Below are 72,089 nucleotides of genomic sequence, written 5' to 3' on the forward strand. Positions count from 1 at the left end.
GTAGTATTATGTCCATTCTTTACAAATTGACAACGTCTAGGATAAGTAAACTAATCACCACGGCATAGATTTTATAATAAAACTGCTATTTTTCTTCGGAATGATAATCGATATGATAATTATAGTTTTACATTGAACAAGTGATTAATATATGAGTTCAATTGGCAATACTAATTTGGCAATGGCTTTTCAGTCTCGTCTTTCATCAGAATTAACAGTCTCGATCTTTGCCATTATGTATATGTACTCAAAAGCAAAACTATTCAATCCAATGCACACCAATCAAGTTAATATATCGTCGTCTTTAATTTCATTTGTATTGATGTGATCCACTGATCTGTATTCATATGATAATAATAATAACAATAAATATTTAGAGGCGCTAAAAACAAAAAGTACCATAGCGCTGTTTACATCTGCAATAAAGTATATAAATCCCATTTGCGACTATAACTTGAGGACCAAACACGAACACGGGCCAAAGAGTCTTATCCGTCCCAACAAAAAATTTATTTGAATGAAAAGGGGAAAAAATAATATCATTGGGATGAAAATTTCATCAAAAATCGTTTGTGAAATCAAAAAAGTTATGACGTTTTAAAGTTTCTCTTAACTTCACTTGACAGTTAAAACAAATTTTGGTCGGCCTGCAATAAAGTCGGGAACTGTTGACGTCACCCACGTACAATATATTTCTTTTGTATTTTATTTTATGTAGTATAGAATATCTTATTATTTCCTTATTGTAATGTAAAAGAAGTTTGATTCCTCCTTGAATATGCAGGATCGACATTGTTTTAATCTCTTTAATTAAAAAATATGCTTCGTAATTTTATAAAGTACAAAAAGATAGTGAGCGTGTGATATCATCGACTCTCCCATTGTCATGATTGTAAAAAACGAGGGAAAAATAACGTGTTGTAAAAAAAGGGGGAATTTAAATGTGTTTCCTATTATATTCAAGTTTTGTGATATTTTTCAGTGTTATGCTTGTTTTATTTCCTCTATTTTTTAAAGGACAAGTCCACCCCAACAACAAGTTGATTTGAATAAAATGAGAAAAATCAAACAAGCATAACACTAAAAATTTCATCAAAATCGGATGTAAAATAAGAAAGTAATGACATTTTAAAGTTTCGCTTAATTTCACAAAAAAAAGTTATATGCACATCCTGGCTGGTATCTAAATGAGGAGACTATGACATCATCCACTCACTATTTCTTTTGTATTTTATAATATGAAATATGAAATATTCTAATTTGCTCCCCATTTTCAAATGATACAACTATGAATTCCTCCCTGAACATGTGGAATTAGCATTGTTTAATACTACATGGTTCAGTCAAGTTGGTCCTTATTGTCAAATCTATAAAAAAATGAAATATTGTATAATTCAAACAATAAAAAAACAATATAAATAGTGAGTGATGGACATCATCGACTGACTCACCTAGTTGTGTGTATATATCACTGTTTATGAAAAATAAGTGAAACTTTAAAATGTCATAACTTTCATATTTTCAGCACAATTTTAGTTTGATTTTTCTCTATTTATTCAAGTCAGCATTTTCCTGGGGTGGAATTGACCTTTAAACAGACTCTATTGGAGTTGACTTGTCATTTTATACGTTCATTTTACTAATCGTACATTTTAAACCATTCTTTATACTTAGGTAAAATGAGAAGATCTTTACATTATTAATTAATCATAATTGGATTTCTAGGTTTTAACATTATTGAGAAAATATCAAAATTATCGAAGATTTTTTTTGTCAAAGGATTTGCATTATACTAATCTCAAAAGCTAAGAAAAGTGGTATAAACTTCAAGGAAATTTAAGTTTCTTTCATGCCACCCCTTATTTATTTAAATTGGAATATCTTTGGAAACTTTCTGTGAAATTCTATATAAAAAAATAAAAGTCACTCATAATTTCGACGCCATTATAAATTTGAGAAGTTTCACATCATCTTTTTATGGAGAGACCTCTTGAATATTGTGCATTAAAGTGATTGGTTAACATTGGTTTGACTTTTTAAAAATCTGAGCTAGAAGGTCACACTTGTCACCTGTGTCTGTGATATGTTACAAAAATGATGCCCAGAAAAAATTGCATTCGAAAATAATTATTAAGTGCTTCAAAAATTGAAATATTAAGCGACTGGAGACACCATCTTAATTTCATCCCATACACTTATGTGTACTATTTAGGTGTCTATAAGACGCCTGTTTACAAAATGGGGGTTTGCCTAGTAGTTTTAGCTTTTCATTTCCAATAACGGTTGTTTTCAGGGTTTATTAGTTCTAATACATGCACTTGTACACATGTTTCATCTTGGTTTGAGAATTTTTTAAATCGGCTACTCACAAAGTTAAACAATACCTTTAAATGATTTCAGCTAAAATTTAAGAATGGTTTTTAAAATGTCGTTTGATAAGTAAAGTAATGCCACTCTTTTTATGGTTCTACTTGTCCGGTTATGGAAGAGTATTGAATACGCTATAAAATTGCTACTGATGCTTTTAAAAGAAATTCTCAAAACTTTATAAGGTACATTTCAAAGAATTGCAATAGGGAAATTCAGAGGAAGAGGTAATCGTGTTTGTCCTCAATAGTGCAAGATAGGAGTAAATAAGTTATTCAAGATACATCAAGCCGGCTGGGTGATTTGTTATAAGAATCTTAAGGCTTCTCCATAGAGCAATAAAATTGCCCGATAATCGGAAGAAAGTTTTCAAGTGATCTGCAATCGATCGAGGGAACAGCGCGCCAGCGCACACTCAACCGAAGTGAAAATGGTCAAAACGGGCAAAACATAGCTAAAATATGGAAATCAAAACGTTTCAGTCCCGACTCATTCCTCGAAGAAAAAAATCTAGCCAGTCAAACATTGGTATAAGAGACCGATAAAGGATACTGAACCGTTCGTCTTTTATGAATGCGTGGGTGCTTTTCAGCGTAAATTGTGGAAAAGAGAAATAATCGTCATGAAGCCGAAAATATTCATTGGCTTACGTGTTAATTACGGTGGAAGAAACTTTGCTTAATGGATCATTTGTTCTTGTGTAAGGTTATTTACCAGGCGATGGATAAATCGTTTAAGAAGGGTGAGATGGAAGGGGAGAGGGAAAATATCGGAGGCTATGGTAGAACAAAATTGGATTAGGATATTAGTCGTACGAAGTCGTTTCATTACGGCACAATTATTCATACACAACGTATCCAAAGATATTTGTATCTTTATGCTTGGTTGCCATTTCGGATGTTTAGCACTGGCCAGATATTTGTTTCGACTCAACATGCTCAAAGAATGAACTGATGGGAAAGAAATTCAGTAATAAGCAGTTAAATTTCACCCGTTCTTTTCTCATTATCTATATATATATATATATAGTTTATTTACCTTGTGCCAAATTTTGTCGATTTAGAATGTAAAAATTATAATGGCGCAGTTATTCAATCCAATTAACTAATGACAACTTATCATAAATTCACAGTCTCTTCCTAACGTATAAAGGTAGGCCTACGTAATCATTTTTTGTGATTACCAAACTCTGGAGTGAAAAAAGGGTTCTAAATCAAATTTAGGCCGACATCAAGAGAAATTGGCAAGACAAAGTTATGATTATTCACTCTTTTCTATATTTCCTGATTCCTGAACATATTGCTATGCTGACATCATCGTCTGGGCAATTTCAAAAGCACCAACTTATTAACTAGTGTCCATTTTTTTAAAACTTTAATTGAGCACATTTATCCTTGCCTTCTTCTACAGTCAGGCTATATATGAATTCAAACATCATTATATATGTATATATATATATATATATATATATATTTACATATATAATGATGTATATACAAAATACAATATCTTTTATCGGAATAATCAAATTCCTCAAAATATCGTATGGTTGATACTTCTTCCTCCGATCTTGTTGCCCTTACCGCTATAGTTTTACAAGTTATACTTAGGTTAATTGGTTTTATATATTAATTGAATTAATGCATTTTAGTAATGTAGTAAATAGGATTGAATGATATACGTTTGTAAATATCAATTATTCGGAACTCTGAACATAAAATGAAGAAGATGCTTCCATATTTCTGAAAAGGGATCAACTTTTCTAGAAGTACTGACATGATAAAATAAACGAATGTAATATAAATCGGATGACTGATTTCATCCTAGAATTATATAGGGTATATAGGGCAACAAATAAATACAATTTTCTCGTTTGTTATTGTTCTTTCATGTTTTGATATTAATTATCTAAGGCATAAATGCAGTTTTAATATTAATCTTCAAGTCTCATTTAAAGAAATATTTCAAATTTATTCGACGATGCAGTCAGTTTACAAATCTAAAAAAAACAAAGAAAGTAGAAAATATGTAGAATTCGGTGGAATCCATATCTCTATACCTGGATGTATAATACATTGCTGATGAATGTGAAATATTCTTCTTATACTTCCTCTTCTTCTCGTTCTTCTTTTTCCATTTTCTTCTTCTTCTTCTTCTTCTCCTCCTTCTTCTCCTTCTCCTTCTTCTTCTTCTTCTCCTTCTTCTTCTTTGTTTTTTCGTAGAGGAGGTGTTCATGCTTACGAGTTTTAAGGGTAGACTTGTAGTTCCAGCAAAGCTCGAAAACAATTCATGATGAAGTTATTAATATACACCAAATTTTGATCTGAAAAAAAATCAGCTCAAATACTAAGAGCAATCTCATGCATTTGACTTTTATTTAGTGGTAAAGAGCTGAAATGAACCAAAATCAGGGAAACATACCATTCTAGTAACGTCTTGAATGAAGACTATGTGTGGCGCCGGAGCGCGATTAATGGACACTGCTCATGCGTAATGTCAGCAGATGACATCCACTACGCCCCAATGCTTCAACCTTGTTAGAAAGCAAATCAAATGATAAACCGACATCATAAATGAATAGTTGGAGAAGAACTGAACTTCGGTTTACCAAAAAAAAAACATAACAATCAAACTAACAAAGCCATCAAATAGAAAAACTGTTAGTTTTTATGGAAATGACAGACATTGTATTAACATGATTAATGCTAATGCAATCAGAATATAAACAGAGGAAAATAAATTGATCGTTGGATAACGAAGTGTCAAGTTAATGTTTGCTTATTACACAATAATGTGCACTGAAAAAATGATCACTATTTTACTATCCGAAATGGCTATTACTTTGAGATTTTTTGAAAGCAGTATAGGATACCTTTACCCCCTCCCCATCGATTTACAGTCACTCTTTTCATATCTTAAGGGGTTGATTATTTATTTTTAAAAAGTTACTTATGTTGTCTGTTATCATGAATTTCATTTTTCATTTAGTTTTGAAAAACTGAAAGTGAAATACATGTTTCCCAGATATGAATGTATGAAATCAGTTGTGATACAGCGTGTGTATGGTGAGAAAACAAAGACTTTTAGAGGGGAGGTCTTAGACACCAAGTATCGTCTGAGAGATTATGCACCCTGAGCTCAAACGAACCAGCAGAATAAACTCAATGATAAGATGAAACAAATCTCCTACTGTGAGGGCAACTGAGGCAATCATGTTTGCCATCAGTAACAGAGCAGAAAAACAAAACGAATTAAAAGAAGGAAAATGAAGACGACGAGAGCCTATACGAAAAATTGAAGAATTTGTAGTTAGTTCTCTGCAATTAAAGATAAGAAGAAGTTGAAAGGGGAGAATATGAACGTTTTCTTTGTTTTTATATCATATTTGGTGAAGTAGCAGACACGAGCTGGTTTGTCTGGGTGTTTTCTTATCCAGCAGGAACCGCCCGGTAGACCAGCAAGCTAACTAAATCAACGCCCTAACCACTTGCTGAGCCAAAATGGAAGAGAATCAATAGCATCACCTTAAGTGTCTCTAATGTGGGGTACCCCGCTGCGAGGAGGCCGGAGCATGGCCGGGGCGAACGGCCTGGAAGTAACCGATGGGGGTGAAGCCGTGCGTGTGCGTATGTGTGCGTTGTGTGGTTGGGTGAGGGTGGATGTAGAGTTTGCGGTTCCGGTGCAGGCTGTGGTTGGCGGAGATAGCTGACGTGTTCTATTTGCTTTGGAGATGATGTGGAATATGATGGTTTGGAATGGGGAAGGGGTATGGTGGAAGGGGATGTAGAGAAGAGGCTAGTTAATCATGGAGAGAGAGAGAGTGGGGGTCGAGATATATTCATAGAGGTACAGACACAAACAATAGCTAGGAAGGGATGGAGAAAGATAGATAGAGAGAGAGAGAGAAAGGAAAGATAAAATGAGATAATGAAAGGGGGAGGGAGGAAAGACAGATACCAGAAGAATTATTTTATACAGTTCTCAAACAGAATAACTAAATTTGTTTCGCTCGCATATAAAGGCTGTACATATAACTTTTTTCAAAGCCAATCAGAGAATACATTCACGTTGATTAAAATTTTATCATATGCTAAAAAAAAATCCAGATTGACAAAATGTATTATATTGTTGAGAAACTTGGTTACATAGTTAGTTTTGACAATAACATTTAACACAATAAAAACGATGTTTATTTTTGTATATACAAAGCTGTTTACTATAATGAACCCTACAGTACTTTTTAAGCAAGTTTTTTAAGTCTTAAAAAACAAATTTTGATTCTAAAATTTAATTTTCAATCAATTCAACATGGTTCCTTAATGTGTTATACAACTAATGTTAGGTTTATATAGTAAACAGCTTTGTATGCAATTTTGAATAGCATCTTATTGTGTAGTAAAATGCTCTCTTATTTATAAATAAAAGTGGATTTTTTTTGTCAGTCAACCTAATAATAAGAAGGCTCAGGACTATGATGAAATTACAATATTGCTCAATTATTTTATGATTGAGATAGAAAATTAAGATTATTCAATTCTTTCATTTCATCTTTCATCTTCATCTCCTTTCTGACTTCAAACTTTATTATCATGTTTCTTCTATTCTGTTTTTTATCTTTCGCTGCCCGTTCTAATTTCAAGAGTTTTGCCTTTTCAACGAAATTCTTCTTCACTTACTGTCAAATCGATCGGGAAATATGCCAATATCAAATCGCTTATGTTCGAGCCTTATGAATGAAGAACGGAACTTATACATCTCTTCCTTGTTCACGCTCTGGTTAATTATTTTCCATCAAACGTGGTAAAGATGAAGGTGTTTATGACCTTTCGACAGTTTTTGTTCTCCAAAAATGGCATAAAGATTGAAGAATTTTTAAAAGAAGCCATAAATTGGCAGGATCTAGAGGTAATGGCTTTTAACCGAAGGTCCATTAGATCTGAAGGCCACCCATATTCCGTTCACAGTTGATAATCAGATCTATATTATGATTGGCGTAAGTAGACGGCTCAATAAAAACGTGCCTAACTGCGAAACTTTGATTAATGCGCCACGAAGAAGAGTAGAACCCCATACCGAAACGCGCACTTTTCAAGCATTTATTTCTCTGTCTGTTTTCTCTTTACTCTCACCGTACTAGCTATGACGAAACACGTAACGGTGATCGTCACAGACACTCTAAGCACGCACATGGCGACGTGAGAACCATGTTCAATCACACCTCGACTTATGAATCATTAACCCTCTCGTTCCCGTCAGGTAATACCTTCACGAGGAGTATTGGTGCTCGTAGGTTCGATGAGTTAAGGTCGAGTTGTTATCAGATCGAAATCGGTGAAACCATGTCACGCCCTCTAATATGTGATCAAGTGAATGTTGAAATAGTATTCCACTCCCTTTGATGCCAAGATAAACTTAAGAGCTAGATTAAAGTGCAAACTGTTGAGAATCTATGGCTCTGGCACTTACGTAGGTGTTTTAGAATAGTTTCATGCAAAGTCACAGCTGGATAATAGTTTTTTCTTGTACATACAAACTTGTCTTCAAGTTGTGTATCTGGTTAATATTCAAGTTAAATCTTCATAGTTCTAAAGAGCAGTCTCCGGGCAAGACAAAAAAATAATAACTTTCATTTAACGTGGAATAGGAGAACCACGAAGATATGAAGTGCATTCCCCCGCTCTCGCACAAACACGCACCAAAACACACGCACACACACACACCCCACACCCACACAACAAGTGCGGGCACGAACACCTTTTCCCTTACTTTTACTCGCTCTTATTCTTTCATCTCTCTTTTTTATCTAGTCCTTTTTTATTTCTTATGTGCTTGTGTATTGTTTATCACTTCTACTCCTGTATTGATATTTTTCCATAATGTAACCTGCCCACAAACAAAACTTATTACCATTAAAAATGAAGAGTAAAATATTGTTTCTGATATTGCACTCATGTCTGATATCAGCGCCTGATTCTATTACACATGCTAAATTTTGAACCTTTTCCTACATCAAGAGGGCGATGACTCGGCCTTCTGGTTCCCACCTGAGCCTTGAACCATCAACCTTCTTGACAATGCCGCCGGATGGGATATGCCACCAACCATCCATCAACCGTGAAACATGAACAAATGCTTCTCAGTTTTATCCTGTCGACAGTCAAAATCTAAACAAATGTAAACATGTCGCATTTAGCCTTATAAACACCTGACAGAATAGGATTGGTCAAGAGGAAGAAACTCTACCTGATAATTGGACATGTATTCACAGAGTGCATTCCGAGATAACAAAACCGATTCACGTTTAAACAGTTAGGAAAGGGAAGAGGGAATCATTGTATATATCTGCCAGAGGCAAAATCTAAGTTCATGTGTCACCTGAAATATAATCTATGAATAGGATGGGCAGTCAGAGGGTCTTATCAATTTTGTATCAATATACAAAAGCTGGTTCATACATAGAAATGGTAAAAGTAAAATTAGACAAGGAACAATTTTGAATCTTAAAGCTGTTACTGAATATGTGTTAATTATGTAATGATAAATAAAATCACAATGCTTTCAAGTATTTTCAACTTAATTTGTTCTCTTCGTATGCTTTTCTACATCATGATACAATGCGTGCCAATGTAAAGGGATCATTGCCGAAAAGTGTTGTGTTTATTATATCCGTGGAAGATCGTTTTAAAAAGGTAACCTACGTTCACCTGTGCGACTGGATTTTGTTCTGGTTGGTAAGACTCCCTTCATCATCTCACCATAGCCCCTTGACGATATCAATGAGCAAGCCTTCTAGCAAACCATATTACTTGAGCAAAGGTATAGATGGTGAAGAAGTAAACGTGTTCATGAATATGTGGGTCTGCTCGCGGCAATGTAATTAGTCAAACAGATGCAATTCATTCTAGATGAAAAAAAAATAATTAGACTAATTCTCGAGGTGCTGTTGGAGCTACATGATACCCGAAGTCTTGCCCTTGATCAATTGGTTTTGCTCAAATAAAGCTATCTCTGGAACTCTTTAAACGCGGTGTTGGGATATCTGATTTGTTGTTTATCTGGGGCTAGGGTGGGCAAGTTAAGTACACGTTCCCATTGTCGGGATACGGACTGGGATGGGAAATGCATTTTTATAGGTTCTCAAAACTTTCTAGGCACATCAACAACGATGTAAAGATTATAATATGCGCACTTTGGATATATGCGTGGGAACATTGGTGTTTTGAGGGATCCGAAGATGTTAGCCAGTGGATACGTGCCCAAAGACGCCAAAACGAAGTGCTGATGGTCGATGGCGGCTCTCTTTCTCTCCTGGCGGGGAAAACGAGGGTAAGATGCCGGAGCTGAATTTCTAGAGCCCATGATCGTGATCGCGAGAACGTCTCCCTAGGTATATCTTCCTAGCCTAAAGGCGGGCGAGAAACGGAGGACGAAATTTCGCGCCACTGAGCTGAGGATTCGGCCGCTCTCTCTCCCCCTGGCGTGATTGCGAGTAATCTACACAAGGAAATTGAAGCTAAATCAATAAGAAAGACAGCGCTTGCGGTACTTACTCAATACGCTTTTTCTCGAAGTTTACCGATAGATGCAATGCGCTGTTGTCCCTTCCCTATTTTGTCCTCCACTCACTCCTCAAAATCTACGAAGTCACCAACAAACATAACTCAAAAGACAGAACCTACTCAAATCCATCTTTTTTTTTTCGAGTACGGAGAAACGCTCAGGCGCGCCTGTGCCAAAATAGCAACATTCATAACCTATCGACGAAATACGATCGACAATACAAGACGATAAGGGTCTTTAAAATCCTCAAATTACCTGTTAGCAAGTGTGAAGATCGCGCGATGAATAATTTCTTGGAGATAAAAAAAAGCAAGTATCAGCTGCGAATCCCAGAAGAGCTCATTTACGATATACATGCAAGACAATGATAGAGATAAGAGGCGAGGCACGTAAAATGTTGATTTTTTTTTCTACTCCCTCTTTACTATCATTGTTTGTTCTTTTTTGTTTAAAGCAGAGGAGAAGACGAGAGATGAGGAGATGGAGGGGGTAAGATATAGAGTGTAGAGGCGACGCCTTAGGTCTTCATGGTAAGGGATGTATAGATGAGGATTAACGCGCTTTCTTTGGTCCTCAAGAGAGCATCAGGACGAAGATGAAGCGACAAGTGGCCATCTCATTGCAGATCTTGCCAGATTTTTTTTCCGTCTACGGTACCGTTCACATTGACGCCAAACTCATATCTTAGCACATGCTTTCTGACAATCGATCATTGCGTAACATCTATTTCGGTGCTCCTTTATACGAGCACTATTGCCAATGCAAAATATAATCGAACAAACACTCCTCATTATTTTGGTTTTTATTCAGCTTGCAGTTTGGTTGGCCTGACATAGAAATTAAATTCATGAAATGTTCAACGTTGCAGTGACAAATCGTGAGAGAAATATTAAGATACGTATAACTGTATAAGAACATAATCCATTTCTTGCAAAGTCACTCACAAAATTATCAAATAATTTTTACCATCAAAATACATTACTGCAAAAATTATGCAAATCAACGAGGGAATTAAGAAGTATCCGTTGCCTTTGAAACAGTTTGGACCTATCCAAAGGTATACCAGTGTGCATGTGTATTATTCAAACACCCGATAAGTAATGTAGATGCTTGTTATTTGACAAACTGCCCTCACCAGTAAATCTTGACCGGTCGATAGTAACAGTCATTAGCACAAGTTATAACCGCATTTTACTATTAGTTAAACTGAAACGAATTATAGATCTTAGCCAATCGCTAGATCATAATCAATTTTAATATCATCACTCATACCCTTAACTTCGCTATATCATCATGATCATTGTAATTATTCTCATTTTTATCTCTCGGTTATGCCTTTTCCACTTCATTTTGATGCATCCATGTTCATTTCTCCCTTCTCTCATTTCCTTTGTTTTTATGGCAATTCTGATTGAGATAATATTGAATGGAAATGAAATATCTCTGCTATCATCGTCCCCACCCTTAATCAAAGAAGCGCCCATGCCGTAAAAAAGGAACCACATACACAAATTCATTCATTTGTTGGGCGTGTGAATGGTCCTACTGGGATGCAGGGAGGGAAGATGTTGGTGATGATAATGACGATGATGATGGCGACTCGATAGGACGTCTCACGATGCTAATGATGCGCTCTGCTGATGGTGCATCACTTGGGATTCCTATTCAATAAGCGTGAAAGTGCGCATCAAGCCAGCTACTAATAATAGCCCGTCTGCGCGCAGTCACAATAATGCACGAATCAAGTCATCACTGTCACCTTTCTTAAATCCTTGTCTCTTTACATAACCATCGTATTTTCTCGTGTATGTTTTTTTTTTAACAAGAGGAAATCACGCTCATTAGGAACGTCGAAATTATAATAGTGTTCTTTTGGGGATTCCATTCATTGTCAATCTTTGACGCTATGGGACATGTATGATAAAACATATCAGCTTCGTTCAGATTTTATTCAGTGTGGAAGAATTTGAGGATTGATATGACGCGTTATGGAAAGCAAACAAAGACGTGAAATGGAACAACGCATTCAACATTCTTAGTAGACAGCATAAAGAACTTTTGAATTAATTGAATTGAACTTAGATCCCGATTTAGTTATTATTCCAAACGATTGATATTGTATATGAATAAGTACAATTCCTGTTTTAAGAACTGTAATTTGAATTGAACTTCATACATATAATTAGCAACTTTGGCTTTATTTTTTTTTTGGTCGAATGTATATGAAAAAAAATTGTTGACTACGATTTGACCAGCAGTCTTCCTTTGATGTTTGGCTTACTGTCACCATGCACTGTAAAAAAATGAATTTAGCACTTACAGTGCTTATATAGTGACTACACTACGAGTGCTGATTTTTCTAGTTTAAATTTAAACTAGAAAATAAGCACTCGTAGTGCAGTCACTATACAAGCACTGTAAGTGGTTAATTAGCACTTCATTTTTTTCAGTGTGGTTACTTTATTCCAAACCCAGTAAAAAAGTGAATAAATTCGAGAATTCGGTTTGATATTTAAGAAATATGGAGATTCGTGAAAACAATATATTACTAGAAACATTCTAATCAATTTTGAGTTTGTATTCCCTTTTAGATTTCACTGCCATTGTATTTTTTTTTACCTTTATGCCACCATTTATGCAGATGAGATCTGTGGCAAAGTAATGAAGGCATGCCTCGTTACCAGTCGTTTCAATGAATCTCCTCCCCCATCGACCAACCCATCCAACTAATTGGCACAAGCACACCAGGATATAATTTAATAATAGGACTGGACAAAGGCAATCTACATCCTTATTTTTCTGCATTGATAATCAAGGATAGTCCTCACGCATGAAATGGCATGTAAACCATAAGAATTGCATTATTGCCATAAAGTCTTATATTTTTGTTACTTTTATCAAATAACTTGCAGAATTTTAAAAATATCTGGTATCTGTTCCATCAAAGTGCAAAAACACTGCTGGGAATAAAATTAACCCTCCCTTTGTTGTTTAGGGAAAATTTTGAAAAAAGAGTATAATTCTTCCCAAAATAAACATCTTTGGTGTACACTGATACATTGATGTTCGTTTGGGTTCATCTTTCGAAAATATAAAATCATGACATTCATGCTTTACTTTGTGACATATTTCAGCTCACCGTAGATTAATCCATTTTTTTTATTTCATCATCATTCACTTCGTGAGGATTAAAATGCAAAACAGTTATTCCTGTTCAAAGCCATGAAGGTACACTAATTGAAAACATATCCCTTGAATGAAAATATCACCCTTGATTAAATTGTAAATGAGGATTATCAGACAATTAAAAACATAAATACTGTATAACCTCCAAACAATTATTGTTATTTTGATCATGTCAAAAGTGCCTTGATTATTTATGACTTCGTTCTTTAAGGAATTAGAAAAAGCTTTAATAAACATAATAACTGCAAATGATTTAGCATGTTTAAGGCATGGTCACACCGCCCGAGCGTTGTTGGAGCGGTCGTGGAGCGGAGAGAAAAAAATCATCACCGCTCGCTACCGTTCACTATTGTCGATTTCGATTGTTTGTTTGTTTTTTTTTAGATTTTTGTAATCGATATTTTCCCTAATTTTGAGAGCGAAATTCGACCCTCATTCCCTACCGCTCCACCACCGCTCCAATAACGCTCGGTCTTTAGATGTATATATTTTTTTTCTTTTGCGTTTATCACGGTACATATACCTTATGGGTTCGAAATGTCAAAATTTAGATCGGTAAGGAATTATTAAACAGAAACACCTTCTCACATGATTTCATTCACGTTGTTTCATGATGACAATCAAAATGACCATACACCTTACTGGCCTAACGACTATTTCCATCCTGACAAAAAAATGAGAAATTAGATCTGACATATACCTCGCTTTAGGCAACGTGCTTTTGAACCGCAAATGTCCTTAAATATGTCTAACAACTTCATGTATGTTTAACGAATTCAATGGTATTTCGATTATTCAATTTAGTTAGAAGGATTAAACATTTCTGTGTCATTGTCATCTTCAATTGCGAAACGGACATTATCTACGATTAAAGCATTATTTGTGTTGTGTCAATTTATAAATTACTCAATGTACAGGAAAAATTAAAATTTTTAAGTCGATTTTAACAGGTTAAAAGAATGTTTTATTATAATATATAACATATTTTGATATGACAAGAATGCTAGGGAAGAAGAAAAGAGAGCTTCTATTTTGTGTTATCACGCCTTCAACCTATTGAGGACATGGTAAAATGTTTTTCTTTATTTCCTCTTCAGTATAGACATTGATTTTTTTTGCTGATTTGACATTTAATTAAAGCTCTTCCCTCTTTCAAGCAATCGATTACCCTTTAATTTCCTTTATAGCACCCCCCTTCCTATAACTTTGTCTTTATATATCTTTTTTCATCCAGTATTTGAAAATTCGCTTCGCAGAGAGAAGGTGGATATTGAGCGTCACTCATTCACTCCAGGCTTGAACTGGTGATTGATCACGGTGTATTTAGTGGTTAGAAGTCAAAGAGATCAAAGAGGCCAAAAACCTGATACCTAGCTTGATATTTTATTCATCTTACCTATTTTCTTCCAGTCGCTTCCAGTTTATCCATCTGCGAAAACACGGTCCGGCTGGGCAGGTGTTCCCGCGTGCTGGCGCTCTCTGTCGCTACACGAGATGGTTTTCTTAAGGTGTGTATTCTCTTCTTTTCCCAGCGCGCTCTGTTTTTCCATCATGTTTTGTTCATTTTTATTTGGCGGGAGTGTTTGCTACTCTTGGCTCTCTTTTCCTGGCTGATTAGTATTCCCTATATTCTCTTTAGAACCAGATATGAGGGTAACATGCCTGGCATGGTGTCTTGACAGCCGAATATCACCGTGTTAACCTATCCTCTTACATGCCGACTTCATTGGTCTACTTTTATCGGAGGAGCCTTGTTTCCAGTCGCCTACAATACCATCTCGCATCTAAACAGGAATAATATTGCCATTCCTATCCAAACCCATATTGGCGAACACAAACTCCGTGCAAGAAAAGAAGTTTATATGATTATGATTTCATGAAAAGGATATAACCCTCGTTATGTATTCATGATTGGATTCATAGCTATTGGTCCACTTATTACCAAATTAGAAATATTAATTGAGGAGATAATGTATATAAACTTGGGATATAGTCTATAAAAAAAATCGAAATGAATAATTTGTCGAATAAGTAAGGAAATAGATATGAAGGTACGTAAATAAGTAGGTAAGTAGAATAAGTGAGCAATACAAAAGGAAAGTAAATGAGATAATTCATGTGAGTTAGTACATGAAGTAAGTAAGCAAGTGAATAATAAGTTAAGGTAAGTAAGTAAGCATGTAATGGCATTCCTTGCTTTATTATTTTCACTTCTGTATGTTCAACTATTCACTTTTATACCTTACTTCAGTCTACACTGGCAAGACTCATGCAACAGCCACTACAGATATTACAAAAAGTGCAGAGAAAACAAAAATCCGTATCATGTGTGTGCGTTGTATTAAGCATGTTAAGCTCCAATAAAAAAGACCTTCTTAAAGACTGTATCCGAGACACAAATGTTTACCCCTATCCTTAATTGTTTGCACCCCTTCTCTCAAAATGTTTACCCCCTTCCTCGAGACGGTTTGAGCCCCACTTGAAGAACAAGACCTAATCAACACATAAACACGACTAAGTGCTTGGAACAGGAACTCATCGTCCATAATATCCACCTCAAGTATATATTTATCATCGCTCTCTTTCGGAAAGGGGAGTAAGAAGCTCTTCTTGTTTCCTTATATGGATCTTATACCAAGGAAAGTACTGCAAGATACTTGATCGTATTATGCAGGACGGACAAAGGCGAGGAAATAGATGTAAATAGATTCCCATTTACAGACAACACTAAAAATCTAAGAAAGATCGAGATTCTCATTAGCAAACTTCGACTAAACCGTTGAGAACATGTCTGTATTTTTTTTCTTTTGTTAATACTCAAGTGTCTGTGTTTACTCAGACTTGTTAGAGGCCAAAAAGCACTTTAAAACGAAATGTATATTCTTTGACGTGGTTGGTTTGGTAAAAAGCGAAATCAAAATTATTTCTGTCCTTTATGGATATGCCTCACTTCTCTCTAAAAAAATTAGATAAACACAAAGAAAGATGATTGGTTGGGGGTATTGTGCATTAAAATTAGATAATACACCTTGTAAGAATCTTAACAGCCGTTTGTTCTTGGGCGAAACCAACGATCGGGAGACTTCAAAACTATTATTCGTAATTTGGACATGGAATGATAATAAATCGGGTTTTTTACGAATATTCATGACAACTTTTAGTCATTTTAGTAAAATTCTGAATCGAGATAAAGAATTGATGGAAATGAAGTACATACCGATGTCGAATAGTTATACACTGTTCAGATCATTTAAGATAGAATCGTTATCGATATATATCATTTTCTAATGGTTTAACTTTTTTCCCTTTATTTTTCGCAGTAAAGAAATATGACTCATAGTTTATACATATAGGGTATGATTGAACATTTGTGTCGATGCATTTGAGATCTAAACATATACCTTCGGATAACACACACTGCTGCCTGGCTGTCCCTGGCGGGTGTCTGGCCCGGTGGGTCCTCTCATGGTACCCCCTCTTTACCAGAGCCGAGTCACAGAGGGGTAAAAATCGATGCTTGCCAATTGTGGGAGAGAAAGGCTTCTCGGCGTGCAGTCTCCTAAACACCATTGGACAGGTTGAGAATGAGGCATTCAAGACAAAGTTAAAGCTGTCATGACATAGTCTTTAATGAGTGATCACTCCTCGGCGAGATAACAATACCTTCTCGCCTCATACATGTCAACCCAGGACCCCTTTCCTGCCAATTTGTCGTATAAGAGATTTTCTATTGTAGTGGGTCTTTCTTAAGCAAGCTTTCTAGGTGGTATTAATGATGATCATTAAATGAGGACAGTAGTTCATCTCCTTTCGATTCGGTCAGGCTGTCACAATTCTCACCCTAATGATAAATCAAACGATCATGATGGGATACGGGAGGGGGAAAAGCACCGAAGTGAGATTTCAATTGCTTTCTTTTGAGGGTTCTTCAGAGAGTGTGGGTACATCATTATGCAGAAACCACGCTGGTTGTATGCTAGTCACTTTGGGAAACCTTATGAAAGTGATAAGGATAAGCTGTGTTCTTTGTGTTTTCTATGGTTTAGAAGTGATGAGGGGATCCTTCAGCAATGCGGGTGGGTTTGAAATACCCAACCAATCATTGTTAATATATCCTTATATTGCATTAGTAAGTATAAGCGTCAAATAATCATCAAATCGTCAAACTGATTTAAAGTCGGACGAATGCCCAGGTTAAGAGACTTATAACCAATTTGGTAACCTTAAGCCATGGTTATAACCCCTTCTTGACAGAAATAGATAAAATTCAAATTACCTGGTAATATAAGAAGAAGGCAGAAATTGAAAATATGATGTTATGACACAATATCAAATAATACATCAGAAATTGTTATTCTTCAAACAGAAAATAAGATTCGGGATTGAAAAAAAAAAAAAAACAATTTTACCTCAAGAAAATGTATTTAAAATAATAATTTCGCTTCTACAAAGTATAACATGAGCTTCTACTTATTTTTAGTGTATTTTAAAGATAATTTTTCTTTCATTCTTTATCTTATTTCACTACTACCAAATAAATACAATGCATTTTTTCGATAGGTTTCGTCCGATTTGTCCAAACATAAAAGGAAGAAATTGATCTTACCCCCCCCCCTCTCTCTCTCTTCCTAGCACTTCAATTTGACTTATTCTGCCACATACGTCATTTGATCATAAAGACGAATTCTAAAAAGCGTAACTGCAATGACTGAAAATATAAATCATGATAATTCTAAATTGTATTGATCATTATAGAATAGCTCTCATCTTCGACGCTTGCGTCATCCGTTAGTTCTTGAAATTATCCACCCCATCAATCTCCGGAATAAATTAAAATATTCTTTACAAGAGGAGAAACAACAAGTATACACAATTGTCATGACTAGTCACATAACAATGAAGATAATGAAGTGAAATTGGGTAGAAAACAGAAATGACGTGTGAGTTTGAGAAAAGGAGAAGGAGCTCTTTATTCGGAAGAGTTTGAGAGAAAACAGATACATGTATCAATCCAGCGGATTTATTTTACAAGTGTTCTTGTTCCTATATAAGCAATGGATGAGGGAAGGATAAAGGACAACTATGCCCCGGAGTGGTGGAAAGAATGACAGAAAGAAAGGAGAAAAGAAACCTCGGTGATTAGATCATAATTTGGAATCGGAGACATAATCACTCTGTGATTGTGGATTGTCAATGTCAAATGACAAATGGCATTTCGTCTGCCATCTGAGGAGGAATGGGGGAAGTATGAAATTTGTTTAAGTGGATTTAAGTGAAAATGAAGTACATGTAGGCGTTAATTGAAACATATATGAATAAATTATAGACTATAAGTTCTGGTAACCATAAATAATATAAAAAAAAATGAAAAAATTGAAATATATATGTATAATTTTTTCCCCACTTTTCCAGCCATCTGAAGAGATCATAAAGCTGCACCCAGTGTATTCTATCCAATTCATATATTTCACCAACGTGAAAAACCATAGGAAGGAAATAGAAGTCGAGGAGCTATTTATCAGAGACATGTACGCAATAGCAATTTGATGGATACCTGTCGAAACCAAGTCATTATATATTCGGAATATATATATTCTACCCACCCCCTCCACTTCTCTCTCTCTCCTTCCATCTCTCCCCCTCGATCTTTTTCTCTCTATCACTCCCTCCTCTCTATCTATCTATCTATCTATATCTCTTTCTTTTTTCTCTATTTTCTTTCCCACTGGATTTCTTTTTTCTTTTTTTTTGTTTCATATAATAAATTGCATGATTGATTTAGTAACTGTAAGTTCTGGTAACCATAAATTATAAAAAAAAATAAATAAATTAGAGATATCGATTTTATGTCTTTGTGTGTAACACCCCCACATATCTAATGTTCATCTTTCATTATGTTAACAGTATTTTTGTTCATTCATCTATAAGTTTGTTCTAAAATTCTTCGATTCAGAACATCACGCAATGAATTATGTTTATCGAACCAGCAACATGACGTAATATATTTTATTTATTTATTTTTTATTTATTCATTTATTTATTTATTTATCTATCCATTTATTTATTTATTTATTTATTTATTTATTTATTTATTCATTCATTCATTTATTTTTTTGTTTATTTATTTGTTTATTCATTTATTTGTTCATATATTTATTTATTTGTTTGAATCGATAAACGGAGAGGGATTTTCAGTACTTTTGTATTTCCCCTTCCTGTGATGGTAATCAAATAGAGTTTAACATCTATCTTAGTGCAGATGGCAGAGAAACCATAGAAGTATTGTTTTGTCGTGGTTATTTAAGCTTCTTTTGAGTCAAATGGCCATGTTTGTAAATTTTCTTGTTTGGCTTCTCAAGTTTAATTACAGGCATTAATCACTGTAATCCTCATATAAAAGCAATGCATATACCCTTTAGGAGGGGTGGTTATGTATATATCCTAAGAAGGAAATTAAAATGAAAGAATAATTAAAGAAGTTATTGTCATAAACATCTGCCTGTATTAGCAAGAGAGAGCGCGTGTCCCTTTTGGTTCCTGTTATCCTGTAGTTGCTTATAATTTGGGATATTCATGGATATGAAGAGAAAGGGCCTAATTAGCATGATTAGGTTGTTCTAGTCAGTCATATTAGAGAAAATAGAAGGTCATTTACAATCAAATCCGGTGAATCTGTAAATCTTTCATTGTCATTAGTGCAATATGTTCAGGAATAAAAACAAGGAAACGTGGGATGTGTGCATGTAGGCGTCTTGACGGTCAGGGTTTATTGGTTTTGACGCTTGTCTTTTAATCGAAGGGTCATAGGTTCGAATCTACCCCATCCCTTGTGCTAAGAGTTTCATCCACGGTTTGCTCCACTCTTTTCATGTGAATAAAAAGATCGTCAGGGGGATTTTTTTCTCGAAATGCTTTGGCGTCTATATTACAGTTACGGTCGGTGTATTGATAATACAATATGCCTACATAATTAGGCCCATTGTTTTTGCGTTATTTAATGAGAAATACCATTATCATAAGAACAAATAATAATTACATTCATAAACACAAAATTTGGAAAAAAACAACTGCAAATGCTCAAAATAGTAATGATAAATTACAAAGAGGTTCGTTTAGGGTGATACCGAATACTTAAATCATTCACCACAACTTTTATCGTCTCGTTATTCAAAAGTTATGCCCTAAAATTGTAGAGTTCGTCAGCTGAAAAAAAAAGTGTGATTAGCGGGCCAATTTCAAGATCCAGTAAACTTTCTATTTTCAGGATGTTTTGTCATGATTGATATTTGTTGTACGATTACTAATTATGAACTATGATAGATGCTGAGATTGGCGATGGTATATCGACCAAATAAACACATTATAATTATCTTCCTGAATCTTGGACATGTGAGTGATACCTTTAAAGTAAACCTCAGGCACCCCGATGCGAGAGGTTATTTCAAAAGACCTATTATTATGACCTTTTGTGATCAAGCATTTCGACATTTCTTTTTCATTTCTTCTTTATTTCTTTGAAAAGTGTATTGAATGGAAAAGAAAACGGAGGTTGTGCTGTTGAGAGATCGGGGGAATTGGCAGGAAATCTTTGTACCCTTAACGAGATAACATGCTGTGCTGATCGTGTAGAGATTCCCAAGACCTATACTTAGGATTCAGTTTGGCCATAAACCTTCGAGGAAACACAAGCACGTGCATTGCAAAACACTGTGGTGTTACTTCTACACCTTCGATGTTCACAAAGGACACACAAAGTATTCATTACACCCTTTTTAAAAAGATGGTTTTAGTGTAACACACATCATGCTTACTATTAATGTTATCGTCTTAACGAAATCTGATTACTAAAAACTTTTAACATGCTTAAAACACGTTTTGTTTATAATATAAATGTTTTAACTCCAGGGGCCCGTTGCATAAAACTTTTGCAATAAAGATTTTTGGCAATTTTTTTTCCAGAGATTTTTAATGTGTTATTTTTATTGGCAATTTGTTTGCCAGAGTTTTTGTTTATTTGCCCGTATTTTTTATTGCAACATTTTAACGCAACGGGTCCCAGGGGTATATATATATATAACGTGGAAACGTTAGCTGAAGTAAAAAAAAAAAAAGAAAAAACAGAAGTAAAGATAGACACAACTTACGAATGACTAGAATATGAAAAATAAAATGAATCTCTCGGCCTTATAACTATAACCTTACTCAAACTCAATTTTTGTCGCTACCAAGTAAATCGATTTTTTTTCAAAAAGAAAATGAGGGTTTTAACTGTCAAATTGTATTTTTCTTAAATTCGGCAATTCATAATCCATTTTGTTTGAGAAATCACAAGTACATATTTTACAAAGAGCCTGATGGTGAAAAGTCTCGTGATACTTGTGATTTTTCATTTCTTTGAATGAAAACATATAATGTATATCTAGGGGCACTTCTTGATGCCTCAGCATATACACATTTCTAATTTTGTAGTGATTGAATGCGATTCTTGCCCCCCCCCCACCCTCTCTCTCGCCCCCTCTCTCAGGCTCTCTCATATACCCTCACACACACAGGTAGAAGGTTTCACTCCCTCTCTCTTCGCTTTTTAAATGATTTATTAAACAAACCACCCCAAACACACACACCCTCTCCACCCCCCCTTCTCTTTCTCATTTGTATATCTTACTGTATGAATTATGAGATGCAAATTCAACAAACGACTTTGAATATAAACCTGTCTTTGTACTGTTTCCCTTTCTCTCCGAATTCGTTCTCCTCTATACTCTCTTCAAAATCTTACAGTATCTCGGGTTTTTCTTTTTTTTTACAAACCAGAACAAAAAATCATTTCAAACACATGTGTTTCATTGTCATGTTGGCAATAATTATTTAGAATTTTCAACACATTGTTGATACTGTTCATCGCATACATCCTGTACAATAGTGTGAAGAATCGTTTTTACAGCAACAATGATATCTAACGAGATTTGATGTTTTCTCCTAGTGACATCTTTACAACTAGGTGCATAAAATGCCCACGATAACATAGATATATCTAGGAAATCATTAGTGTTTCCCAAAGACAATCATAGAAAGTGATTGCCACGCATGGTATGTGGCGATCCCGCCGTTTTGGCATTGTTTAACAAATTGCACTAAACCAATACATATTATATTAATTCATTATTATACTTTTTACCGCGTGATGTCTTGAAAATAAGTATATTCAGTGGAGTGGCCACTTTCAGAGCGGAGGTAACTGACACAAAATGTTACAAATTCAAAGAATGGCGCATGAAGAAGACTCCACATGAATAAACTTAACATTGGCTTTACTGTTAAGACACCTGTTAATCGAGTCAGAATGGTTGGTATTTCATTGTCTAATGAAAATATGTCAGACAAAAAAAAACGCATCGTGAACGGTGCAATAGAAAGCATACACAGGACCCTTCATCGCAGTGCAGACGATACATAAATGGCGCCAAAAGTACGACATCTGCGTGTAAAATGTCGCCGTATTGGACATAGTCTTGACACGCGGTTTCAACTCGCCCATCAATATCGGAAAGGTTACACTCGGATAGCAAGTCATCTCGGTTTAGAATGTTTACAAATCTCATCCTAATGGGGTTAGGGGTTCCACTTGGTGGAATAAACGACGCCATTGTCTTTGAAAAAGAGTGCATACATTGGAGGTGAGTTGCATACTAGACCATGCATTCTAGTATATCACTCTTTTGAGATTTATATGAATTACAGATCTTGTGAGGTTAATGGTTTGCCATATGCTTTGGTTTCGTAATAATCTTTTGATTACCACTAATTTGCTGTGTCGTTCTACTGTTGGAATCATATCTTGCACATTCATGAAAATGATGAATATACATCCAAGTAATCATAATCATGATAGGAAGTAAAATGACAATACCAAATTAGCTTTCATTTGTCAACTAACATAATGAGCGAACTAAAAAGAAATGCCATAAAAATCATTATTGTCCCGACGATATTCATTTACAAGTAAACGATGATTAAATCTCCTTAAATCATTTTATGTTTTTGTTACATAACCGCAATTATAACAAACAGCTTCCATCATGGTCTTGGAACCCATGTTCCATCACACGAAGCTAAATTGGGTCTATAATTACGTTTACACGATTTAGTTGCCAAAATCGTTTAAAATATATCGCATTTTAATTTATTTTTTGTTAAAAAGAAGAAAACAGTAGGCCTAATACCTCATCTTTAAGACAAATCGGGCTGTGGTTTCGAGCTTTCTAAAAAGTTGACACTGATTGATGAACAACCGATCAAGGATGAAAAGAAACAAAAGCAATTCAGCAAATTGCCAACGATTCATTTCCCCAGACCTTGTTCGATCACCTTCTATGACATAAATCACAATTCAAACACAGATTGGATTCCATACATTCATTGATATAAATAAGTATGTATTTTTCCTATTTGCATAACACCTAGATGAGAGCAATAATTCCCTTTTCATTACAACAGGAGCATCAGGTTGTAAGTGATTAATCCTATCAAAAATATAACAAGTGAGCGTGTCAATTAGCATTCTATCCATTAAGGCCATTGGATTTTAAATGCAGAAACGATAATCCCATTTAATATAATGATATGCAATGAAAATGGCATGATGGTACATGATATAATCTTACATTGGGCAAGATACGACTATATTAAAATACGATGTAGTATTTGAAAGCAGGAGAGTGGGAGGATAAGGAGAGAAGCTGAGGGGCACATGATATCCCTTCTACCCCCCCCCCCCCCTCCTTCCCTCAATCCTCCCCCTCTCAACACGTCAAAAGAGGACAATCATGACAAAAATAACAGGCTTATAGCCCACTTCTAGAAGCTTGATTGAGACACAAGAAGCTTATGAACACACAGCAAAGAGAGCGTGAATATTTATAATATTCGTCAAGAGGGCTTGGATAGAATGGAGAAACAGGGGTGGGTAACTGTAGAAGACGATTGCCCGTAGGTGGGGTGCTTCATGAATATTAATTAAAAGTGATCGTCGATTTAATACTAGGATTGTAGGATTTTTCCTCTGCCCGCTGTGAAAACAAGCGAACGTAAATTGTGTATGATTTAGACAGTAGGTGTTCCTTTTTTCAAATAAAATTGTGAAATATTCATATAAACCACCAATCACAGAAGAATATAACTGTGATAAAATATCAATCGTAGACATCAGGCCACAATTCAAAATCTGTACCCTTGTGTCCTAATAATCTGATGATGAAAAACATGAAGAAAATAGTATTTATCTTGATGAGTTGCATGATGATTGTAATTACATAAAAGTCGCCATAGATTGTCCTAGCTTCATTTATCCTTTGGAATATAAAATGTTGTATCTCCTATATACAAAGCTGTCACAGATTTATGCCCCTCAGCAATTCGGCATGTACTGTAGATTTCAGTTCCTTCTTTCTACCACTTTACCTCATAACATGACGCATTGGCACGCACAAGAAAGTTGATGAGGAAAGGGTAAATAAATGTTCTTTCCATTGATGAATTCAGCTCTCAGCTGATTATTTCAGCGATGGTGGACATCGTCGTCATCGTCGTCGTCGTGGTAGCCCGGTGGAGGCGGGGAATCGAGCGGTGGCGAGTCGGCTAATGATCGCGGTGAAGGGCTATCGGGGTTGGGACTGAGTAAGCACGTTGCTCCCTCGGCCAGCGGCGGCGAGTGGGCCGAGTTTGACACGCTCGAGTTCTGCAGTGCTTGCTGTTGCTGCTGTTGCATTCTGTAGATGCAAAGAAAAGTAACAAGAAGATAGAATACGTTTTATTGATAAATAATTCATTGAGTCTGACTGAATAGATCGTTACACTCTTAAAACAAATCAGTCAAATTGACTAGTAGTCAGTTGGGTGCAACTGCTGTCTAGTCACGTTTCTGACATATTTCTAGTCAGAAATAAGTCTGTTCTAGTAAAATACGTCTAGTAAAAATGCTGTCTAGTCACGTTTCTGACATATTTCTAGTCAGAAATAAGTCTGTTCTTGTAAAATACGTCTAGAAAATAGTTAAATGCGACGAGAGTAACAGTTGCACCCAGCTGACCCTATTAACTAGTCATTTTTACTGATATGTTTTAGAGTGAAGGATTTGAACACATGAATTCAATGAGCCAAGTAAATTCTTAAGAAATAAATTATTTTTAACATTGTATCTCCCTGAACAGCTGTGTCGTGAAAAGTGTACCAAACAGAAAGTGATATAGATATATATTTTTTTATATCACAAAGCAGAACCAAATCTTTAACCACATACTTATCAACTTTTTAAAAATCTGAATGATCCAATATTTTTCTATATAATCCGCAATTGAATGGCGAGATTGTGGTTTCATTATTGTGATTTCCGTATAACGTGTGTTTTTATTTTATTCTGCGATCATGTAGGAAATAGAATAATGATATATCCCTCTAAAGGCCATTATAAAACTGAGTATCAACAAATTAATTCAGTAATATATCACAATGAAAACCTCAGAGGCGGAAGCCAATAATTCTCTGTAAATACAAAGAAAATAATAGCTATGAATCATGAAAAGGTGATATATATCATCATTACCCTTTCCGGATAGTTGTCTGTCATTTTGTACAGCTTCATTATTTTCTCTTTCAGTCTCTTTCCATATATTCCTTTTCATTGTTTTATTAACCACGCAGCATTAACCAACCACCTATTCTCTTTCCATTCTTCTCTATTTCCATCTCTCTCACCATCTTATTTTCTTCTCTCTTCAATTGATACGTCTGACAATGAATTTAGGCAGTCAATCACACCAGTTCACCACCATTTCTAATGAGTTGAATGTTATTTCGAAGGAGAATGCGGTTTGGGTCCTATTGTCAGACACTTTGAGGCAATTTCTGTACATCGCTACTTGAGTTTTATTATTGTTTGCCCTCTGTTTCCGCTGTACCAGTTTATATATGTTAGCTTTTCGTACTCACACACCTTACAATAATACGCTTTTGATATTCCTCAAGTGGTGAGGAGGGTAATTTGTCGCATATCTGCTCGCTTTTTACTTCAATGGGAAGGGCCCAAAGATTGATGGCCGATTGTTGGGGCACGATTCTCGCTCCACTTGATTTCTTTTGAATGCCAAGTTGAAGTACGTTGGTAGACGGTTAGAGAGAAAGGAGGAGGAGAATAGAAAGAGAGAAAGAGAGAAGGGGGTATAAAAACCACGCGAAGATTAATCGAATGTTTACACGTGTGTATGCAAATAAGAGGTGTAGATTTGATAGACAGGTGAAGCCATTATTCACCTGCCGGGGATCTAATGACAAAAACCAAACAAAAATGTGTCGGGTCGCCGAGTATTCGTTTCTCCCTGGCGGGATGTACGACAAAACACGTAGTCAAGTGTGAGTAACTCCTTGTTTCTAATAGGAGAGCGTCTAGCACCCCATTCGCCTCTTGGACCCCGTAACGATCACTGTGGTCCCGGGCTAGGCAATCGGTTACACCGGGGCGCTGGCTGGAACAATTGCGGGTTAGTTTGGTGAAGAAACATAAATTTGGGCAATTTAATGGTATGCATCCTTTCAGAGAGAGGGCGTCGACCCCACCATGAAAAGAGTTTTGCTCTGTGGCTATCCCCAATCCCTATAATAAACAGGAAACATTGGGTAGGTCTGAATGGATTGTGCCCAGCTACTCTCCCGGTTGATAGGTTAGCGAGTAAACATTAAGACTCCTGTGGGGGTTTACACAAGACCCTCGGTGCTCCCCCACATGACCCCACCCCCGTCTCACCCAACCGGGCCAACCTAAACCAGAACTTCTTAATTCCTGCTTTCTCCCAAATGATCAACCCTATTCAAAGCTGAAAATCAAACAGCGGGGTTCTTTCTCTTCAGCTACCAACACCCTCACCTAACCCAGACAGGGGCCACTCACTTCTCCACAGGGACAGGCCTGTCTCAAAGAGAAGACCAAGAACTTGGAACTGAATTGACGGGGGTCCCCCCGCTTCGTTTCAATCTCTCTTTCATACATTCTCAATGATCGACAAATAGTCTAGGTCATAGCACTTGGAATATTCCACATGAAATTAGAACACGCTTACAAAACAGCCGGTGAAATATTGACATATGACTGATTTCGTTAAGTAAAGTCACAGCAGCCATCAAGCCACCAACACCTTTATACAACACAAAGAAATAGGCATATTACTATCGTGTATAAAGAGTGCCCCGGGGGAAACGAATGGGAGAGAATAACGACTAAAACACATATTTGATAATCGTCTTTTGAAATTGAATGCACCGATTGATATCGTTAATTCTGTCCATTATAGTGCTGTCTGTAGAGACTCCATCTCTCTATAACTCCCTAGAACGTCAAATGAGCAAAACGCCGTCAAGTGCCTGAGTAAAAAAAAGGTGACCCCTTTTCCATGTAAAAGATTGGAGAAAGGGGGTGACGAACAAAGACCATGTTCAATTTGTTGACACAAAAATAGAGGGCGGACAGTACCCTCCATCTAGTCAAGACCGGTATTGAATTAAATTGGGGCAAATAAGATTATGAATATCTTAACGGAGGTTTAATTCTTCAACGTGCTCAACCTATGTTTACATCATAGTACACCGTTATCCACTTATTTTTATTTTTTTAAACTTTTTTATTGATAGCCAGTCAGAGGGACCCCATATGACAGGGTAAAAGAATAATGTTAATAGATTTTTGAAATACTGAAGAACTCAAATGTGATTTATAATTTCTAACAAGTGTCATAAAACAACGATATAAGATGAGGCATCAGATTTTTTAAGTTTGAGAAAAATAAACACTTTATTCTGATGATTGCTGCCATAGCAGACTCAACTTGAGCAACTGGCATAGGTATAATAAAAATACAAAGAAAGTGTACTTTTGCCTTCAATTGAACTTGTTTCAGTGGTTAACCGACTAACACTTTTATGAAAAGACGAATTCTTATGTGCGTCATTTTAATCACATAAGAAACGCCTCTTATTATAATTGTCACACTTGACTTGTCAATCATATATCTTTTGTATCATGTACAGCTACGAAAACATTTTGAAATCTGATATTTGAAATGGTCTTTTCAGGGGTCTGGCATTCGAAGTAAAATCGTTTTGAATGGAGTGCCAGTCATTGGAGGTGACGAGTTGATCAATTATTAGTCATTTATTATCATTCATGCGTAATGGATTTCCCCTTCTTTACTCATTCATTGAGCCCTGCCGTCTCAGTCATAGTGAAGACAAAAATGTCAAATTCAATGGTTACTGTGAAGCAAACTGGTTGGAATCGTGATCATGTCGAAGAAAAGCCAAAGATGGAATTTGAAAACTAAGCATTTTGAGAAGCGATGTTTCCCAAACATAGAGAAACCAGATTGTAATGAATGAAAGTCACGTCCAATTAAGGCAGAATTCTTCCAAACTGGAAGATATTAAGAGCGTGACTAGTAAACTGGAGTAGTAATATCTGATTTTCATCCATGACAATCCTCTGACACATTTTCCCTGATTCGATTAATCCTAAATATTGTTTTTCAGTTTCAAGTTGGGTATAGGCAGAGAAATCATCTCGAATCTTTTGCCAAATGCGACATTTCTCGGCTCGCCATGAAATCAATCTACAGAGATTTTACATAATGTGGTGTTTTGGTGCTCTTTGAGATAATACACGTATTGGATGAAGGAGGTGGATGATAAGATAGGATGATGATATGGAGAATATAAGGAGCAAGAGGGTTAGGATGGTGTGATGTTGAGATTGAAATCAGGTGTTATGATGCGCGCTGCGCAAGTGTGCCGCGGCAAATAATTTGGTCATTTGCGGCGAGGGAGTAGATCTAGATTACACGGCTGGTTATCTAGAACGTGATAGCCGGGTCACACCGGACCAAGTTTCACTGATCACCGATCATGACGGCGCAAGAAGGTTTCAATAAAACGATCCCCTCTGCTACAGCCTTAGCCAGCTTGATCCGCTAAAGAACATGCATCTTATCAAATAATCAGAAATAATACCAGAAAATATCCATTTCACCGTGGCTCTTCGTGCATGCTGCGATTGGTTATGGGGGCAGGCAAAGCCGAGAAAGAGAGAGAGAGACTGAAAATAAAAATGGCAGAGAATGAGCGAAATATGAATAAAAGCGAAATCCAGTATTGTTCAACTAGGTCAGTCTTTTTGCGTTTATAAAAGTTATTTGCATAGCCTCGTTGCATACGATAAAGATCATGATTAGACCTGAATTGAGATGAGGAAAAAGGTGACATGTCAGTTCGATATCGATATGACTTTGCGATTATGTCGCTGTCAATTTCTATCATTCATTCTCTCTATCTCTCTCTCTCTCTCTTCTAGTCTATCGCCCTATCACCTTCTTTATGATCCGTAACAGAAGGACATATTATTCACTGAATGAGATCGATTGGGAGGAACGATACGCATAACACAGACGCGGGTAGACCCTTCTAATGTCTGTCTTTCTATCGAATTGGAAGGCATCCCGACCCGGAAACCCGGAGTCCCATGGCTATTAGCTGAGACGCGCGAGGGGCTATCAGTGTGGTTCATTGGGGACCCCACCACACTGACATCTTCGTGAGCATGAATATTTCAGTGATTATCAACTTTCATTCGCAAAACGAGAGACAGACAAGAGAAGAAGAAGAAGAGGGGAGAGTATATTAATAGGAGGGGGCAAACCAATGATAGTCAGAACAATACCCGTCCCAACCGCCTTCTGTTCTTTTATAGTCGAAGAAACATACAGTCTTCATATTTGATATTCATCATAAGTAATATTATTTCGGTGATAAACTTGAAAGCGACTGACTTCCCTTTACCTGATTTGAAATATTAAAGGGGGCGCCCTGGGACATATTAGAGCCCAATTGAACGCGCCAATAATGCAGTAGGTCTGGGTGTTCACATGCATCAACGTCCGATAAAAAGGGAGGATATCTTCTCAATGCTAATAGAAATGAATTTATTCCATTAACTAGCCAAATTTATCAATTGAAAAAAGAAATGCTTTCCTCCCCCCCAAAAAAAAAAAAATCCGCTTGATCGTCGTGTATGGGAGATATTACTTTCTTTATCATTGTTTCCTGGTAAATATTGAGCACTCCTTAATACATAATCGAAAAACCAAGAACAAAAAAGAGCAATGGATCCATAATTGACATGGGATTCATTTATTTCTGTCACATAACTTCGACTATCTTTCATGACTTATTATATCCTATGTGCACATACACAATGCCCAGTCGATGCGATTGAGCAGGGAATGTGTACCCTTAGCTTATGTGGCAACCAGGCATAAAAGCGCTCCCTTTGTTCGAACGCTAACTCTACTATAGTCAATGAAGATCATGAAATGACACTCATCTTGTTTTTTGCCAACGAACAGGAGGATAAATTGTGAAATATGCTAATCGAACATGTCCCCGCCTTGTTTGTTTTTCTTCTTGAGACGGTGATACCTCTTGATGCGTATTGTCCAGCGTCAAATCTGAAGAGCGTTTAGGGTTCGGAGAGCGATTCTCGAAAGACATACTGTAGTTTAAGCAAATTTCACATCTTTCCAGATCGAAAAAAGAGTAACAACAACATCTAAATAGATTCAGAGAGTGAAAGTTAGTTTGTGATAGCCGTCGAGTGGTTTTTTAAGCGAGGCTTTTGACAGTGTACCTAAGCGTGGCAAACAAACCCTTATCATGTAACCCCTTCCCGCAAACCCACCACTTAAACCGTCAGTTTGCCGGCCTGTTTTAACCCTCTTGTGTGCATAAAACATCGACTAGTCTGACAGGTTTGCCATCGAAATTTCCATCTGAGTAACTGATTCGCCTTCAAATCACCAATGATTCACTGCGAACTCACTTCAGAATCTCCAAGAAGAAGAAAAAATTATTCTGTTCACCGTGCACTTTCGTATGTCGTTTGTTATTTTTTCGTTTTTTTTATTCTTCAAGTCGTTTTCATTTAAAAACTTCAAACAATATTCTTATTTAATGCATTAAAATTTTCCACATTGATGTCTTTATTTGTTCAATATTATACGAAAAGATATTCGATTACTGGGAATTCATTATCAATTATTCATATTACATATCATAAAAATGTTTGATGATTCACGAATATAGTGGTATCGGTCTTAAAGTACGGTGGGAGTCCATTTGGTATTTCCAATTTAAATGTTTGAATGACAATTTTATATTTAATGTGAGGTGAATATAACTAATATTGAAGGTAATAACTGGTTCATTTTCTTTCTCGACATTTACCCTAACAACAAATATAAATCAGTAAATGGTAAATAGAAATGCAACACTGGTCACAAAATCTTCGTAACATTTTTTTTCAAAGTCACTAATAAAATCATAGTCAATTAACATGATTTAATAAGTATTGATATACTGTCTCATGACACGTCGAGGAGATATGCTATGATAATAAGTGATACCATGGAAACATAAGAGTGTGAAATAAGGACTGTACCAACCCAGACACAAAATATAACACACCACCAAAATCCACGACGATAGATGAATAAAAATTACGAAAAACCAGAATTTAGTCCCGCCGACCCGATAGAACAAAATGCACTATGTACACATGTAATGGAGGACTAATGGAGTGGCGCTGATTTAATATGACTGGCACTAGAACAAACTAGTGACAATGAAGAGACCCAATACAGACACAAATATTACCGCAATATCAATTTCAAGATCTCGCTAAATATTTACTCTATCAGTCTACCAGTGCCATTGTAGTTTAACTCGGTGATAATACCGTGATACTCAAGCGTTGGTGTGAATGGTCCGCCACCTTTACTTTTATTTTTTAATTTGTGTAATTTTCAATATTATCCACTTGAATCTCTAAAGAACAGAAATGCTTAAAAATAAACATATCGAACAGTTTTATCAAATGAAATCACACCGCTGAAATCTTGGCTAGCCCTCTCGACCCAAGTGTAATGATTCTTTCCACAAACTCAACCGGAAATAGAGGTGCAATACCTGTTATTCATGAATTGTGTTTTCTTATTGAAATAACTTCTGAACTTGATAATGCGGGGTTTTATTTTTATTACAGATGAATAAGAGGAGGAATGACAATGACTAAATCAGACATGACAAGTAATATGAGCACTATTCACTGTATTCTATGAAAACGATATTAACATGGATGATAGAGATTCATTTACCGAATGTACCTAATGCGATCTACTTAGCCATAATTTTGATACCCCCCCCCCCCCAGCCAGTTCCAGTTACACCTTTGGTCTTAATCATGAATTACAAAGACCTGTTTCACTTAAATAATCAAAGGTTTATGGTGTAAACAAATTAGCTTCCATCATCATTAAGTAAATAAAAAAATTAAGAAAAGGGAGAACTTTAAACAATAAAGGAACACTGATACTATTATCCGTAGATATTATTTTCTAATGAATTGCGAATGTTCAACTTTAATCGAATTCATAAAATTTGAAAGATAATTAATTGAAAAATTGATCAGTGCTCATTTCACCTAAATAATGAAAACTGATAGCATGCCACAACTTTCTTTTTTTTCATAAGACTCGATAAAACTCTCATCGTTGCGTTTGTTATTTTTCTCTACTTATTAAAATCATCTGTAGTTTCAGCCTGTACCCATCCCTGAAGCCCCAGATACAATTGAAAGAATAAATGATCCATTTATGTTTAAATGCTCCCTAATTCCTTTATTTCATTTTCTTTTTCTTTTTTGCAGAGGCATTTGTTCTTGTAGGATCCATGTTTAAATAAAGATAAGACTTGCCTTTTTACAATAAGCTGGATTTTCAGCAATTCTTCTTTAAAAGCAAAAAAAAAGTTTAATGAAAGAGGGTCAACATAACTCTAACTGTGAAGTAAATGATTTTTTTTTTCATTTTCATTATAAACATTAAATATTTTTATTGTGAAATTCATTAATCAAACATAGATTAACTTTGATTTCAATATACTCGTAAAACAGTTAACACGACTCTCTTGTAAATAAAATCACTGTCATTACTTTTACCATTTCCAGTTCTGCTTACACTGCTTATAAAGGAATTAAGTAGTGATTATTTGATGACAACTGAACAGAGATGTAATTACAAACCCTCGTTAGTTCCTCCATCTAAGACCGAAGGAGCTAATAATTTAATGTATCACGCAAGACTTTGAAGGTGCATTTATCTGATAGGTTGTCTCTTATTTTTCATTTACTACTTTCATGCTTATAAACTCAATATTTCCGCCTGTCTCCATGGTCTCCCTTGTCATATTTTCATCATGATCATTTTGGTCAAAAACATATTACAATGTCATTATTAGAAGATTAAAAACAAAACCTACATCTCCTGAAAAAGCTTTAATAATATGAATTGTATTGGACTACTGTTCGAATCTTATTAATGTGTGGTGAAACTGAAAGTTAAATTTTTTTTCATTCGCAAAATTTAAATTTTAAATTGGCTTTGTGTGTGTTTAGCGCCCTCTGTAGGTAATGTTTTTATTTTTTCTGCAAATAAGAACCCTTGACAATTTTATCATAAATTTATTGATTGCGTATATTAAATTTGCAATTTACATTCTGAATTTTCAGAATATTCCATGATTGAAACGTGGTTTAAGGCCTATTCATATAAGGCCAACTCTTCTTTTTTTCTTTTTGTCTGGCACCCCACTGTGTTGGGGGGGGGGGTTAAGTTCGATATTTTTGTCGTAAATTTTTGTACCCGATATATCTTATAAAGGCATCTTTCACACAAAATAAGTTTTATTGATCCACTCCTTTATTTATCTGAAGACAAAATCAAATTTTGAAAATGACTTATCTCCAGATTTATCAAAACTTAATATAGGCGATTATGGGGAAGGTTCTAAAACTGGAATGATAAATTAGACCGACACTTGGCTTCAATGGGCTTGCATTACAGCTAAGTGACGAACTTTCTTCGAATTAAGATGTAACGGAGAAGAAAATTCCCCACGTATCCTCCGGGTTGTGGCACTCGCATCGGTACAACATGAGAGGAAAACGATTGGCCCCGAGTACCGGGACATCCAATTTGTTTCACAAATAATGGGGGTATCAATGCTACTATAATGAAACCCACCACCATGTTGTGTGTGTGTTTATGCGGGGAAAGTGGCGACCCCCGGAGGAATATTGGAGGAGAAAGGATGATGAAAAAAAAGAAGATACAACAAAACTACCCCAGGAGAAAGATCCATTACTCACTACATCATGTACATGAAGGTTGGTGAAGGGAAATTGAGAACGGATATTAATCAAATTAGGAAGACAAGGTGTGATAATTAATTCAATTTGAGGTTTTCTTAACGAACGGTTCGATGAATGAAATGTTGATTTATAATTAAGGTGACAAGTACCGTGACTGATGAATGAAAATGGCCCACATCGTAGAGTTAATATATGAAGGGGGAATGCTTTCCTGTGAAACATTCTGATATATAGCATCCCTATTCCAAAGCTGTCCTGCAATAAGTAACGGAAGTGTACTTTCTAAAAATTATAATATCAAATAATATTTGATTTGCCATGAAATGTGCCATGTCAATGAAATGATTGTAAATTACATACATTGAAATATTGACCAGCACAACGTGTTTAATTCTACGGTAACATGTTTCATCGAATAAAAATATATAGGCCTGTTAAAAGTAACATGATCTTATAGCTCCGTGATTGTATTCAGTTCTTCGAATGAAATTAAAATTCATATTGGTCCTATCGTATCAACATGATACAACAAATTGATGTTTGAAATGCATGTGTGCTCTACATATCATTAACTTTGAAGAATGCGAATGTTAATTATTCAAATCCATATAATAGAAACATAATCTTGTAATATGATATTACTACTACAACGAAATAAAATTTTACAACAAATAAATAACTTAAATTCTAATCGTTTATATGTAAATGTGATATACATTGTCATAATTTGCAAATTATCATGAAACAGAATACTATTTTTTCTCTCATTTAGTTTCTTTGTCTTCAAAATGCCCTTTTCTATTATTATTCGTTAAAGTACCATGTCGGCCAATATGTGCTTCTATCCATAATAAATACATGATCATAACTCGCAAGCATTTCTTTTCTTGAATAAAAAAATCATGACATGTATACTTTAGATTGTGATCATGTGCCAACTTTTTTTAATGATTCATTATTAGTATTAAACTTCTTTTACTTTGCTCTTTATTGTCCATTTCAAATGTATCTTTTGTTCCAGAAATCAGTGTAATTTCGGGTTACAGAGGATTTCTCTTGTCAAGCAGACAAGTAAGCTCTCGGTAAATAAAACATGACAGAATAAAAAACAAATGCATTTGAATATAAATATGAATTTTAAAGATAATTAATACTTAACAAATTATTTTTTTCTTAAAAAAATACAGAAAATTGTACCGTTTTCATGATTCGCTTTCTTAGTGCAAACAGTCATTTTTAAATGAAAATGTTCAGAAAGTAAGCAAGTTGATGGGGGTATATAGGCCTACTGAAAGGTTCAAATGAATCACAAAATGGTTATAACAGCGACACGTGAATGAATGAAACTATACCGATATTTGATATGGTGTTACTACTAAGTTGAAACTATAAAGATCATCTTCCGTTTTCCATCCAAGAACTAAATTATGATGATACACAGTCCTTTAATATTCCAAATTAATGATAATAACGAACGTTTTCTTTCTTGTGCCATTTTTTCATACGTTTTTTTTTTTAATTGCTAATTCGGGCACGCATTTTCTGCTCTTTGAAAAAAAATATATCAGAAGTTCTGAAGTGGTTACCACGACTATTAATCAAACATGTAATAATTATATATTTCGGGTAAAAGGTTGTAATCATCTCTTACATAATATAAATGTGAGTCCTAAACTCGACTTTTCAATTTTTATTTTCTGTTTGAAGATACAAAATTGGTTCTCTCAATCCGCAGATTGCGATGTGCTTTGACAGTGTTTCATACGGATATTGGCGATTGTAAGGACACAAAACGCAACATAACTCTGGTAAGTAATATAAGAACAGCTTTTACTATCTTTTGAAAGACATTTTGTAACTTATTCGTTTCCGCAACGTGGAAAGTACTTTGTGCCGAGAGGAATTAGATTTCTGCAGCCGCGAGCAGCGAAGCGATAGACCGGTGACTGAGCATACGCCCGCCCGATCGGTGCGGCGGGTTTTCTCTCGTGTTTCGAGGCCAATTAACAAATGCCCCGTGTTTATGCGCCGAATGGTCAATGGAATAGGGATAAAAGCGGGGCATTATACATCAATTGATACTTTTTCAAGACTGGTAACATTGTGTTTTGCTTTGGAATTCACAGAATTGACGCCTTCACAAAGGAAGGAGTTTAAATGACGAAGCTCATTGCTTTTAGAGTCAGGATGATAGTACATGTATTACAGGGAAATGTAATTGAACTATAATTGAAGTCGCACATGACTTGAGAATAGAAAACGGTCACTGATATGACGGAATACTTTGCACAACATGATATTGTAAAGTGATATTAATATATTACATGGAAATTTGTCTTTCATAATGAAAGTAAAGTATTTTCCTAAGTAATAAGTAGCGGTTATTGCCCTAGTATACTATCATCACTGGTAAAATAAGGCGTGACTAAAAATCTCATGACCATTTTTCATACTACTTTATTTTCCTACTTTTTAATGTTATGTTTATATTTCAGCTTTCACTGTGGTTATTGTGCATATCTTTTTGCACATTTTCGATTATTACATTTTATTGTGTCTGTCTTACAAACGGTGCAATTATGTGAGATTTGGCACACAATAACATTGTGATTCTTTTGATAAAAATTATTGCCCTTGGTCTGAGAAATTTTCACTCAGTCTATAAAATTATGTTCAGAAATTATGCACGTCTTACCCCTAGAGATATTTGAGAAGTATGATATCGTCAGCTCCGTGGTTAAAGATTTTGTAATGGGTTTGGGTTTAAGATCAGTCGGTAAAAAGCTTAAATATGGAATAATTCTTTTTAAATTTCATCATAAAATCATATTGGCCAAACAAAGGCCAATCCATATCCACATTCTTGTTACTACAGAAAATCCCTTATATACAGGTTAATGCTCTTGCTTGAAATATATTAATATAATTATTCAAATGAAAATGAATATTTACCTGTTTTTAGCTGCTGCAGCTCTATCTCGTTGTCTCCTATTTTTGAACCAGTTTCCGACCTGTGTCGGTGTAAGTCCTGTGGCTTGAGCCAGTTCACGTTTTTTGGTAGGGTTAGGATAAGGGTCTTGAAGATACCACTCTCGGAGCAAACTCCGTGTTCTCTCTTTGAAACAATGTGTTTTTTGCTCTCCATCCCAAATGGTCCTTGGTAGGGGGAATTTCTTCCTGACCCTGTACTTGTCGACAGGACCCAGTGGTCTTCCTCTGAGTTTTTCTGCTTCTTGGTAGTGAGCTTCCAACCACATGGCCTGAAGTTTGGCATGAGAGTCCTTAGTAAATCTGTGGTTCTCCAAAATATGATAAAGTTCACGGTAGTTGCCTTGATGAAAGGAGACGACGGCTCTTGCGCGTAGAACACTTTCATTCTTGCTCAGTGCCTCACAAGTCCCGGGAGCAACGGGCAAGGACCATAGAAATCGGGCCAATCTCTCGATGTCTCCACTTTCCTCCAAAGTTTCACAAACGCTGGCAATTTGAGTTGGGGAGAAGCAGAGGGTCGGTAGGGCTGTCGGGAGCGGGAAAAGTGTCCCGCCCGGCGCTGCGGCAGGAAAGGGCACAAACGGTTGCATGCTGCTATACATGTGGGCTAATCTTGCCAAGCCTTCACTACTTCGTGGATCATGCATACTGTAATACTGCGCCAGCGCCTGGGCCGCTCTCATAGCGCCCCGGTCGCTTGGCGATGTTTCCGACTCCGTCCAAACCATTTGAGCTAAATGCTGGGGTGTGTCTATGGGCTGAGATATGTGTCAGTTTTTATCAGACCCGGCTTGTGACACAACTCATATTATCACTGCTATCATGCTAAGCATTTGTTGGATAAATGGTTTTCGATTGGCTTAGGAGCAATTTGTTGGACCATCACCAAGGGGACTGTGTCAATCACTGTCACGCCTGCCAATCACACTGAAGAGAAACAAAGACATGACCACATGGGCTGGCTGAATAGCAGGTCCAATTACACCAAGAAGAATAGTCGAATCTGCTGCTCGCTTCCAAAATGAGTGGAGCTAAAAAGGGTGGAATATCTTTACGCCTGGATGAACTAATTCCGGTGCACAAGTTTCTTATCATATGAGGTCGCTCATATCGCAAGCCATAGAATAGCAACCCGTGATAATAATGCGTCCCCCTTCGGGCCCTCCCCCTTTTTTCCTACGAGTCTGCGCAATAGCAACTCCCCTTTTTTCTCTCTCTTTCTCTCTCGCAGGAGCTCCGTTAGACGGAACTTGCACCGAGTGCGCCAACAGGCGGTGAGACGCGCACAGTCTGATTCTATCTTGCTGCTAGCTTCAGTCAGTTTATATCATGTGCGTGCGTGTGTGTGTTCAGAGTGTATCACACTCACTCGATGGATTGCTAAACCACAAGATTGAATGGTGGGCAAACACGTCTATCCATTTTAGAAATAACAATCATCGACCCTTCTTCTCTACGAAGAGGCTGACGCAGGAAGAGCTAAAGGCGATGGCAATCCGCGCATTTTAATTGACACTAATTACTGCTATTGTTATTACAACAACGCCAAAACGCGGTCTGAATAGACGGCTAAGGCCTGAATTTACAGTCAGCTCATAACCTGACCGTTTTCAACTGGCGTTAAGAAGCCATACAATACCCACCCATCGAGAAAGAAAGAGAAGAGAGTGGCAGGGAAAGAGGGGAGATGAGCAAAGCTGGAAAAAGGAATAAAAGATTGTCACCACAATCCAACAATTACTTCCCGAATCACTTTGAAAAGTGACCCCTTCCACTGACACCCTCTGAATAAAGAGACACAACAATTATTCCACGCTGACACAATGACAAATTACATCCGTGAAAAATGCTGTCCACATAGAGCTATCAAAAGGAAGGTAAATACGGCATCGGAATGAAAGGAGTAGTTTGAAGTTTCTCAACGGTAGCCGTCTTATGAGACGGAGAGAGAAAGGGAGATTGAGAGAGATGTCAGAATGTCGAGAACATGACAGAATATCTGAACATAATGACGACAAGCCATTCGATAATATGAGTTTATATTGTGCGTTGATTGCAGCTGGAATTTCACACAAACCATCAAATTGAATATTTCGCTATTTGGAAAGGGGGCAAATAAAAAAAGATATTTACCTCGTCACATTCTGTGGGGGTGTCCATTATCAATTCAAGCACTTTGAATTGGTCCTTGTTATGGGATATCCAGACACTTTACTATGGATCTGAATAAAGTGGGTAGTACTAAGAATCAAACTATTTGGAAGGGAAAATATATTGCTTAATTTAGTAATTACCCAAGGGCTGCAATGTTCTACGAAGTGGATCGCTTGCAAACTATAAATCATAAGTTTTAGTCATGAAAACCTGATTCCTAGGCCCACAGAATAACAAGAAGGATTGGCAATTCTATGTTATGAGTGCCATATTTCACCGACTCAAATCTGTTTCGAGACGTCAAAGTAGGATCACTAATGTTGTGAGAGTGAGCAAAGGGAGCAAGCTGAAAAATGGAAAAGGGGCTATAAATTTCCCATCAAAGTAGATTTTTTTCTACGAAATTATCAAGTGATTCCTCAAAATTTGGCATTTTGGCTAAAACTTGTGAAAATGTACATTAGGATATAAACTCTAAAGTTCGAGTGGGAACGACCCACCAGTCCTACCCTCCGCAAAAAAATATCAAGAAGGGGGCATGCCTTTAGCATCCCATGTTCTCCTGATCACTATATGCATATCCAAAATTGAAGTACTATTTAATTATAAAAATAAAGCAAAACATCGAAAATGGTTGTCTTCGCTGACATGGGATTTATATACACATCAGAAGATAAAATGAAAATCTAGGACTCAGCTTTTCATACATCTATCAATTCGCTATCTCTAAATCCGCCATTAATATGTGTAAACCACACCCATATCTTAACAATAAACATGCAGAATGTATGCGTATGTCTTATATAGTAATCAGACTCAATACCCTTGTTTATCAACTAACATACTGAAAACATTCTGCACCAATTCTTGCTGACATTTCCCACGCTAAAATAAAAGGTAGTCACGGTTTGTATTATCATTATTACCCTGCCTAAATACCTTTTAAAAAATTTGTTTACCCTACTATTTAATCCCGCCGAGTTACTTAGCGCAATGAGCAATGACTGAGTTGAAAGGGATGTAATTCAATTGCATGGGCTATCTTTATCACTGAGTAAACTCATTAAGTACAAATGAAGTCAAACATTGTATCCCTCGTGTAATAGATTTCACCGCCATCATTAAGGGGTCGTTCAGAGTCATCATTTTGGGTCCCACTCAGCATTGGTTGAACAAAACGCCAAAACATGCATGCTAAAATGATAACAACCTTGAGCAAAATCTATGTGATTGTGTGCCGAGATTCTAACTCTACTCAAAACTTTAAAAAATGATAATTAATGCATTTTAAGTGCATAAACATGGTTGACAGGTTGGAGGAGGATCAAATTAGGGTATAATATTTTTGTAGCATTAAAATCATGATTTTTTTTATTCTAAAAAAAAGTGTGTTTTGGGCTTTTCATGTTGAAAATATCAATGAGTTTTGGAAATAAAACAAATATGAAACACAATAGTGGAAAAAAAACATAAGTCGACTCAAAAGGAATACAGTTTTATTAACATATTTCTGGTATTTAACTTCCAGTTGTAAAGTAGATGTAAATAATTTATGGATATTTTCGAAGACGAGTACATAAATTTTCGATAACACAATTCCGATCTAATTTTTTTCAATATCTTGAGATCTGCTAACCGGATATTTCCCCTCAACCTTCGTTATTCATGAATTGATTTAATTCCTATTTCAGCGTTTATACATGTATTTACTTGAGAGAGAGAAGGCGGTACATGCATGCGCCAAAAGAAGTCAATGTATTATGACATATCCTCGTGTAGGTATCATGATACAGGTTACACAGGAGTCCAAGTGAATCTAATTTCACATTAAAACCGACAAGTTCTTCGCCAACCAATAAAACCGTGTCACCCGAGAAGCATGATACCGCGTCTCATTAATTTACCCCCATGTTTTCTTCGCGGATAAGGGAGGGGAAAACGAAGAAAGAAATAGAGCGAAATCAAATAAAATCTGTGTGACTTCATGCCTTTTCTATCTATCCAGCCGCGGTGTGCAATTAGAAAGATGAGACCTCATTGTGCATTACCACACTCAATTCCTCCTCCTCAAAATTGAATCTTCTCTGCCCTATTAAGCCTAACAATTTTCGACACTTCAACTCCTACTTTGGGAAATATGATTTGACATAATTGCTCCTATTTTTTGAGCGGGCGGTGTGTATGATTTTTTTTTCTTTCGGTCACTTGTGGCATGTAGGTTACAGAGGCGCCATATTTCATCGCGTTGCCGTTGACTACATGTTTTGTATACTAACCCTCATCCTTCAGGCTATGGGCTTAGAATTGCAGCGGAAGTCATATCAGAGTAATATTTCGTACTGTATGTTTACACAATATTTAACGTAATACGTTTCTATCAATTTGTCTAAGTGATTTTTGTCCTTTTTTATTGTTTATGATATTCCTTCGAGATCGAGAAAGTTAGTGGAATCGCGATGTCAAAATACTCTCTGTGCAAAGTACTTTACAGTTTACATGGTATATAGGTCATTTATATATGATTTAAAGTGTTTCAAACATTAATCTATTAACCGAGTGTAAATCATATTGGCTAAATGATTAAGCTTGATTATATAAGCTCGATTTATATAAGAGATAATAAGCATGTCCAAGTTTCGTTCGATCCCGTCCTTTTGCCCCCCCCCCCCCTCTCTCCCCTCCCTCTCTCTTTCTCGTTCTCTCTCCCCCACTCTTCTTCCTTTGATTGACCACCTTTCCCTCTCAGTAGACAGATTTCCCTTCTTCTCACTATCATAAACGTAATTACAACTGGACAAGCCCAGCCTGAAGATATGCACGTCATGCTATCTCTCTAATTACCAATCATTATCAACGATCCTTACTCCTTTTATCCCTTTCTCATTATTTCTCTTCTCTTCTATAAGTTGTCAGGTTTTCATCCTACTACGTCATGCAGGCCTCGAGTCATTTCTTCCTAAATGACAGTGGATTATAAAAGACAGTCTCTGCCAAAAGAACCCCTCCCACAAATGATGAGCACATTTGAACAAGTATATATTTGGTGTGATGAGTATAGCAGCGGGTATATCTTGGTCAATGATGGTTGGCGGAGGGGGGGAGGTAAATTGATAATACATTTATCACGATCTGCAAGTAGGTATTGAAATTTGTATCTCTGCAGAAATAGTAACAAAAATGAAGAAATAAATAATGATGAATAATATTACTCGTATAAGCAGTACAGAAATACACTAAGCAATTAGATATTCTTGCATAATTAACTAGTTTATGTCTTTATTCTGTGAATTTGTTTATTCATGATGTGCTTAGTTTTGAGGGTACTTTGCTAATGGCCAATGAGAGAGGCAATTAAGAGACAAAAGTACTTAAATCGCATTTATTGTGGTTGAAGTGTAAAAATGCGCAATATTGGATCTTTTTAAGAGATTTGAAGAGATCTTTAAAGTCATGCATGTTACTCATTGTCATGGCGACATTACCGTATGAAAGTGCTTATGACAATCGTTGAGATTACAAATATTACAGACGTATATTTCAGCTTCGTTAGTCATAGATCATGGTCCTCGTTTAAAGTATGTACTAATGACTTTGATATGTGACACTTTTCATAAAAAATGCTCTATATTACGAGTAGTTTCTTAGATACCATTAGTGATTCATAGTTTCTCATCCCTGTTCTTATGTGATCGATGCTTCATTCGAATTATGAAACAACTTAATAGAACACAATCATTACTTAAATTTCGTTTGGCAATAAAGTATTAACTAATTAACTTTGTTTTGCACGTTTAAATAGTGATAGCTGTCGTATAACGGAAACAGTGGTCCTCAAATCGACAGACCTGGTAATAGAGCTCATACAATTATCACAATTATCACTCATGTTAATAGAAAGTAAACAAATGCTATAATGGGTTGGTCTGCCATCAGTTAAGAGGAGGGGGGGGGGGCAAGCATGTACCCCTATGCTCACCCATGTCCATCCCGTACGACGACCTTCCCCGTAGGATTGAGGTGTAAATTGCCAAGACGGTGCTATTAGAGGGTCTTTATTGAACCACCTGTCTAAGATCTAGACTTTGTGATGAGACTTGTGGCCATCTTTCACTTATGGCGTTCCCCCGATGAGAGCGATACTTACATGAAACGTCTGGCGCAAAATGGCTCGCTTAAGAAAAGAAGGAAATTTGAAGGAAGGGGATTTAAAATGACGATCGTCTGTCAGGATAGATTCTTGTTTATTTCCCTGACACTGGCTATATTTAAATGTTCTCACTTCTTCTTGCTTTATCTTAATTCAACACAATCGCTTTCCGTCGATGTTTTGAAGATCAGGGATCATTGGTGGTCATGGTGATCATTAACTGAACATTACACGTCACTCATTCTCTTCGCCGAATTCGCTTATTTTGAAACACTTTTGTTTATAAATAGTTTGTTCCCTTGAATCTTTGAAATGTAAAAGTGTAGTAAGTGAAACAAAGTATTTAAAATGTATTCATCTACGTTGACAGGAAACAGCAAAATGAATTATCAAAAATGCATGATAAACATGAAGAGAGTATTTCGTTAGCTCATATAAATATAACTATTTTGAGGGATACCCCAAAATTATTATAAACGTGATAAATTAATACAAGAGAAAGTGGTGTGGAGATGGAAAGGGAGAGGAAAGAGGTAGAAAAGTGAGATAGATAGATAGATAGATAGATGGATGGATAGATAGAGAGAGAGAGAGATAGAGAGAGGGAGGTGGAAGTGTTCGATTGTGAATCATCACAAACTATAGCAGAACAAAGAGGTAAACGTGTCAAAATTCTACATGCAATAAAAAATATGAACGTTGATGAAAAGGAGGTAAGTCATTGAATTTATAAAACATTGCAACATGACTTTGTAATTACATTGATTCTGACCCCTATTTTAGCAAAGTTCGTAGATGATTGTTTGTTACATGGAATTCGTTCAATGTAGACATATATTATATTACTTAAAACTCATGCCATTTACTTTCAGCTATATATCTTTCAATATCTTAATTTTTTTTTTCATTTAAATTTATGGTTAGGCTTTAAACTTTCGCTTCTTTCGTATTTAAACTGCCGACATGAGAATTGGCAAGGTGCAATGAACTCCATAACAGAAAATAGAGACAAAATGCAAATGTTTTGCAGTGTGTCAAAATAGCCATCCGTGCCTCATGTGAGCAAATATTGGCCCAGTGCAATGACACCCCGCAATATCTTTTTATTCTTTCTTGTTTTTGACATTCTCAGAAAACACTCTAACCACTTTCGTCCATTCTTTTTTCAATCCTTAACACTTTCTCTTATTTGACCGTTGAATAACAAGGGTTTGTGAATACTATTTTGAGGTAGAGAATAGGAGGGGTTGGTGTAGGACGGTTTGATGGTTTGGTGGAAGAGGGAGGGCTTGTTTTCGGATCACCCTAAATGAGGAAGAGAGGTAGCACAATGGACTTGACAAGCTTACAATGGGGGCTGATTACTACCCATTCTAAGCTAAGAGGCTCAGGTATTATTGTCTTTTTAAAGCGAGATGTCATCAAGTCGGATTAGTACTCAGCGTTATATACAATGGAAAGGCAGCATGCACAGCTCCCTACTGCTGTGGTAGAGCTGAGGGCACTTTCGGGGGGGGGGGGGCTTTAATAAGTTTTAACGATGTGTGCCCACTATAATGTTTACTATTTTTGACATAAGAAAATGCCACTAATTGCCACTTTAGTACATCGTTTACCATGTAACCTTTGAAGAAAGACTCAATCGCAATAATGCTTTGTTTCATTATACTCAATTCACAACTTGAACTAGGTTATTCGAATATTTGAATAGCATGCATGAAACAGTGAATAAGACAAATGATTTCGGTAATCTTGATTGCAAATGTATATGGCTATGAATGAAAATAATGTAGATGGGACGAATAATCTCCAAACGGTGGAGTACCTTTTGTTGCATTACTATTTCTCTTGTTATCACTGATTTGACAACTAAACACATATTTGATACGTCATCATACTCGCAGTATTTAAATTATGTCATGTATTGGGCATGAATTCATGTTGAAGGTAACTCATTCATTAAGAACGTACATCATGTACGTTCTTAATGAATGAGTTACCCTCAACATGAATTCATGCCCAATACATGTACGGTACATGGATAGACCTGCTTTTTCCCATTGCACTACCAAAAATGTATTTTGATAGTGCATATTACTCAGGACATAAATAAAAAAAAACAGAGAGGGTGGTTATGTTCTTTAAAGCAGAAGATATTAATCGAAACTTTAACTGGTATAGATTTTGCCAATGGTAATAAGGGATGTACGTCAACCAATACCGCATTTCTCTGACCTGTTACCAAATTAGCTGTATGTATATAAAAAGATTATTCACAAGATATCATTTATGTTTTGAACTTTGAATTGTGGCACTAAATAAATCACTAATTGAATAAAAGTGCAAGAGTTTAGTATGAAATGATAAAGCTAATAACAAATTATATCTGAAATACACATTAAGTTAGTGTATCCGAATAGGGGTATCAAGCTTTCCCTGAAACCCATTTGTAGGTTAAGAAAGTCAAGTTGTCTTTTCAAAACGGGCTTGGGGTATAGATTTCCATTCACTCCGCCCATCACCTATTATTCCCGCCTTCCTATAGAATGAGGTAAAGAATTATCCTCTTTCAAGAGGCTTTTGTTGACTAACAAACAATCGAATGAGGATTGATTTTGTAGCGAGATAAGTGGACTGAGTAGTGATATGGGTGGGAGTTTGCCCCCCTTACAATACCCCCTACTAACGATCCTCGTTAACACCTTTCGGTTTGCGGCCAAGTTTTGAATGGGAAGAAACTATTCAAAGTTTAACTATTGTGGTCAATCGAAATTAAAAGGATCTTTAGGAGTTGGGGTAGGATAGTGTATGACAATGGAACCCCGTTCTTAAAGGAGTTGGTTCTTTGAACGACAGTTTTCCGGACAGTGAGCTCTCTTTATGGTGTCATTTTGGGGGTAGAGACTTTATTCACATTCAATATCAATTATCACAATGCAGGCTAATTAGAAATAATGAACGACGTCGTTTACCGGATTTGAGGATCCTAATCTACCATTGCATCATATAAGACTCTGATTATTTGGTAAATAATCGCCAGCGCGCTGCTGCTTCGTGGTTCGGATTGTATTGAGGGGAGCTCGGCTCAATTACATCGTCTTTCAAAATTTAACAATAATGAAAGAAATCCACCCTTTCGTATATGACCAAGTTTTAGATACAAGTCAATATGCAAATCAGTTTCGGAAAACTCAGAAAAAAAATCTATGGGATGTGAGTTGAAATTTGGCAATTCTAACTTACACGAGCAAAATTAGAAAGTTTTGATAAACACGTGCAAAATATATAGGCAGAACCGGTCTATTCAGAAAAAAGAGGACAAATGGCCAGTGAAGGAAGGTGACATTTATAGACAGGCCATTCAATATATATTTTTTTTTTTCAATGGGATACATCTATGGTGGCCACTAAATATAGTTTTCAATACAGACAAAAGTACAATATTTTTTTTATCAAATGACTGTCGATAAAATATACGGGATATTAAGAGATTGATATCTTATACAAATACAAGCGTCAAAAAGGATATTTCTTTTCTTTAATCATTATTGATTTCAGTCCATTTCGCAGATTTTGTCGTCATGATCAACATGGTCATCATCATTGTCATCATCATCATCATCATCAACAGCAGCGTCACCATGTTCATCATCATCACCACCATTATCGTTATCATAATCAACAACACCATCCTTGTTTATTAATGCAATCTATCTATGTATCTGTTCATCCATATATTAATTCTTGTTGACTTTATATTAGTTGGTCTGTTTTAATTTCCATTTTGTTATTATTTCAAATTATCAATTAGCATTTTTATTATTATTGTTTTTATGTAATTGCATATCAACGCAGTCAAGAGTATCATAAGAGAACAGAATGACAGAAGGAAGTGTCTTCCTCTGAAATAATTATTAATTTCAAAAAGAGGAAATAACGATTTCATCTTCTGCTAATGAAAACAATTTTTGCTTTGAAAATCCTTTTTTAACAAAATGTTCAGTTTCTGAATATTATTATTAATATTTTCTTAATTTTCAAGCACAAACAAAGTTTGTTCATGTATATTTTTGAATATTCATTTCATATATATATATGAATAAATTAATTAAAAACCGTTTATTAATTGTGATATCCGAAATGAGTATTATATATTTGTCAAAAGGTTCTCACGACATGTCATGAAAAAAATGTTTTAAAGAAATTTTATGAATGTATGCAGAAGAGAAAATTAAATCATATTGGATCAAATCAAATATTTAACAGTAACATACAAAAATATGTGGCGTGTCATCCTTTGTATGATGTAGATTACACAGTATGTATTGGTTATTAAAATAGTTGATATAAACATCAAAATATGACGGAAATAAACGTTATATCTAACTTTAGCATTTTCCACCAATTCTAACATTACGTTTCACATAAAAAATAGTTTTACAAATATAGGCCTACAGTATATAAAATTACATTCCGCCTGAAGTTTCGGTAAATGATCATCGTACATGCCTAATTACAAAAGTATTAATGACTTTTTTCAACCGTCGTTTCTTTGTAAAAATTTGATTAAAAAAATATTTTTGATAAAGGAGCGCTCCTCCCCTGTATGTTTTATTTACCTAGTTTAATATTATGTAGTGATTATTAAGAATAATGACATACATATCAAAACTTAAAATAGACTCTAATTAGAAGTGCAGTATTTAGAAACATACATGCAAATGAGCGAAATTAACAAAGTATTATTATCAGATCATCATTGTCCTATCTTCTAATTGCAGATACTTCAGATAGACATTGATTTCCTGGCTAATTTCTTGTGCTAAACATAGAACAGGTGAACAACAAACAATGAACGCTTTAACAAAAAAAAAACTTAATGATGTCTAACGGCTTCACGTCATATTCTGTCACATTCAAAGGAGATATATTATTCTCGCTAATGGCAGGGTATCCGGATTTAAATCTTGATTGTCCGAAATTTGTGTCAGAAAATGGACGATGCCCGAGGTTGAATAGGAAAAGGTGTGAAGCATTTCAAAGGATGGCCATTTTCTAGGCTTGAATACTTATACGCACACAAATAAAAAAAACGATTTAGAACGACCTCTATCGGCTGACATGATTCTTAGAAAGAGTTGAAGTTGTTTTTGAAATGTGCTTCTTGAAATGAAAATAGAAATACATCGTAGAGATATCTGGTCAATTTTCAAAATCTCTCTTATTTTTGTATACAGAACAATCACATTCTTAACTGAAAATATATATGACACGTATAGGTACAATAGAAATATTTACGAGCAATTCTTTTTTCATAGAATAGTCAACATACCATGAAACAGATCCCACACATTAGCCGATATCTTCTAATCATATTTTCCGTAAGGTCGAACTGAATATACACTCTTAATCAAAACAAGTATTTGTAGGGAAGTTTACCCTGACAAAAAGTTTGTCGTATAAGAAAACAGTGACAAATAATCAAAATATTGGCGAAGGTTTAAGGAAAATCCATCAGAGATTAAGAAAGTTATTTGAATTTCAAGATTTTGATATGTGACGTCATGTACGAGTAGCTGCACAATATGTAATGTTATTAAAAATAAATGAATCAATTCCAAGTTTATAATGGATCGTGATGACTAAACATTTTCTTCTTTCAGGAGTGAGTGTGATATAATTTGTCTGTTGATATACTAAAGGTAAATGCAATAAAACCCATTTTAAACTTTTTGAAAAAATGTAATTTCATCGGATATTTTTTATCCACGATACATGGGAAGCTGCTCGCATATAGCGTCACAAATAATTAGGCCTAAATGAAAAAGTGACACATTTTCGCATACTTATTACTTGGTCTGTAAAACATTTCATATGTATTTAAATCAATGTAAATCTAAATGTAAAATCATTTTCGCTCGTGCTTCGCGCACGCATTGCCTCTACGATGAGATATCTTGCTGAGTAGCCTACAATGGATCTTAAAATATCCAGTTTGTAAGTCAATATACAATAATATTTCAGCTAGTTCGGACATCGAGTTTAATTTTTATTTTTTTTTACAAAATTATTTCAAAAAGTGCTCTGTAGTATATCTCGTTTATGGTCTGAATATCGAAACTATTCAGCATTTTTTTTTTGGCAATAACTATTCTCTCCGTGGATTCCGTGAAGTTCTCAAAATATTCCTCTTCAGATCTGATTGTCAAAACTTATCAGCTAGTGCTGTGCGCTCGCATTTTGATTAGTGTATATCTTTCTATATATACATTCTTAGCTTTTCTAACAAACTATTTAAATCCCAGGGCCACTTTTCATGACAGGTTATAAGAAATTTCGGCTCGCGCTTTACACTCGCATTAAATGCATGCATCATATTCATAATTACAAAAGTGCTTAAAATGTCTAGCTTGTCAGGTCTTAGTATAAAAAAATCGCGCTCTCATTAGGCCTGTTAGATTATTAAGTGATGTAATATCCTTTGTTTGATTCCCTATCCCGTAAATTATCCTTTTTTAGATCGAAATATCAACAATTTTCAGCTCGTGCTTAGAAAGTGGAATAGGGAGATAGTAATCCTTTTCATATGATGACAAATATGCTTAGTGTCCCGTTTCTAGGTAAAAAAAAACACACCAGCTTGTTTCAATTATCAAAAGCGATCCATATCCTCTCTACATTTTTTCCTACATAGTGCTTGAAAAAGTGCTTGAAAAATTATTGACCATTTGTAAATCAGCTCGCGCTTCTCGCTCGTACTATTCATGAAAGAAGATACCCACGTATCCTATCATGATTACAAAATATCAAAAGGATATCCCGTTTTATGTCTAAATCCCATATTTTCCGATTGTGGTATATGCGCTAGTCAAATATTTTTAGTGTCATACCTATCCTATTTTATGATTACAAAAAGTGCTTAGAATAAAGATTTTTTTTGGCGGGGGGGGGGGTGGATTATCACAAATTTTCAGCTCGCGCTTTGTTGTTGAAATGTATTTCGTCTTTATGGATAATTGCAAACAGGTCCCATAGTGATCAGGCCAGTATATTTAATTATTTTGTTACATATACGCGTCTTGTTCATGATCCCAAACATTGCTCAGAGTGTTCAATTTTCAGGACAAATACACAAAAGTAAAAAAAAAATTACCTCGCTATTCGCGCTCGCATTATTTAAGTAGGGCTTATGAGATCCATTTCTTTCTAAGAATGAAGCAAAAATAGTAACTGTTAGGACTATCCCTTCGAAGAAATCAACAAAAATCAGCTGATGGGGAAAATGTGGATGAAAAAAAATCGGGAACCCTGTTGGCAAAAGCTGGATCCGCCGGTGTTTGTGTACCTACGTGCCTGTGAATAGAGTGTATTATTTTGTTATATTTAGTTTATTACTTGTTCATCATCACTGCTATTTGTTGTTGATGTTTTGTTTTGTTTTGTTAAGAGGGTCACATGGAAGACAATCAAGTTGGTGATTTATGCCACTCTGTATATAAATCAGAAATGAATAAATATATATATATATAAATATATATCTGTTTTTAAATAGTTTGGCTAAAATCATTGAGGGAGATTGCTACCCGGGTTGCTAGTAATAAACAAATTACAGAGACATGATACGGAGCAAGTGTACTTCAAAGTTTACGGACTCGTAATCAGATGCTACTTTTATTGATTTTATCTTCATCTCTTGCTTGTATGCATGTGTGCATTTGAAATAAGTGAATCCTACGGTATGTTTGTTTCTAAATGGTTTGTTGCTTTGAAGATAGTGGGGTGATACAAGGTGTAATACGCATCCCCAGGCTTAAATTTGTGCAAAAGGGATGAAAGAAGATGGTGGACATATAGAAGCAATATCGATTGAGATGGCGAAAGGGGGTAGAGAGGGGAGGGAAGGGAGATGGAAGAGAGGAAGAGAGAGAGAAAGAGAGAGAGGAGGGGGGGGTCGGGGGTCGGGGAGGGATATATACATGTGCAATGATATTCCTTCATTCGCAAAAATTATATAATTTTCCCCATTTACAAGAGTTGTTGATATTTTAACTTTCTTAGTTGTTGGGTTGGTCTGCAGCTCTAAATCATACATGTGGCCGCAATTCGGTATCAAACGGAGGTGGATACTATACAGCCCACTTTCTAAAATCATGTACCATAACATCAATAAAAGCTCACATCTTTATATGTCATTAAATATCTTTTTTCTACACCTGTTGATTAATTTTGTATACATGTGACTATATTTTTATTTGATTTTATGAAATAAAGTACCTCAGAAGAGGAAAAGAAAAAAATGTGTAAAAGGAACCCAAAAAAATGTGTAAAAGGAACAAATATATATGGCAAGTGAGGGTACATGTAAATCGAGACCGACTGTTGTGCGCTGCTTATAAACTTACAAATTATTGGCGAATACATTTCCGACCGAATAAAATTGTGATTCTGATATACACTCACCAATAAATTGGTTGATTTTGAGAATATTTGTTGGTCGGACAACAATTTGACGAATCCCTTTTAAGAGTGTATCATAAGAAATGAAATATTATTATAATGATATTGTTTGGACAATACCCGAATATTGTGCTTTAAAATGAATTCTATTTTTTAATGTGATTCATAATATAACTTCTGGCCATGAGACTAATCGTGATTGTAAATCAGATTTTGATATTTCATGTTCCATTTATTTTCATTATAATATTATATTCGTAAGCGGAGAACGGTTTTGTCAAACAAAATATACCCCTCGGTATAAGTTGCTTCACATTTTGGTCGTGCGACCTTGTTTTACGTACAAAATTGTATTGTAATGAAATCGTCGCAAAGGTCGATCTTACGATCAATCTCGAATGGCTTAATCATGTATGAATCGCTTGTCTGAAATATGTTTTTCCAATAGTATTGAGCCGACTTGTTGATATTTTTTCCACAGACGGATGACGAGACGACATTCTATCATGGATTGCTGTACCGGGAGACACTCCCGTTCCGAATGCCGCTCATCTATTTTCATCTCGGTTTTTGTTAGTTACCATTGGGTTATATACAACCATCATCGAAATTTGAAAATTCATCTGCAACGAAAAATTAAAAAAGCAGCTGTAGATGAGAACTACACATGTTTGAATTCTGATAAGGGCAGTGCAAAAAAAAAGAAGAAGATCTCGTATTGAATTACCGAAAGCGAAAATCATGCTTAGTAATGCGTCAAGGAAGCCTCGGGTAAAAACCCTTAGTATTGCTCACAGAACAGGCCCCATTCGGATGTATGTTCATACGAGCTGTGGTGGCGGTTTAAAGTCACATTGAGCAGTAACGCAATGAGCAAGAAAACAAATGAGGGGGGCTGATATGCTGGGTGGAGCAAAGATTTCGCCTTTTTAATTCATAAATATAATTACCTTTAATTTTCCATGCTTTTTTTCTATGTAGTGCAACATTTTGTTATATATATATTTTTTTTTGGGGGGGGGAGTGGGGCAAGCCCCTCCCCAATTGTTCACCTGTGCTATTAAGGACACAATTTGGGTGGTGCGGTGGGAGCAGAAGAGGTTTGACAGATTTTCTTCCACCTCTCCACTCAAAGCCAGAAGCCTCAGTAAGCATTTCATGCACAATGAATTATATTCAGCAAAATTCATACGGTCTCAAAATGTATTCAGATCATAAAAATGAATATAATTTAAATCAGTAATAGAAAAAGAGGCAATTTACTCGATTTGGTTTACGAATGTGTCGTTCATTACCATCATAATGAGTAGAAAATCCATAGAAAATACACTATTCTCAAGTAAATAGTAGTGAGGTTATTTATAAGCGACCTCCAATTAGACTGGCTTCTAAAGCCCTCTCATGTGAACGCCGCTCCTCTATAGCCCTTATAGACATGACTCTGAAGGCGGGGCGGTAAGGTGTGAAAATTAGGGCAAATTAGGAGTCGAGGGAGAATATCGCACACGAACAATGAAAGTCACCAACGTCCCTACGGCATGGACATAAACACGACGATAAACATACACCATCTTAAGATGAGCAAGAACAATATGGAGCAGAGCAGAGAATGAGAGGAGAACGGGAAAGAATAGGAGTTAACTAGGTTGAATACGATTGAGAGAATGAAAGCGAAGAGGGCAAAGAGATGCTCAATTCGAGGGACCACTCAAAATGCAATTTATCTGTCACCGAACATGGAAAGTTGATTGTACTTTGCGGTAATGAAGCCAAGTTTTGTTATGTTGCCGTCCTTTCACTCCTTCTCACTCTTTCCATTCTATTCTGTTTAAATGGGGGAGGAAATTAAGTCGAGACCTGTTGGCTTACTTTGGGCTAGAAGCCGCCAACGGGATGTTATCTGTGTTTGATGTGAAGTCATTGTATTGGGGGAAAGCGCGCGTTGTCATGTGTGGTGTGCTTTGCTTATCTACAAACATACAACCGGGTTTAATTGGGACTCAACATGATCTGTGACCCCGGGGCGGAAAGAGTTTAGTGACATTGTCGGCGGTGATTATCACTACGAACAGCGAGGTGTTTGAAACTATAAGAATTAAGTAAGGATATCTTGTTCATGGCTATACCTGTAGCAAACTTATTCTTCAGCAATCTTCTTTTCCACTTTTTTTTTTACTTCTATCTCCTTGTTCGTGTCTCTATTCTTCCACTCCCCCTCTCTCTTTCTCTTTTTCACAAACACCCACGCCCCCTCACCCACACCCACACACATATCACATTCCCATAAACTGCACCATTTTCTTCCCCCCTTTCTTCCTTTAACGTTTGCTTCCAACCGTCATCAAAACCATTTTGTCATATTCATAATTCTGTTGATTTCCCACAGGTGGATGCTTTCAACAACAACAAAAAGAATTATTGAATAATGGTTTGATGAATCTGTAGATCTACACTAATTCTAAACATTGGATTGTTTGGCCCATGCTCCTATTTTGAGGCACAATCCATTCAGATTATATCCTTCCGCTGCCACTGAGGCAGTAAGGGAAGAACTCATCACACTTTGTTTAAATCAAAGCTTCTATTTTCAAAACACAAATAATTTGCATAGCCACATATCGAATTCCAGTATTCACTTTTAACGATTTATTATTCATCATTTCATTAGCATTCATCAATCGTAACCTGTTAATACTTCGACCTCATAGAAAGTTATCTAAATTACAACGGATTCACCTGCATAGCAAGGAAAGTTTAGATTTATTTCATGAAATCGGTTTAAGAAGGTGCGCCGTGAATGACAATGTCACTTTCGGCAGTAGATGAAAAAATGATTTTTTTTCACTCTCTATCTGTATCTATCTTGACATTTACGAAATTCTTAAGTTTTTTTATGATACATTGTTTTGAAGTAAACTGCCAACGAACAGAGCAATATAGACAATAGTGAATGATTCATTCATCATGTTCATTATGGCAACCCTATACTGCGCTCATCTTGTATGACGAATATGATCTGCTAGTTTGAATAGGTTTCTCTTATTTTCACTTTCTAACACCTCATTTCTTTCTGCCTATGACATGAAGACCTCTTCATTATTCTGAAGCGAATCTAGCCCCGACGTGACTCGCTAAGAAAACAGAGTCGTCTCCCTATGCATCTTCGCGCCAAATTTGGTTATTGAGTTTATTTTGCAATGCTTGTGCCCAGGGGCGTGTACCGATAGCTACCGAGCGGAATCGTCGTTTTGTGTTCGCTCTCGTTTCGCTGCACCCCCGTTCACTTTTCCACCGGCCCTTCATTCATCGCGCACTGTGAATAAAAAGCCGCCAGCGCGTTGCTGATATTGGCTAAACTGCGCAGCCCCAGTGGAGGGTTAGACGTGCCGGTAGCATCTAAACCCCCCGTAGGGCCTAGATCATATCAGCATGAATCCAACAACCATTTTTATGGCGTACTGGAGATGGGACTGATTCACAACCTGCATCCCATCTTGAATTTCAAGACAGCGTGGCATATGCCTCGCTTCGATAGAATAAGCGAGAAGCAGAGGCAAGGGATGGAGAAGAGGGAAGAGAGAGCAGGTTAAAAAAGAGGGATATTTCGATTTTTGCTAACCACACGACACTCTGAAACGTACTTGGTATGCATAATCGCAGAGATTTATGTAAGGCCCCGGGCAGTGCGCAACCCTCGCGCCATTATCTGTCTCTCTGAATACACCAGCGCCTCAAAATGGACGAGCGAGGTTTATATATATACCTCAACAATCGACTTGTCTTGTCAATTATGCTTATCATTATTAAGAAGGATTAGTACATGCATAACATTCTTTCAACCGAACTGATTATTCATTTTCGATATGTCCCTATTTTCAATAACATTTGCAGTGGATTTGACGGTTTTCTCCCTTTATGTCTTCTCTTGAGTTAAGGAGTGTACATACGGATAGATGTGAGAAATTTGCATGCGTGTTGGACTGTGAAAGTATTTGATTCTTTCTTAAAGGACGATTATAATATTATAAATCAAGGTTATTGAAAAAGGAAGAAATCATGAGAAAAGTGCTAATGGCGGGATATGCCATCCATTAAACACGAACATCGGATTCAATTACTGCGACACGTTCTCAACAAACATTTAAATGGCACTTCGGAGTAAATAAAGACACGCTTCTGAAGGAGTTTGGGTTCGTTGGGAAGAAAATGACGACAGGAAGTAGAGAGCACGATGATCGTTTCTACCGCTATGACCGCGCGCGCGCGTTGATTTCTTTGGGCAAGCAATAATCGGCGTCACAGGTTGTCATTTCGCTCAGTCGTATCGTGCTACTGCGCATACCGATGTGCACGAAAGGCGGAAATTTCGACGTTTTGTGTGATGCATGGAACCTGATGCTAGAAGACAGAATGGAAGGATGTTCCTGTCCTGTGAGATCGCTCAACTGGGACTTGCCTTGCATCCACAAGACGTATCGATTGGTCATGATAGGGGAACTAATGCGAGTTGTACTCACGTACCGACACTCATCGTCAGAATCAGTCGCATTGTCTACGTGAGATATCTCTGTCGTCAAGACGCGTTAGAAACGATTTCTGCAAATGCATTTTATATCAGCGATCGATGAGCTAGGGGGCTCAATGGCCCCGATCGCTTAGTGGGTACATGCTCACTAGAAGGGATGCTTAAAAATGTTCAAAAATGAGAATCAAAATCTTTTCGCATATAGTTTCTCGTTTTAAGTTAACTTATAAAGGACGATTCAGCATTTACGGTGAAAAATAATTTTTCGTAAAATAAAGTTTAGTAAGAACTTATCAAAGGCTGCATTTAAAGCAGTCAGAGCCTCTAAATCTGATATCGTGTTTTAAGATTTGAGAAAAAGATGATTTCTGAATAAGAGTAAATACTGAGTACGCCGTCGTTCTTAGATTACACCGTGTTGGTGTGATGCTTTTGTTTTCACCTCCCATTAATATATCGCGATTTCTATCTCTACCAGGTACCCGATTTATTACCCCCTCTGCTGATCGGCAAGAAAAGAGAAAACATTGGATCGTGTTGAAGCTTTTCATGACACTTTAGATTCTTAGGAAGGAGCTACCAACTTATCACCATGTCATCGATGTGTCAGAAGCATTATCATTTTAGAAGGCGGTTCGGAATGGGTAAAGATGGCAATCTTGGCGGCTCGTGAAATTGCGACCTTGGTATGTTGATTCGCATCTCAATAAAGCGTCAATCTGCGAAACGAATACGCCACCCAGCCCCTGTGAGCACACAGATTGCTCCGATAGCGTGTTAACGATCAAATACTCATTTTGGGGACGCTTCCCTTGTTTCACCTGTTTCACGAGGGTGGCTGCAGATAAATAGCAAATACGCAAGGGGCTCGCTTGTGGGATCGAATCCACTGGTAAATATGAGCAGGCGGTGGAGGTTGATGCCGCTTACAAACACAGGGCATGATGCACCGCTTGAAATGAGACCCCCATAATATACCTCTTAGCCATTACATCAGTGAGATTTCGAGTGATCAAGTCCACCCACCTCACCCCCTCCCTCATTCCTCTTTACCTCAGTCCTTATATCTAACAAAAGTCCTATAAACCTTGTAATGGCAGAGAAGTGCAATGACCATAAACGGAAAGGGACTTGTTTCGGTAAATTTACATTTGGCAAGCTGCGAGCTACCTTCTTGCGATTGATCCTCGCACTAATTTGTCTAGAAACTTTTCTTGCTCTTATTCAAGCGAGCCGATGATAAGTATCAAAGGGTACTCGTATAACAGAATTTGAGAGCACAATGAGAGAGAGAGAGAAGACAGGTGTGTTATACAAATAGTCACTCAGAAGACGATTCCCCGATTCATTATCTCTGATAAGAAAAGGTCTTCTCATCCCTGCTTCATATGGCTATAGCTCCTGTAATGCATGAGTATGGTGCCATCAGCAAATGATACCGTAGCAATGTATTAATTAGTATATGTATATCAGTAACTAAGTGTCAAAATAATTCGTTATGAATATGCTTATCATATCTTTTAAACGGCATTTCATGCCAGGACGGCATTTTAGGTGGTTTTGATGTCGTGTGATTGCTGTCTATGCAAGACATGTTTTGTTAGTTTGGTGTGTTTTGATTGATTTCAAGCAGTTTTAATATTAGACTTATGGACATAATAATGTCCTATTCACAACTTCATGTGGCACAAGAATTAGACGCTTAGATAGGAAAAATAAGCATTCCATAAATTATCAATGGAGTAAATAACAAACTTGGCCTAAAAGCATGCATGCATTCTTTCACTATTTCATTCTTAAATACTTAAAGAAAATATATTCAAATACACAGCTTTTCTTATATCGGTAAGAGGTTGATATCTACTTCTGATATCAATTTCACTTAATCTTGATTTTGAAAATTGATAGAAATTGGGTCTTGCAATTACTATACCGTCACCATGTATATAGGGATTTGAAATATTAGCATCGTATTGTTTACTTCAAGTCTTATCTGTCAAGTCTGAGTTTAAATGAGTACTTCAAATGGAATTAAATAACTATTCTTTTGGCTGATTATTGAATGAGGCTCTCCAGACTAGCATATTCATTTGAAGAATTACCTGGGTTCGACCATTGTTTTCGTCAATTTTCGTTCTTAGTATTTTAATTGTGACATTGAACTACTTTAGAACACTGTAATTTCCTTCTAGATTATGGCAACTGAAGGTTCATGCCAGACTAGATTATGAGTGGCATCGATAGCTAGCAGTAAATCTAAATCATGCATCTATTTTGTTTTTAGATTGAAATACAAAAAAAATACTGGTGTGATTCAAATAACTATACGTTGTTCAGTGATTTATTTTATTGAACAGTAATCATTAAAAAAATATCTAATATCACTCAGTCTTGAAATACTCGAAACATCTACTTGTAATTTTTCTTTCTTATCAAAAGGACATGTATTAACCAAAATGGACTGTGGGCATACCATAGACCTATTGTTTGCTTTTTTTATGTCCAGGAGCGCCAGGAGTGAAAACATGAAATGTATTCCCTAAAGTTCATCACACTCTGATATATGGAGAGAGTTTTGTTATAAAATATCAGATGAAATTTGTAATTTTGTGAGAATGTAATTTTAACAATTCCTAATTTGATTATCTATTTGTTTTTATTCATTAGGTCTCCTATATTCAGGGTAGCTCTTTCGATATCCGATATTTTATACCCGGCAATGTCTGTACAGATACAAAATGCATCAAAATGCACAGTAAAAACACAGTGAAATACATATTGTAGTCTAACCTAATACATACACTAAAAATTGTTTCAAAATATATTTACGCGCAAACACAATGCACACTCACACACAACCCACCTTCACAAAACGATAGATGAATGACAGTTTTCAAAAGTTAAGTTAGTTTAAAAAGTAAGAAAAAAACCTACAACGCATCTAATTGCAGCTTATTATATCTTTCCCCTCTCTCCCTCCATCCCACCCCTCTCTCACTCACACACACACACACACACTCTCTCTCTCTCTCCCTGACACATTTCAAAGAAATCTAAATATATAGACTGTCAGTGAGGCTAGTGGCATACAGGCGGGGATGGAGTTTGATTGAATTTCAAATTTTCACCGATAGTATTGATCGTGCGCTCTCTGCAGTTGAAATTCGATGTTGAATCGGTTCATTAACACTCCGAAATTGTTTGCTTAGATCGGACTCACAATGCAGCTGAAGGAATGCAACTTGCCAATCCTAGACGCACGTCCAGTTGTTTTCATGGTATTCCTTTCAATAATACCTTTGCCGGTATGATATCATTATGTGATTCAAAAGCTAGATTGATCATGAATTGATATGTAATCAATAAATCTTCTTTCGTAGATAAGAAATAAATAGAGAGAATAAAACTAAAGCCCTTGAGACCGTTTAAAGCTTTGGTAATGGGCCAATTACATGAATTCTACTCGAGTGTCATTAACATTCAAAGTCTTAGTGGTCACCAATTTCATATTTCCAACCGCTAATATCTAAATTACCTTTTCTCGGTAATACTATTCATTAACCTTTTGGAACCTTCCATACAAACTTAGTAATCAGGTATTTGAAGGCCAGAGACAAAAATTATGTCCTGAAATTTCTGTTCCGTTGTACATGCGCAATCAAGTAAGGCATAGTTTTATATCGCGTGTCCAACATTAAGTTGAATTGGTCAAAAGTGGGTATACAACATGCTTTGAGGTGTTTTGGGGATGTTTTAAGGTGGTTTTTTTTTTGATGGCTTGTTTTGTCTAAAATGTAATAGAAGACATGATATTAAGCATAAGTTAGTATCGATTATAAATATCAAAAAAATAAATATAAAAAATGACGATGAATGTTAATGTCAAATATATGCATAATATACATTTCTTGTAATGAAAATATGAAAATAAACTTTATATCAAAATACATTTTGATTTATTTTCATCTGTATCACCCTTTCATTTGTGTTTCCTTGCTATTGGCCAGTTGAAATCTAACAATTTCGCTTTCAATGTCAACACTTTGCTATCTAAGGAAGATGTTGAAACATTATGCCTCAAAATGTATATGTATAGTTTTATCATTAACTAGCTTGTCACTCGTTTGTTTTGTAACTCACTGTTTCATTCTTTCCCAGTCCCCTCACTCAACGACTTCAGCATTTCTAAAGTTGTTTTCCAATACTTTCTACTTCGCTCCTGACAATAAGCCTCATTTCTTGACAACATTGCAGTCTCACTTTCCGCCCTCTTACGACACCATAAACCAATCTATCAAATGAACAAATTACATGGTTGAGATAAGCTCACACATTTTGGGACACTTGTAGAGCTTTTCATTAGTGCAAAGCACATTAAACACACCTTATAGCATATAAAAGAGATTATAATTGAACTTATTGGCATATTGAGAAAGACGTACAGGTGCGTGTAACACGATGGTGAAACGCAACAATTGGGTCTATATACATAGTCACAAATGCAGAGGCGATACTTGTAGCAACTTCACACTGTAACGATAAGTTACATCTCAATTTTTCTCCTCGGAAAGGGCGAGAAAAGGCGAGACATGAAATCACCTGCTTTTCCGAAGAAAGGAGGAAAGTCAGTTGAAGACGGGGATGTGGAGACGTGGGATGAGGGGTAGAGAGACCGGGAGAGTAAGGACTGAATAGGTGATTGAAGAAGTTTTTACACTGTGATATTGGGATGGAAAGTGAATAAAGGGCAGTTCAATAAGATAAAAAAAGACAGAAAGAGAAAGAGAGAGAGTGGAGGGGTAGGACAGATAGAAAAAGATTTAAGTTATTGGACAGAGAGAGGGAGGAAATATTTGGCGCCATTGCTGTTAACGTACGGAGGACGTGTATTCGATGCGCTAAGTCCGGATGTGTTTCACGGAAGTGGCGTGCACTGTACGCACAGACCGCACTCGGCAGGGAAGTGCGGAAAGTAGGAGGGGGAAGGGGAGCCATTTTGATGATAACTACACAGGGTGCAGGCGCCTTCGGTGCAATTTATCACACCGGCTTTGCCAATGGTGCTTGGCTATGAAATGCGATCGATTTGTTAACTGTATTTTGTTATCATTGTTCAAACATCGGGAAAACAAATTTATTTCAGGCATAAACTTGACATAGAACCTCTTGCCCAAATCTCTGTAAAACACCTGCCATTACCATGGATTATATTGATATAGGGCAGGCTTCTAAGAAGACAGTAACTCTTCTTTGTTCTCGGATACTCGTTAAGGGCAATACAAAGTCTTCATATTAATCGTACATATGGTTTCGTTCCATTTATATTATCCTCCGTTTTGTCACACTTTCCTCTTTTCCCCGTTTATGATTGTGATTTATGAACAGCAATTGATTCACCACCATGAAACATTCAGCGACTAATCAACAGTACAACCAAAAATAGACGTAGTGTCATCTTTTTTTATCGATATTCAGAAACGATTTTTCACTTTGAACCCAAAACTTGTTTTCTACATAATATTCGCCATCTGCCAAAAAAGAATCCTTATAGGCCATAGGGAATAATCTATTTACATCCACCAAAGCAAAGACAAATATAAATACTTTCCGACCAAGATTAAGGTAAAACCTACTCATCACTATAACTGAAGAGGCTCGTCTTACCAAATACATAAATGATTCCGAATTAAAAAAAAACGTGTGTTTTAATGGCATTTTTGGTATGCAGTGAGAGAAAAGACTCAAGTACATTATTGCTAAGGAGAAGTTAAACTTTTTTTTAACACATAAAGAAAAAAAATCAGAATTACCTCGAAATTTTCGGCAACTAACTGCAGCCTTCCTCAGCGATGACCGAAGTGACACGATTTGACCTGGTGACGTAGCAATCGATAATAGACACTCGGAAGCATGTATCGCCCTCCGTCCCTATTGAGAGAAGGTTTGAACACCCGGATGTAAATCGCTTCGTTGACACCTCTCTCAAAGTACCGCGGCTCCCTGTCCAGCACTTATACCTTGTTGATGTCCACGTGATATGTTCAGGTGATTTACATCCGGGCGTTTAAACATTCTTCCAGTAGGGAGTGAGGGCGATACAAGCTTCTGAGTGTCTACGAACCGATCATCGATCGCTACGTCACCAGGTCAAATCGGGTCACTTCGGTCATCACTGAGGAAGACCGCAGCCGAAAATTTTATTATGTTGAGAGTTTTCCTTATAAATAAAGTTTTAAGTTTTCCTTATTTTCAACGAACGCCGTTGAACTTGCATGATCGTATACATTATTATTCATGGTGTTGCTTTTACCCGCGTTGAGATTGTCTAGACCTTGGGAAATGTAAAATGAAATCGCCATGGCTTGCAAGATCATTGTATGTGTGCACTATTATTTACAATTTACATTGTATTAACATGATGATGACCGTCTGTGTCAATATACCCATGCATTGGTTTAGATTTAGATGCATATCCCCAATGATATTGCAGATTGGCTCTAAAGCTATCTTAGTTAGATGTTGAAGTATTTGGGGGCAATCCAGGCTCTCCGGAGGAATATAAGTGCGCGGGTGTCGGAAAGTAATAAAATGTTTATTTATACTTTAGTTGTAGCTCTTGGCAGGCAGTAATTAAGAATTCACGGCATTGACCTTTCTTCTATTGGGTGTTTCATTAAGCTTTTCGTAAGTTAAGAGCGACTTTAAGAACGATTGGTCATCCTTTATTATGGTATATGGTATATCCATTGGCAAAGGTTTAGTGCGTAAGAAAGGATCACCAGTCGTACTTAAAGTCACTCTTAACTTACGAACATCTTTATGAAACGGGCCCCCAGGTCATATTTGGCTATATACCTTAAGGAGTTCCCTGGGTCGGAATATTGATATGATATAAAAAATGGCATAGTAGCAAGTAGCATAGACCAAGATCAAGACTAATTTGACCATCGTTATGAGTAATTTGATGATGATTTCATGTCCCAGTTTCCATTTTATTTTATCCAGTGTCATAACCTACCCTCCCAATAAAAAAATGTTTTAAATTTGAAAATGATTGAAAATCTTTGTATTAAAACGCACAGAAATTGATTCAATAATGATATGTTAATGACTGATTTGCAGTTTCATCGCTCGTATAGTATTTCAGAATAACTTTAAAGGCATTTTTACTTGTGCTTTCTTCATTAGATAACGAAAGGTTTTATATTGTTGTTATTTCACGTTAAATTTCCCCTAAAAATATAATCACATAAACGACTATATGATTGTATATCAATTTCCATGTGATATACGTGTAATCCTAAAGTAAAAATAACAATATGCATTTTATTATCAGTATTTAATCTTATTCTTTAAAAAAATAAATGAATTTATCCAATAGTATTGTTTTTTCTGCTTTTGCTTGTTGGAATTTCCTGGGCACAAGTGTGTCATCAAGTGACACCTTTAATAATACAAATTCAATACAATAGAATATTTTCACACATTGTAGAGCTAAGTCGACCTTTTCTGCACGAGTCTAACCAAAGACGAGAATTCTTTGACACCTTTAAGGAAGTGATGCAGAATTTCTGCTTCTCCGCACGGATCTCTATCGAGACCGACGGAAGGTGTGCAAGGGGCCCCAATTCAGTGATACCCATTCGGTTTTTGGTCTTGTTTGAATAGTCCTCAATCGATGTCCATTGATGTGACCGTCGTGTAACGGATAGTTTGCTGTAGCTCCATGACCCCCCCCCCCCTTCATCCCCGCTCGCCCACATATTCGATTTGTTAAATGGTCACCTGACCTTAAGCTAATGTCCGGTAAAGCAATTGTGCTAAAGAGAGCAAGAAATCAAATTAAGTTACAACTACCTGCGAGTATGCTAATTTCAATTGGTTTTCTTATTTTTTTTCACTTCTATCTATCTCCTTCATTTTTTAATCTTTCTCTCCATCTCTCTTCCCTCCTACTCTGTCTGTCTTTATTATTTCTTCTCTCCGACTTCCGACCTCAAATTTGTGCGATTGTCCATTACATTTCCCCCTCCCGCAGCGAACTCTGTCAGACAGCCCCGCCCCGCACAATATGACCCGTTTGATAATTATTTATAAAAGGCTCATTCAATCATTTTCTTTTATGATAAATTGAGTAAATTTCATCTAGCCTCGATCCTGTCGATAGAGTAATTTTGCCATGTAAAATGATTTATTCTTTATTTAAGATCGCTGGAGCACTTAACTATCTCTCGAAGGTCATGTAGAATCTAGAGGAACTGTTAATAGACCATCGATTTTCATTTTCAAAGTGGCGTATATACTGACATTACTTACCAAAGTAGAATGCTGTTTTCCTATACATATTGCCATGATTCGTTTGGATGAAAACCTGCCCCTTCCCGTAATGTATAAATAATGAAATTCTTTATTTGTCGATAAAATAATGGTAATAGAGATTATGCATCTTATCTTCATCAAGGCATCTTGATAATATGTAGTCATTCATTGAAATAATTGGCAGAAAATAAAATTTCCTTCAAAATGTTCAATCAACTGATCTCCTTACATTACCACGCCACGCTATCATTCTTTCACTTTCTCCTTCCGTCTTTCTCTCTTTTTTCTTCTTTCTCCCTCTCGTCATCTTTCTCTCCCCCTCTCTCTCTCTCTCTCGTCCATGCCATGTATCAGTGGTCAACGGTTCTGCCTCGTTGAGAAGATTTTTCATTGTCTGTTGACTCTTCCAGTGTATTTGTTTACCTTCTCTATCATATCAATTCCACTGAGGCTTGCCTTACCTATCATCCAATATCATGCCAAATCACCCTTTCTTCCTTCTTCTATCTTCACTGCTAAATGGTTTGGTTAGTCACCAATTTCTGATTCATTGCTTTTAAATCTATTCACGATGTTTCCTCAGGCTTGGCAAGCGTACACTGATGTCCTTATACCGAATTCGGTCTCTTCTCTCATGTCTGTGTCCTGTTTTAATAAGCAGAACAACTTGCCAAGTCTTGTCCGATATTGATCCCAAAGAGACTTTTTAAACTAATTTGATATGAGGTATCTGGAAAGGAAGCTATCAAATTAAGGCTGTACGTGTGAAAACACATCGTGAAGTCAAGCCCATGCATAGAAAACAGTTTCCCCACTCAAACTCAAGCCATTTGTGAAGAGAAAAGAAAGGTCATCAGACATTTGTTGTTCTTGATATGATCTAGTATTATGTCACCTTTCCTTAAACTTCGGAAAATATTGACGCAAAGAGTCATATCAGGTAAGTCACGAACGTCCAAAACACGCAATGACTAGTAATAAAGATTATAACAGTAAAGAGCAGTAAGTTATTTATAAAATAAGTTCCTTAAAGGGGTAATCAAAACAGGATAAGAATAATATCATTTGAACAATACGTAACAATCATAAATGAAACACAATACCAAATATAAGACGATTTTCTTTCTGAAATTGATAGCTTGGGTATATCTATAAAAAAAATCTTACACAAAGCTTAAAACTTTATGCAATAAAATGTATATTTTTACCATCAGTGGCCAACATACTGTCCACTTAACTATTGGTTAAAATCTGCTCAAATTAAATTTAATTTGATAATAATTGCCCAGAATATATATGTATATATATATATATATATATATATATATATATTTGAGATCAGTAGTATGGAGAGGGCCGTAGCAAGGTCAATACCCGTCTTCATCAAGCTTTCGGGCACATGCCCTTCATCAGGATCGTAGGGTCCGTAAGTATAGTGTTGTTGACAGTAAAGTTAAGTTGAAGACGGATATTGACCTTGCTACGGCCCTCTCCATACTACTGATCTCAAATATAATTATGAAGGAGACCCGTACACGTACATCGCCATATATATATTATATATATATATATATATATATATATATATATATATATATATATATATATATATATATATATATATATCAATAATTTAAAGAAAAAACCGGATTGTGGTGGCGGTTTAGTGAGATTGATATTCAGTGCTCCTAACAACTGTACAAGGCATCAGTATCACCGGCTAATCTGACAGTCTAGAACGAAATTGTTTCAAGAGGTCGGTTTGGAGTCTGTTTCATTGGTGAAACTGTATATAGGCGGGGTAGTCACAGAAAGGGAGAGAGGACGGGGTAAGTAACTAGACCAATGGGCCCTAGGGGTAAGATCAAAATGAAACAACCTGTTAGATCAGGGTTAATCCCTACCCATAATAGATTGGGAATAAAGTACAAATCTGTATCATTCCGTTTTAAACACATCATTTGAGAAAAAGTAACATGTGATGTCTTACCCACAATCTTCTAATGAACGGAATCAATATTTCACTGGATAGGTTATTCTCTTCAAAGAGTAACAAAGTTTCTTTACGTTTTTTTTATTGACATTCTTGTTTCGCACCTTGTCATTTGGAATGATATTGATGTATATTTTCATTCGAATATAATCATGATAATGTATTTAATCCTGTATTTATCGTTTTGCAATATGACTTTTTCTTTCTTTACTATTATCATGATTATTACTATTTTGTAAGCCTTAATTTATTTGCAGTATATGCTTTTATTGTGGGCAAAACGACCTTATGGTTTCGTGTTTGTTTTCTTACATTTGATAAGAAAGGTGATATAGATATATATGACTCAGACTTCTCTTTTTCAAACACCGATTTTTCTTTCTTCCCATTTCTTCCTTCTTTTTTACCCCTTTTCTATGTATTTTCCTCCCCTTCACTATTTGATAGTTACTAGGGGCGGTTCTAGAAGAATACTAAATTGTTACAGAACATTTTGTATATGGCAGTTTGAATTCATTGATGAAGTCATCGAGAAAGATCTCGTGAAATCAGGTTTGGATGGTAAACCATGGAATTGAAAAAACAAATAATATGCTACCACTGTGATTTTTTATTGGGATGTGTGAACTGTGTAAAGGATTAAAGTAAATGCCAAAAAGAGGCAATTAAACTCTTTTTAACATATTCATGCAAGAATATAAAAAATATGAATATTTGATATCATTTTGAAAGTTGAAATCTGTTGTGCTCTCTGAAATAGTACAGAATTTGCCATTTGAAAAGAACGGGCACCATTTTGAAAATGGTGAATTTTCTTTCTACATACGATTTAGACATATAATATTACGAAAACCAGTGTTGTAGTATCTAAAGGGAAAAATCAATGAGTTTTTAATTCAGGTTAATTGCAACCATACAATTTACTTGAGTGTTGTTAATTGATTTGTCCATTAATGAATTGATTAAGTGGGATTCCGGGAATATGAACTTTTAGCCAGGGAAGCTGTATAAGAATGAATTTTTGACGTCAATAGTATATTATGAGGGGCTCTCCCTTGTGAAACACACTATTGCAACGGATATTTTTACCTTTTTCCTGTTAAGACAGTCGACGTAATTAATCCATTTGAGAAACATGTATATGCATTATAATTCCAATATAGACACGATATACAATCGAAATTGATCGTGAAGACATCATGTTTGAAACGTGTAATCCAGATTTTTCCTTTAAAATCCATCTGTAATAAACTAAAAAATGAAAGTTTGTTATTTTGTTTCTATTCTTGCGTTACTTCTGTTCTTACTAATTAGAGAGTGGTTATTACCATGCAGGACCGTAGGGGCTAGGGTCACGGCCCTGTAACCTCGGCATTAACCCAGATACGACGAGCTTGCCTTGCCCGGCAAAATATACTCTCGACAATGGATGTTGTAATAACGCAATTATTCTTATTGACATCTCCTCAGCTCACCACCGACTCCCAACATGGGTGCAAATGCCATGGCTAACACACATCAGTTTATCACAGACGGTGGTACTTTAGGATCAGTGTAGAGGGGTTTGCAATCCAAACACAGCCCTTATAGCTCCATCGCTCGAAGTAGGGTCCGTGCTCGAACCGAGGCGCTGTTGGGTGCCCCTCGCAATATGCTACTATTAAATTAATGAATTGGAGACGTTTTGTACTTGTAACTTTTTGAGCGATACTTTATTAAATTTGAAGAGAACTCTTTCCATCCTCTCTGTGTGATACAACGACGGGTGTGCCCTCACGGGACATCGGGAACGGACAATGCTCCCATTTCATCCTTTCTTTTCTTCTTTGTTTAGTTTCAGTAATCGTCACTGTTGTGTCACATAACGGAAGATGATTAGTCGGTGGCATGAACGGAGATGGTTCCTTTGAAGGCAGATGACTTACGGGGTGTAGTTGGTTGACCTGTACTTTTGAAAGATGAGAAATGCCATCATCTGTAGGGACAGGGATAACTAGACCAACATATCAAGTTACATATTCCTTTCTAATCAGGAAAATAATGTTTTGGGGTATCTTGGGTGCAGTTATTGTTGCATGGTATCGAGTGCTTACCCCAATTCCCACAATCTCATCACATTTATGTTTCTATAATATCAGGATAATTCCATTAACACCATTCGCACTCTCTTCACCCCCATTCATTCCCTTTCAAAGTCCCCAGTCTCGTCCCTTCACCCCCCCCCCGGACGCTCCTCCTCATCACCCCCCCCCCCCTCTCTCTATATATCCCTCTATCGCAACTTCCTTTAAGTATTTGCATGAGTATTTTAAAAGGGATGGTCTAGGCTGGAGATATTTATATCTTAGTGAATAAAGTAAAATTCACAAAGCAAAATACTGAAAATATGTTCAAAATCGGTTTACAAATAACAAAGTTATTGAATAATAACATTTGTATTACTCCGGTGAAACAATTCTAGGCATGTAGATGAGCTGATGATGTCATATCCTTACTTGTTCTTTTGTATTTTATCATATGAAATTAGGTTTATTCAATATTTTTCTACCAAGATCTAAAACAATTGGATTGACAACTGAAAAAGAGCATAAGTTATTTATTGCCGCAACTTATTTCATCATAATGGAGGCACATAATTTACACATGTATGAAAAAATGAAACAATTATGGTTTCATGTAATATGTTACAGAAAAAGGAAAGTGGAGATATGACATCATCAGCCCACCTAATGAATATCAATGACGATGTGCCAATGACTGTTTTTACAAAATATTCATAAATTTACAAATTCAATTACTTCGTTATTTGTTATCCGATTTTGATGAAATTTTCTGCATTTTGCTTTGTGAATTTTATTTCTTTTGATATTGATATTTTCAGCACACACCATCCCTTTAACATCACATTAATTTTCAAGGAGTAGAAGAAAATAGTTAAGCGAAATATGACGAAAAGCAAAGAGAATTAAAACCAGGTAAATCATGAAATGCATTACACCCTTGCTCATGATTTCAATTCTTCAGAAAAGGCTGGTCTACTGATAATGATGGAAAATTCATGAAAGTATGGAATGGGGTAGCGCCATTGGAGGGGGGAGCAAGGGAAGTGATCGCCCTTATGATTGTGTGGTGATAAAATGAATGAGGAGAATAAGGATAAAATGGGGGGAGAAAAAAGAAAGGAGAGCATTATATTAGACCTATTTTTTATTCAGAAAAATAATCACATCTATTGGTCCTAAGCTCCCCTCACCTTTAGAAAAAATACCCTGGTACCTCCAGTTTGTCACTATGAAATTGCAACGAGTCTTGGTAAGTTTTTTTTTTGATCGATATGATTGCATACCAGTATAATGATCATTATGTAGTTCGTGTGCATTTTTTTTTATAGTTCTTGTTTTTAAACGGCTGACATATAACAGAACTAGAATTTACGCGACTGGACAAAAAGTTAATCAATCAACTTACCCTATTTCTTGATGAGAATCCAATCTCAAGTATATCCATTAAGAAATGAACATTAATTGATGGAACCAATAATATGTTATTCTAAGTTGTGTATACATTATATAGCTCAATCATTCTGGTCGTTCTAATTTACCGCGAGAGGGACGGTGAGTGGAGCGATTCAGAGAATGAGAGAAAGTACACATTACCGTGTCAATCTCAGTTGGAGCTATGTCAGTGATAGATAATTCATTCCCCAGTAATAGCTTTAATCGAGCATTTAAGACGCGCCACAAGCAGTCTTCGCCAATATAGATTGATTGCGATTAATTAATGAGGAAATGGGAGGAGAGAGAGAGAGCGATGGACGCGCGGTGGCATCGAAAAAAAGGAGGGAATAGGGAATGCGGATATGATAGTCGTGTAAGCAAACGAATTCACAAAATTAAATGCTTGTAGACTCTGGAACGGCGGTGACAACGCGGTAATAGACAAACGAATTGATGTTTAAATAAGGCTTTCCTGTCCTGCGGGATTTGGGGAGACCGGGATCAACATCAATTTCATTCCGTCGTTCGTTCTTGGTGATTGTTCCAGATTACCTTCAACATTTACCTTGCTTTAAGGGTGGGATTAAATAAGAGAGGAAAAAAAATTATATCAAAGAGGGAATGGAGAAATAAAGCATGGAGTTACTATACCGGGGGTGACCCCCCCCCCCCCCGAAACTGGGTGAAAAAAAAATCGTTTTTAATTGCAAGTATTCGCAAAGGTTCTCTTAAATTGTGTACCAGACCCTTCAATTTTAATTCAATATTGCTCCCTCAAAAACGGGACATGCCCCTAAATCGACCCTCCCTTTCGTTTTCATCTTGCAGATTTCATTTTTCTGTCGCTTTCGCACACCACAAAAAACATACAACCGATCGTTTTTCTGTAAACCTCGATAATGAAATGTATGTATATGTATTATATACAAAATATTTTAATATTTTTACAAATCTATTTTCTAGCACTTTCTAGCTCTGCCCCCCCCCCCACCTCCTATAGTTTAAGAATGCAAAATAAGATTTGAGGGGTATGATACGGTTAACCGACCTACCAAATTTTCGCTATGTGCACTAAAACAGGGTCATTCATTCGTTAAATAGAGCATTTTTTTCTCATCAGGTCTCACGGGCCTATAGTGGCAGGCCCTAGATATTCATTCGAGCCAACCCATTGCTATTTTTTTATTTTGATATGGCTGATTGACAAAGTGTATGCATATGATTGTCCATCTAACACTGATTCTATTTTTGGTAATTACTGAACTTCCTTTTCCCAAATTGGGAAGAAATATCACCAATTTTGGACTATATTTTGACTGGCGGAAGGATTAGGGCTATTTTGCTGTTTGAGGTGATGAATCTGCTCCCCCGACGATGTCTTCAAACACGCCAATTTATTTTTAAAATGAGCCGGTCGAGGGACCCTTTTCTGGTCAGATATGGATTGCCAGATATAAATCCTATTCGACCCCCGAATTTCATCCTTATTTTTCATGAATTTTTTAAAGTGCCAATTTAACACATGAGTCTATGGGGAATGAATTAGGCCTGTGAGACCATCAATGATACAATTATAATTATTTCCTCGTGAT

The 72,089-nt window shown here is 36.1% G+C and overlaps 1 protein-coding gene across 1 annotated transcript; it reads right to left on the reverse strand.

The window, feature by feature from the left end:
- Positions 1–21,965: 21,965 nt before the first annotated feature.
- On the reverse strand, positions 21,966–38,772 carry LOC121418892 (homeobox protein SIX6-like). The gene is made up of 2 exons (XM_041613085.1): positions 37,367–38,772; positions 21,966–24,881 (listed from the first exon to the last, which is right to left on the reverse strand). Exons 1-2 carry the CDS (start codon positions 38,131–38,133, stop codon positions 24,671–24,673), a joined length of 978 nt encoding a protein of 325 aa, XP_041469019.1. The 5' UTR covers positions 38,134–38,772; the 3' UTR covers positions 21,966–24,670.
- Between the last annotated feature and the right edge of the window lie 33,317 nt (positions 38,773–72,089).

Source organism: Lytechinus variegatus, chromosome 7 (assembly GCF_018143015.1).
Source record: "Lytechinus variegatus isolate NC3 chromosome 7, Lvar_3.0, whole genome shotgun sequence".
NCBI lineage: Eukaryota > Metazoa > Echinodermata > Echinoidea > Temnopleuroida > Toxopneustidae > Lytechinus > Lytechinus variegatus.

Bases quoted from the DNA above. Each gene is read 5' to 3' on its own strand.
- LOC121418892 (XM_041613085.1), bottom strand. From the start codon at position 38,133: ATGGTTTGGACGGAGTCGGAAACATCGCCAAGCGACCGGGGCGCTATG. The intron at 24,882-37,366 runs GTAAATATTCAT...TTGCATCTACAG, and splicing joins GCTGCAGCAGCTAAAAACAG to AATGCAACAGCAGCAACAGC.